Source organism: Canis lupus, chromosome 33 (genome assembly GCF_011100685.1).
Source record: "Canis lupus familiaris isolate Mischka breed German Shepherd chromosome 33, alternate assembly UU_Cfam_GSD_1.0, whole genome shotgun sequence".
NCBI classification, from domain to species: domain Eukaryota; kingdom Metazoa; phylum Chordata; class Mammalia; order Carnivora; family Canidae; genus Canis; species Canis lupus.
In genome coordinates this window covers 8790935-8863023 of record NC_049254.1, presented here as the reverse complement: position 1 = coordinate 8863023, position 72089 = coordinate 8790935, and the positions used below count along the sequence as shown (strand labels likewise).

Sequence of the window (72089 nt, the reverse complement as noted above, 5' to 3'; positions counted from 1 at the left end):
CTGAGCTTTCTTATTTTCTTATTTAATGGTCCCGCCTTGATTTGTCTCTTATTCTCATCGTTTCATGTATTATCTGTGCTACATCTATTCCAAACTTGTCTTTAAGCCACGCCCTTTTTAAGCTCCAGATTCATTCATCCAAATGTCAACTTGTCATTTCCATTTTAGCATTTCCATGTCTGAAACTGACCCCTTTTTCACCCTAACGACTTCTACATGCTTATTCATTTCATTGTATAACACCTCCACTCACCCAGAAAATTGAGTTTTGTTTTCAAACTCTTCCTCTCTCTTTTCCCAACATTCATCCAATCCAAGTACTGTAAAGTGTGCTCTCCAAATGTATCTTTAATTCATCACTCTTATCTTCAAAAATAAAATCATAAAACAGAAATTTGAACACAAAATATTGAATAATGTTTAAAATACATTGTTAATGTTTGTGTTTTTAGTATTGTAGTCATTTTTAGAAGTACTTACTGAAATAATAGATAAAATATGTCATTTAAAACATATGTTTAAAACAGTCTGAGATAAGAAGACATCAAAATGGCCAACAGGCACATGAAAAGATGCTCAGCATCACTCATCCGCAGGGACATGCAAATCCAAACCACAACAAGATATCACTTCACACCTATCAGAATGGCAATCATCAAAAAAAGACAATAGGTGCTGGTGAGGTTTTGATGAAACAGGAACCCCTATACACTGTTGGTGGGAATGTAAATTGGTCCAACCCTATGGAAAACAGTATGAAGTTTCCTCAAAATATTAAAAATAGATCTACCATACAATCCAGCAATTCTATTTCTGAGCATATACTCAAAGGAAAAGACAACAGTATTGTGAATAGATATTTGCACTCCCATGTTTATTGCAGCATTATTTACAATAGCCAAGCTACGAAAATAACTTAATGCCCATCAGTGGATGAATGGGTAAAGAAGATGTGGTATGTGTACATACACACACACACACACACACACACACACACACAAAGGAATATTATTCAGTCATGTGAAAGGAGGATTCCTAACTTTTGTGACAATATGGATGGATCTTGAGCAAATTATGTTAAGAAGATAAGTCAGAGAGAGAGACAAGAAGTATATGATATCACTCGTTTTTGGAATCTAAAAAACTCAAATGCATAAATAAAGGAGAGTAAAATGGTGGTTACCAACACAAAAAGTATGGCAAGTAAGATTGATGTTGTTTAAGAGTACAAACTTGCCATGAGCAAATAAACTATAGAGCTCTAATGTACAGTATAATATATGTAGACACTATGTACTATAATTAATGTGATAAATATCAGTGCAACAGTAATCATATTACAACATATAAATATATCAAAGTAACACATTATATACCTTAAACTTACACAATGTTATATGTTAAATTCATTCAATAAAAAAAAGAAACACGGGATCCCTGGGTGGCGCAGCGGTTTGGCGCCTGCCTTTGGCCCAGGGCGCGGTCCTGGAGACCCGGGATCGAAGTCCCACGTCGGGCTCCCGGTGCATGGAGCCTGCTTCTCCCTCTGCCTGTGTCTCTGCCTCTCTCTCTCTCTCACTGTGTGCCTATCATAAATAAATAAAAGTTTAAAAAAAAAAAAAAAAAGAAACACAAATGAGCAAAAATTTTTACAAAATCATGAAAGAACTGGTAAAACTAAATAAAAAATAAAACAATCTGAGGTGAGCATGAGTAGAAAGATATAGATGAAATAAGATACACCACGCAATAACAATTACTGAAACTGGGTAATAGATATCGGTTTCATTATACTCATTTTCCCTCTATTTTTGTATATGTTTGCAAAATTCCATTATAAAGATATGGAAAAGGTTTTATTTTTTATTTATTTATTTTTTAAGGATTTTATTTATTTATTCATGAGAGACACAGAGAGAGAGAGAGGCAGAGACACAAACGGAGGGAGAAGCAGGCTCCATGCAGGGAGCCCGACGTGGGACTCGATCCCGGGGACTCCAGGATCACGCCCTGGGCGGAAGGCAGACGCTCAACCATTGGGTCACCCAGATGTCCGACGAAAAAGGTTTTATTTATTTTTTTATTTTTTTTATTTATGAAAGTTACAGAGAGAGAGAGAGAGGCAGAGACACCGGCAGAGGGAGAAGCAGGCTCCATGCACCGGGAGCCCGACATGGGACTCGATCCCGGGTCTCCAGGATCGCGCCCTGGGCCAAAGGCAGGCGCTAAACCGCTGCGCCACCCAGGGATCCCACGAAAAAGGTTTTAAATGTGTTGTTTCAAATAATGTAAGGAAATAAGACAATGTCAGCCTTTATACTTTTATTTCAAATAACTTGTCAGCTTTTTTGAGATAAAGGCAATGGCAATTACCTTAATAAGAATTTGCTCTAAATAATTGAAAGTTATCAAGACTCTATGAAATATACATTATATCTAGTATCTTTAAATATTAACCTTGCCCTAAGTAGATACTGTACTTTTTAATGATGGTTTGAAAGACATCAGACTTACTAAGACACACACTAGTCATGCAGAACCTAAAGATAAATGTCAGCATTTTTTTAATTAATAGTTCAGAATACCATGCAATTGTAAACCCAGGCCTTTATAGTAATCCACTAAATATGTAATATATGTTAAGTTTCCTATTAAGGGGCACCTGGGTGGCTCAGGTGATGGTCTCATTCTTGATTTTGGCTCAGGTCGTGATCTCAGGATCATAGGATCAAGCCCCATGTTAGGCTCCATGCTGGGTGTGGAGCATGCTTAGGATTTTCTCTCTCCCTTTCCCTCTGCCTCTCCCAACCTGCTCACTAATCTGTGCACATGTGAACTCTTTCTCTGAAAAAGAAAAAAAAAAAAAAAGGAAAAAATAATTTCCTCCTTAAGGACAAAAGTAAAACCACAGACATGGGGAAACTTTGTCCTTCATAGAGGAAAACAACTGAAAAAAACACATGGGGAATAATATGGTTATAAATTAAAATATATTCTTTTGTCAGAAAATGCTTCTGGAAGATGCAAGGACATTGCAGATTTGAAGAATTAAGTATCACCCAGTGTGGGAAGTTGGCTATACCATTGAGTGAAAGTATATCTGTTTTGCACAGGCCTATGCTTATTTCTTAGTTTTTTTTCCAATAATGACATATATGAAACATTAATCCTCTTATGAACAACTAAAGGAAAAGTGTATTCAAAGCCTTATTCTACTTAGCAGATTACTTCTCTATCATATGTATGTAGATACTTTAAGCTAACTCTTGATGGAGTAGAAGCTTTGAATGCAATAAAAAAATAATAACAATTCCAGATTATAGGGAGAACAAATTACATGAAATTTATGTTATCTATCATTCAAAAATAAGCAATTACAGCAAAGAAGTTGGAATAGAAGTATACAAGTGCTACAAAATGTCATTGAAGTGACTGATTTTACAAAAACAAGATCTCTACAACCCTTTGTAGTGAAATGGGGAGTAACCATGAAAATCTTTTGTAATTATGAAATTCTCCTGGTTATCCCATAGCGAAGTCCAGAAAAGATATCGAACTTACTGCTGAGATACCCCCCCCTTTTTTTTTTAACAAAAAGACAAGCAATCCAAATTTGCTGATTTTTTCTTTAATGGCATGTGGCTTTCAGTAGAAATCACCCTGATAATTTAAATAAATAAGTAAACAAAATCTGTCTCTTCAAATTGGAAGTGCTACTTCATGACCTCAAAAAACCTTTCCACTTGCCCTCTCCTGGAAACCATGACTGCTTCTTATAGAATGTTCTGTGACTAAAGCTGGCAATGGTAAGTTTCCACACAGCAATACAGTAAATAAATGCAATATTTGCATTTTATAAACTTATCTACCATTGCTGATTTCCAACTGCTGTTAGAAACAACACAGCTGTCAAGATTTCCCTGGTTTGAGAATTATAATTCTTCTATTTAATGAAATCTGTGACATTCATCTACTTAAAATTATTAATCAACATACCTAAAGCATCAGAATAGGCATAAAGAGATCTTTTTCTGAAAATACGTGTTGTTGACAAAAATAGAAAGTGTTACTTCAATGCTAAGTAAGGAAGTGACTTATTTTCAAAAGAAACTGGATATTAAGAAATATATTGATCATTACGGTCTGTGTTGCTATACTATAAATAACATGTATCACCTATAACAGCTTTTATGTCTGCACATTCTAAAACATGGCAACAAAAAAAAAATAAAAAAAATAAAAAACAAAATAAAACATGGCAACAGAATTATTTAACCCAGATAAAAATCCTCCAAATGAAGTGTTTCAATAGGTATTGAATCCACTATGATGACTTTTAAAAGACTAACTGATTGTCATTGGAGGAGATGGCTATTATAAACTGAATTTCAACAAACTTTGGTATAACTGATACAAGAAATTTAAAAATGAACATCACTGAAACCAATAACAGCTAATGACATAGTTCTTCACTGGGATCTATATATCAGCGTGAGGTTATCTATTTATCTACAACAATGTGACATTTAAATCAAGAATGGAAATAAATAAATCAATCAATCAATCAATCAATCAATCAAGAATGGAAATGAATTCTACTTGGAACTAAGACTTTGATTCTCAATCTCATGTTGTTTCAAAAAATAGTGAAAACATTTAAGCACAAAAAATTATTATTGACAAGATTATTTCTATCATTTAAATTTTATTTTTAGACCATTAAAATTATTTAAAATTATTAATATAAAATATTTTAAAATTTTAATATAAAATATTAAAAATTATTTAATTAGTTAATTGTTAAAATTAAAATTTATTATTAAATTATTCTTATGAGCAGTGTACTCATATTGGAAAAAGTATACACTTTGGGAGGGGTTGGCTAATTTGTTCTCTCTGATAGAGGGCCTCTGGGATTCAGATTGGAGGTAGAAGCTTAAAGTAGCTTCATGGTCCACTTTGAACACTTCTTCAGAGCCTCCTCACCTCTGTTTATAAAAGGGAAGTCAAGCTACAGAGTATTAAAAGGACAGCCTTTGAGTCTCGAGAAAAATGCAGGACATCACGGAAGCTCAGCACAGAGAGTATGTTTACAGTATTTGTTGCCAGGTAGGTAGAATGTGGGCCTTGGTGAGTGACGGTTGAAATGGGATGAGGAAATTGTACCTAACGGTAGAATAAATAATCATAACAGGTAAATCCTCTCCACTTTACTAACAATATAAGCCATGCACAGCCTCAAACTTTCCTTATATAGGTGGACAAGATCCAGGAAAAGCATTTACTATACAAAGATATTATTATTGTTGAGAATATGTTATGATTAGATCGACTCAGCAAATCTGCTAGAGAACAAGTCTTTTATGCAGGCCTTTGGTAATGGAATTTTCCCTGAACCGTTGACAAAGTAGTTAAGCAAATAAATAATATAAAGAGCCTTCCCTTAAAAAAGAATTTAGAGGTCATATCCCATTAAATCAATTAATATGTCTATTCAGAATTATTTTTATCTAAAAAGAAAAAGAAATATTCCTATCTAATTATTAAAATACAAGATTCCTTAGCAAAGAGACTAACTTTCGATGAGGACTCACAGTAAGAAATGCATTTTACATCCTATCCCAATACACACATGAATATGCAAAACAAAAAGCTTTCACAAAACAACTTTTCCCTGATGTAGAACATATCTATTTTATTTCACTTTTTAAAAATTCTAGTCACCTTCCTGAATTGATTTCCCTTTCCGCTAATGAGCCTTACACCTGCAATTTGAAACACGTTGCCCTCATACACACAGCCCAGCTTAGCACTCCTGATTACCACATTATTCTGCATATCTGAAGTAACATAATTGCATTTCTTCCTTCTCAATATTATATCATTTCATACTTTAAAAAATTTAGAGTGTCTCTCCAGATAAGAGTAAGTTTGCAAAATTTCACTGTTCCTAACAGCCTTTATGGAGACCTCAAAGTCCAGGGTTTGTGCTTGGAGGACAAAGGATATGTGCACAGGTGAGTGAGGCGAAGAAGATCCATATATGTGCATAGCCTCCTAGTTCTGGGTGAGAAATACATTATGACCATGATGATGAAAGGTAGATAAGAGACACATGTAGCACTTGCTAAGTACCCGGCACTATGGTAAGCCCTTTACATATATCACCATTTATTCCTCTAACAATAAGATAAGGACTATTGTCAACCCCATTTTATAGATGAAGAAAATGAAGGATAATTTGCCTTTAAGTCTGTAACGGTAAGTACTTAGCAAGAAGGCTAACTGGAATTTGAACTGGGGCTCTCACCTCTAAGAATCAAGCTCTTTCTTATTCATTATGCTGTCTGCCTCCAGATCTTACCTGAAATCCTTCACTTTTAAATATTAACATTTTTTAAAAGATTTTATTTATTTATTCATGAAAGACACAGGGAGAGAGAGAGAGAGAGAGAGAGGCAGAGACACAGGCAGAGGGAGAAGCAGGCTCCATGCAGGGAGCCCGATGTGGGACTTGATCCCGGATCTCCAGGATCAGGCCCTGGCGCTAAGCTGCTGAGCCACCCGGGCTGCCCAAATATTAACATTTTTTAACATATATGCAGTTCAACAAAACTTGTCCATGGCCTAAATGTGGTCCCTGAGCTGGTAATCTGTAGATTTTTGCCTTATGAAAACAGAAAAAGGGAGAGCCCAGCACAGAGGAGCACAGCCCCAGAAGCCTGAGCATGGGACTCATTTCTGCCTCTATCTTGCTGTGAACTTTTGGGTAATTCTATTGCCTTTCTGGGCATCAGGATCTTTACCTTAAAAATGAGATTCTTGAGGCAGATGTTCTCTAAAGACCTGTCTCTTCCAACATCCTATGAATCTGAGGCGCTGAGAAGAAAAGGAAGCTCAAATCAAGAGAGAACATTGACAACTGAGGAAGAGATGTCTAACCAAGGAAGTGCCAGGGAGGTAGGAACAAGAGAGAAGAAATGGAATGAGGGGAAGAGGAGCAAAGAAAAAAAAGATCAACAAGGAGAAAAGGTTTATGGTTGTTGAAATTGTATTAATGAGCCTTTCTAGAATCCTATGAGAAAAAAATAAATGTTGCAAATCAGATTATAGTAGGAAAATGTCTATATGACTCTTTTTCCTTTAAAATAAAGTAAGGAAGAAAGACAAAAAAACAAGTAATAAAGACATGGCATGAGTGTGGAGCAGAAAATATCAAACATAACCTTTGACAATTAACTGAAAAATTGTCAGGGGGTGAGGATTCGGGATGGAGATTGTAAGTATAGAACAAGTATCTACAAAAAGATCCCGGGCAACCTCAAAAAAAGTAGTGTACCTTTCTGGCTCAGAATTAGGATCTGAAGATACTTCACATGGCCAAAATAATTCCTGTCACTGAGTCATCCTTTCTGAATTGCTAGATTTTTCTTCAGAAATGCTTTTAGCAAGATAGAAATAAATTTGTGTAAAAATCAGCCTTGAAATTCCCAGCACTAAATTCATCCTGAAAATTATTGGCTTTTTGAAATCCATCTATCTGGAAAGTTTTGAAGAGAGCTGTCTAGAAACTGGGAGTCTTGCAAATGATCTGCAGACATCCTTCAGCTGCCCAGGGAGGCCTATCCTACCACCTCTGGGAATGGAGCAACCTTGAAACGTACCTTTAAAACCCTGACAGGTCATGAATCTCCTGGGAGAACGAGTGCCCTTGATTTGTACATGAATTAAACCAGTTATCTTTTTCCTTGTGGCTCTTGCTTAGACTAGTCACAGGGGTGCTAAATTAAAATGCAGTTCACATGCCCCACCATTAGGAGATGGGAATTTTTACTCTTACCAGGCATACTGCAGGTAGAAGTTTCTGGCTAAGTTTGCTGCCAAAATGCATTAATCTGAGGTCTGCAGACATGTGGAACTGTTCCAGGACTTGACAAAGGCCAGAGATGCCAAGTTCTGTCACTTACAACTTTGCCACTGTCAGCACTCCCATATTTGAGAAGTGAAAATTTCCCATCCTTGCAGGACATTCTTTTAAATTCAAGATGTCTTAGGATCTTCCATTTTTCTCAGTTATTAGACTTTCTTCCAATACCGTGTGCCAGCCTTCATGCTTTCCTTCTAGTCATCATCATCGAGAAACTGCTATGTTCCAAGACCATTTCTTTTTACTGAAGACACAAAAGCCCACCCTCATGAAAGTTATGTACTATTTGGACAGACAATAAACAGAAAAATAAATTATGTAAAATGTTAAGAGATAAAAATTTCCATGGGGGAAAGAAAGAATAGGGTAAGGAAGTGGCCAGAATGTTGAGGGCATTGCATTTTTAAATAGGATATCAATGGTCTCATGATAAAGGTAGATTTGAGCAATAACTTTAAGAAATTAAGGGATTTATTTGGAAGAGAATTCCAGGCAGAGGGAATAGCCAGTGCAAGGGCCCTAGAGTAGAAATGTACTTGGTTTGGGTGGAAATCAGTTAGGAGGCCAAGGTGGCTGAGGCACCTTGAGTTTAAGGTCAGTTATCCAATAAGGGGGACCAGACCAACGTTACAGGGAGTCCTTAAGACATTGTAAAGACTGATTTTACTCTATATGAAATGAGAATTATTAGAGGGTCTCAAGAAGAATGACAGGACTGCCTTGCTTTTTTTTAAAATTAGATTTATTGCAATTTATTAGATTGTTAGATCAGATACAAAACTGGTTAAAACCATAGTCTTGGAGTTCCACTGCACAGAAATCATTTATATTTCTACTGAACAAAATCTGCAACAAAGAGTTGAAGTTGGGCAGTCCCAGTGGCACAGCGGTTTAGCACGGCCTTCGGCCCAGGGCATGATCCTGGAGTCCCGGGATCGAGTCCCAATCGGGCTCCCTGCATGGAGCCTGCTTCTCCCTCTGCCTGTGTCTCTGCCCCTCTCTGTCTCTCTCTGTGTTTCACATGGATAAATAAATAAATTAAACAACAACAACAACAACAACAACAGAGAGTTGAAGTTATTGTCTTTGGAATGCATGTTTTTCGTGTTCTTGTTTTAGAAAACCAAACAAGCTGGGGCACTTGGGTGGCTCAGTCATCTGAGCTTCCAGCTCTCGGTTTTGGCTCGGGTCATGATCCCATGGGTTGTAGAATTGAGCCCCAAATCAGGCTCTGCCCTCAGCAGGGAGTCTGCTTGAAAGATTCCCTCTGCCCCTGCCCCTACTCATGCTTGCTCCTTCTTTCTCTCTCTCTCTTCCCCCCCCTCTAAAATAAATAAATAAATCCTTAAAAAAAAAAAAGTCAATTTAAGCCTTTGGCTCTTTAGGACCTGGTGGTGCCTCTGCTAACTCAGTCTTGGCAGCAGCCTTCATGGGCAGCTCGCGTGTACAAGGGAGGCAGTAAATAACAGTGGTGCAGACTCAGCTGCAAGCCAGTTCTCAATTCAAGTTCTGGCACTGTCACTCGTAACCTTGTAACTTTGGCAGAGTGCTAACTTCTCCAAGTCCAGTTCCTCATCTATAAAGTGGGAGAGATATTATTACCTATGTCATAGAATCATTGTGAAGATTAATTTATCTAATAAATATATATTCAGTAGTAGATGGAAGAATTGAATCTTGAACTTGACTAGTTCAGTACTTTCCCAACTATCTTTGTCTGTACTATTCTTGCCAAGTTTTGTTGTGTTGCCTTTGATAAGAGATCCAATTAGACATGGTCGCAGTGAGCTGATTAGTATTTTCTCAGATGCTAGCCACTGCCTTCCTTCCAGGAGACTTCATAAGTATGTTCCTGGTATTGTCATTTAGGTAATTGACTGAAATGTTAAATAAGGGCAGCCAGGGTGGCTCAGCGGTTTAGCACCGCCTTCGGCCCAGGGCATGATCCTGGAGACCCGGGATCGAGTCCCACATGGGGCTCCCTGCATGGAGCCTGCTTCTCCCTCTGCCTGTGTCTCTGCCCCTCTCTCTATGTCTCTCATGCATAAATAAACAAAATCTTTAAAAATATATTAAATAGTACAGAAACAGGGCCACTTCTGCCCATAATTCCTTCAGTCTAAATGGTCACACTTTGGATGATGAGTTGTAAAATGTAGGTGGTTCTCTATTAAGGAACTAAATTAAAAGTAGAAACCTATTTCTTATATGCTACTGCTGACTTTCTCTTTTAAAGAATCTCTTTGCATATTATATTAAGAAAAGATTGTAGGCAATTGAGAGCTGAAACAGACCAATTTACAAGTTGTCACAAAAATTCAGGTCCTCACCTGAATGGTGCAAAATGAACTGATGAAGGTGTGTTTGTTGGGATATACGTGTACAGGGATTTACTAATAGATCGGATTTTGAGTGTGGCAGAAAGAGAATGATCTAGAAAGGCTCCAGTACTTCTGACCTGAAATACTGAGCAGACGGTATTACCATTAACAGAGAAGTCAAATAACAGAGAAGTCAATGCCAATTTTGGTTGTGGTCCATTTGCACAGGTGCAAGAAAAGATGAGGGTTTTGGTTTGGGACATATCATTAGACATCTAACTAGACATATCAAGTAGGAAGATAGATACATAAGTCTAGAATTCAAGGAGATCCAGGCTAGAGCTACAACTTGGCAATACTTAGAGTTTAGTCGAACACTTGGGACCAAATGAGATCATCAATGATTAAGTGTAAAGAACTCTGGAGCATTCCATTGTACTAAATAAGCTGGAATATGCTGAAGTAAACAATAAGGAAAAAGGTAAACTAAAAAGTGCCATGTAATGGATATTAACAAATAAAAGAAAGACTAGAGGGGAATAATTAACTGTATCAAATACTACTGATTTAAAATTGATCATTAAATTTAGTCATTGAGGCCATTGGTAATCACAGCAAGAGTGGCTTTGGTAAAGTTCAGGAAAGCTAGATAGAATTATACTCAAAAGTTGGGAGGAGAGAAACTGGAGGCATGGAAGTATATAAAATGCATTTGATAGATTTAGGTGAAAAGGGGGAGAGAAATATGCAGTAAGTAGAGAAGTGAGGTCCAGAAAGGTTTTTTCAAGTGGGAGACATAACATGTTTACTGACGGAAATGGTAGAAAGGGGGATGTGGTAATGTGGAAAAGAGAGGAGATGTAGAAGGGATAAAGTTTACTGGAAAAAATTTACCAGATAAAGTTCCCTGAGTAGTAGCAAAGTTGGGATGGAATCTGCTGCCCAAATAGAGAGCTTGAGCTTAGATAATGAAATGGCAATGCAATCTGCAGCAACAAATGGAAAGACCCACAACAAGTGTATAGAGGCTGGTAGCCTACTAAATAAAATAGTATGACTGCATAGAAATTCTATTCTGATAGCTTCAATTTCTGTGTTGATATAAGAAACAAAGCCTTCAGCTAAGAGGGAGGATGGGGAGAAACTAGTCACATGTTCAAGACTAATTCTGATCCTCCAAGAAGTAGACATTAGATGGAAGTAAATGTGCAAGGGAGTTAGAGGAACACCTGTGAATAATAATGGGGGAAGACTTCAAACTGCAATGCAGATTTTCTACCTATGAAAGAAGAGAGAAAAAAGGATTTGGTAAGAAGACCCTCAAACTGCAGTACAATTCTGAGAAATTCTCCACCCAGACAATGATGTATCCCCAAGTAAAGATTCCCAAAAGAACAGCCCCACATCAGAGAGGAGTGTCCAACCCCAATACTACCACTGTACTCAACCACTGGCTAGGAGCCATCCGGGGGATAGCATGGCCTTGGGATGAATGTCACAGTGAACCCAAATGAGTGACAACTAAAAGCTGTCTATCACCTGTGCCTCTTGACAGATCTGAGTGGGCACACCTCCATGGCTGACACAAGGTTTGAGGAGAGCAGAGGTGTGAAATAATCATCTGGAACAGAGGGCAATGAATGGCCAAGGAAATACATTTGGTTTCTCAGTCAGCATGAAGGGCTTCTTGTGGCTGTATTTTGCTCAGGTAAGCACAAGAGTAATTAACATAGAATTTAATTTACATAAAGAGGAAAATAAAGGCATGGGGAGCAGTAAACAGTGAAAAGGCAGATGAATTGCACTGAAACCCATGCTGGGATCAAGGGATCGACGAAGTTTGAGGACCAGAGAGAGTGAGCTGGAAATATAAGGCACTAGGGGGAGTGATCAGAAGGTGGGATATATAAAATTAAGATTATGAAGTGGTTGTAGTTATTGGAAATAATAAGGCCTAGGATATTACCTAGGAAATGGATAGTTAAGGTAAAATAAAGGGAAATCTCATCATGAAGAAGAGTTCCAAAAGTGGAGAAAGCAAAATATTGAGGGGATTATTTACATGTGTGTTGAAATCACCAAGGATTAATACAAGACTAGTATTGAAGAGAATACTAAAAAGCTGGTAGCTAAAATAATCCAGACATGAATGACACTAGGAGCAGAAGATGAAGGATGGTAGGACAACACAGTCTAATGGCATGAGAATCAAGGCTTAAAGAGTTTAGGGAGAATGAAAGACAAATGGTCTGACAATGACAATAAGAAGCAAAGGGGATATCTAACTCATTTCTAGGCCCAATGGGAGGAAAATAACCATCCCAAATGGAAAGAGCTCTAGGGGAGGCAAGAATCTCAGAGGAGATCTTGGTTTTGGTAAGAGCAGGAAGGTGAACAAAACTGTATCACTCAGCGTCCAGTCAAGAGAAGAAAGCCCACACCAGATAGCGCCTTTTATTTGAAGAATGGGTTGCAAAAGTATTGGAAGACATAAAAAGCCCAGGGTACAAGGAAGAAACTCAGAGATCAACAAGAGTAGGCCTCTTTCACAGATTTGGCTGGAAAGCCAGGAGGAGGTGATGGTACCAGAACCGAGGAACTAGGCCACCTGGCAGGAACTGGAACAAATGGACACTGGCACGAGAGAGGAAGGTCATCTAGAAGGATCCAGAACCAAAGAGAAGCTGCAGCTTCTGCTGGAGGGGAGAAGAAGACAAGACTGGACTGGCTTCTCCTTTCCTTTAATGTCCCACCCTTTAATGTCCCACCAATGTGTCCTATTGGCTGAAGCTCGATGGCAGCCAGTTGACAAGGGAGCTTTTGAGAAGTCCTGCCACCTGTAAAAGGTATCATCTATGACTCCCCTCACCACAGTATGGTGTGAGAAACTCTGAGGCTTCCCAAGTCCTCTCCTGGGACAATAATACCATGGAGCCATTTTCTCTAGCGTCTCACCACCTTCCCAGAGCTCTAAAGAAACATGAGGTATAGCCCTTCCTGCTCTCAGATCCCACCATACTTCCTGGCTGTTGCTAAAGCCCCAGTTCTGACCACAGCTGGACACAGAACCCATCTCAGGAACCCCCAATCCTTCCTGCCTTTCCCCATTCATTTGTTTTTAAAATTTATGTATTTTAGAGAGAAAGTGAGAAAAAGGGGGATGAGGAACAGAAGGAGAGGGAGAGAGAAACTTAAGCAGAGTCTGCATCGAGCGAAAAGCTGACACCAGGCTTAATTTCACAATCCTGAAATCATGACCTAAAAGCCAAAACCAAGAGTTGGAGGCCTAACCGACTATATCACCCCAGCACCCCTCCCCATGCACTTCTGTTCCAACAGCACAGGGAATCCTTAGAAGTGAGGGGGGGGCGCAAAAAGTGAGAAGGTCCACTCTTTACTCCTCAAGCCACCTCCACTGAGGTATCTTTCTTCCCACTAAATCCCAGAGGGACTCACAATCTCGAAGCTTTCTCCTTCCCCTGAGACAATGAAGGTGGGCTACTATGGAGTCAAGAAACAGACAAAGGGGGGGGGGGTACATGAAGGAAAAAAATGATGCTGGTTCATGTTTCAAAAATAATATACCCAGAGAAGGAGGCAAGCTGAGCTTAGAATTATAGAGGACAGGAGAAAGTTTGGGGATAAAGGAACATTTTGAGATAGAGATAACAATTTGACTCGGTGGCTATATTTTCTTATCTATTTCCCTTTTCATGGGTGGTAGCTCACAGTCAGGAAAAGGATAAGGTGCTTTCCAGGGGTAAAGTAAGAGAGTTGGAGAGAGCTTACAAAAAAGCAATCACCTGTGCTAGCCCTGTGTCACATTCTCACACGAATTTCTCACAACAAATGGGTAAGGTTGATGTCATAATTTTCTTTCACTGATGATGAAACTAAAGCAAAGAAAGGTTCCGAATCTGCCCAAAGTCACACGCACCCGTAGGGGTGCTGTCAAGGCCGGAGGTGAATGGACACATGTACTCCCAAAAACGCAGGGCCTGCTTCTCCTCTCATGACTGAGCTGAAAAATAAAACTAGTTTTCAAGTGTGTAAAATTCTCTAATCGATAATAAAATGTTTTTGTGTCATTGACAATAGTTGATATCAGGCTTGAGAAAGTGAAACCAGGACATGACTCAGCATGGGAAAGTGGGAAGTGGTTCCGTGGGAACATGTATCCTATGGTAACCCTAGAAGACTCCAGTTTGCTAGGGCTTCAATTTGCTAATTAGCAAAAAGTTCTTAGCAACATCTTAGCAACGACTCCTAAGTACAGTACCCTTGCTCCAGCCCCTCAAGGGGGCCAGCATGAGCCCCCCCCCCCCCCCGCTTCGGCCAGGATTTGTGTCCAAGGGTCAAGCTAAACGGGTGGAGGTGGAATTACAAAACAGCAGGAAGAGCCAGGGCTGTTTAATTACTCAGGCTTTGGAGAGCACCGAAAATCAGGGACAGGAAGCAGAGTTCAGCCTTGGGATTTAGAGCAACTGGAAATCAGGCCGAAGGTCTGAAAGTCAGAAATTGTCAAAGGTAGCCCAGAACCGAAAATAGGTCGGGGAAGCTTGGACTTCCGTTCTCTATGGTCGGCGATTGGGTATTACCAAAGAAACTATTATGCTTTAAAGACCATCACCAGTTGTGAATGTTCCTTTAACTTCTCTGCGTTTTTTAGTAAAATGGATCATGTCAGACACATGATTTTATAATCTGACTTTTCCCTTAATATATAATAAATATGCCCTTTCATTTCTCAGTCAACAGCAGTCTGGCTTTTGCCACCACTGCTCCATTGCCTGCCCTGGCCAAGGAACCCAGTGACATAATAATTGTTTTGTCTATGGCCACCTCCAGTTCTGGCTCCCTTGACTATGCTCCTTAACCACTTATTCCTTCCTTAATCCAACGTCCCTCCTCTGACTTCCTCAACATTCCTCTTATCCTGGTTTTTCATCCACCACTGGCTGCTCCTTTTGATCCCCTTCACAACCACTTTCTTCAGATAACTCTTGAACATAGAAGGCAGACACCCTAGGAACACTTCACTCTAAACACCCTTTCATTTTAAATACTCTTCTCGGACGTTCTCTTTTATTGACCATCTCTGCATTTTGACACACAAAGTTAAATCTTTCAGCCTTAACCTCCTCCTGAATGCCAGATCCTTAGCTATCATTCAATCTAGATTTGCCACACGCTCATTAAACTCAATGTGCCCGAAATAGAATTGACCTCTTCTTCCTTCTCAAATATGAAGATGTCTCCCTTAAAGCTTGGAGATGGATAACATCATAGCGCCATCTTGCCTCTTCCCCTTGCTGACATTAATAAACACACAACTAACTTTGACCTCAAATATTATGTGAAGAACTTTATACACATGGTCTCCTTTAATCCTCACAACTCCCTTTACAACAAGGAAACTGAAGCTCCTGAAGGTAAAGACACTTGCTCAAGGATGCTGCCCAGCAAGTGGCAAAGCTAACAGACACCTTTAGGAGTTTGTCCCCAGAGTCCAGAGCCTAGGCACTTAATGTCATACCCTCTTTAAAAGACTCAGTAAGTCTGGGCTTTTGGAAAGGAATTTTTACTGAGAAACCGGGTGAAAAGAAAAGAAAACTCAAAATGTAAAAATGAATGAAGAGATGAAGCACATATTGTTTTTTTAAATATAAGTGTCCCCCTGCATCAACCTGGCCAGCTCAGCCTGGCATCCAGCCCTGCCCCCTTCTCACCACACTCCACTCTTTCAGGCGCTAGATCACATCAAGTAGATTCCTTGCCCAGGGAAGAGGTAGCTTCTAAATTTGGTGGATTCTTCAACTTGTTCCAAATGCCACTTATTAGAATAAATAACCTCTTCTCTTTGAGAGTGGGCTCCTCTTACATTCTGATTTGGTCCTCGGGCCCCAACCCCATTCCCTGCAATAAGGAAAGCACTTCTCTACCTTGACATTGAGCTTCAGCTTCTCTGAAACTACCTTCTCCTCCTCTCCCTGCGATTCAAACCTGAAGAATTCTAATGCTTCTACAACTCATTCTTGTATGTGCTATTTGATACTGAGTGATGTCCTTGACTAAGGGATACCAGAAGCTGGTGAGACCCCTTAGCTACCTTCTTGCTCATGGTCTGTCTAGTGGCTTTGTGGCCTGACACCATCATCCTTCAGCCAATCTGGCTTTGTCGGCTCTACGCACCCATCAACCCGTTCCTGCCCCTAGCACCAAGGCTTAGAAAGAGACTTCTTATGATTCCACCATTTTTAAGCCACAGTCCCTCCACTGGTCTTTCTTAGAATTTTTGGTTCTCGACTCATTTGCAGGGCAGTGACCTGTACACTTTGTTTTGTTTAAACAAGCATTTATTAAATACCCATTATTATGCCAACCATTGTGCTTTGAGATTTTGTAAAAGTTCAAGGACAATTAGAGACAATCCCTGCCCTTAGGAAAATATCAGTCTGTCGGAAGAACCAATAAGCATCCAGGTTATAAGGAAGTGAACCAAATGCTCAGTGAAGTCTGAGAATGGAGCCTCTAAGCTGACATGTCAGTCTTGTAGCACAGAGGTCCTACAAGTGGTACACCTTGAGGTTCCTGAGGGCTGAGACTGGATCTCATTCATTATTCTATTTCAACCCCTAGCAAGTACCTACCACAGCGCAAGTGCCCAAGAAATAGTTTTAAATGAATAATTGCATCCACTAACAAGTTCCAGATAATCTGAGTTACATTATTTGGGTGTCACAGAGCCAGAACAGATAAATCAGAATACTTTTATATTGTATCTCAGCAGTGCAGTTCATTGGAAAAATTCCAATGTCAGGCTGGCCCTGAAATCGGTGAAATGTCTCACCCTTCCTGACAACTCCACCTGCCCACACAGCTTAACTTCGATGAAGTCGTCGTAGCCTCCAGGTTCAACCAAACACAAGGGTCTTCGTGCAACCTCTGCTTGAATAGCTCCAGTTACAGAAGACTCACTCTTCTGCAAGGCTCTGTAGAGCTCAGGCACATTTAGAAATCCATCTTTGGGGGATCCCTGGGTGGCTCAGTGGTTTGGCGCCTGCCTTTGGCCCAGGGCGTGATCCTGGAGTCCCGGGATCGAGTCCCGTGTCAGGCTCCTGGCATGGAGCCTGCTTCTCCCTCTGCCTGTGTCTCTCTGACTCTCTATGTCTATCATGAATAAATAAATAAAATCTTTAAAAATAAATAAATAAATCCATCTTTGTGGTAAGATAAATTTGTCTTCTTCAAACCTCTGTCCAGCTGCCCTAGTGTTGGCCTCAAAGATCACAAAAAAAACAAATGTAAGAACCTCTTCACAGAATAGCCCCCTCAGATATTTGAAGATGGAGCTCATTGAACCTTTTCTTAGGCTTACTAAAAATATTCTCAATATCACAATTAGCCCTCACATTCCGAGCCCTCCCACTGCTCTGGCTAGTATCCATTTAACACATTCTTATTTATTTACATCTTATTTTGATCGTGGCATACAGAACAAAAAAAAAACAAGACTCCAATACCACCCAATCAGCATGAAGAAGACAAAAACTATCACCTTCTCTAGTCTAGACATCGTATCTTAGTGTAGCCTGTGATCATATTCAGTTTTTATTGTAGTCATAGCACACTGCTAATTTAGATTGCATTTATTGTCAACTAAATTTTTCACATATCATCAAACTATATTTCCCCATCTGGAGACCTCGTATAGTTGATTGCTGAACCCAAGGGCAGAGTTTTCCATTTTACCTATTAAATTTTCTCTTGGTATATTCAGCTAATAATTCTACTAGATCTCTTTAGAGCCAAACTAATCTTGAACAACTTCAGAATTTCCCCAAGTTTAAACTTCTCTATTTACTAATTAAAAAATATGTAATTCATTGGGCGCTCACTGGGTGCCAGATGCCATTCTAAGCACTGGGGACTCAACAGTGAACAAGACAGACAACACTTCTGCTTACATGGAATGCATGTTCAGGAATGTAAGAGGTTTGAGTAAAGTAAGAAGGGCTGGGAAAAGGTGACAGAAATGGGACAGAAAATGCCTTCTTGTATCTCTAAGAGTGAGTAGGCATGCCTTCCATGTAAGAGACGGATTCCTCTCTCCAAGTGGACAGAAATACTCTAGGCATGTTCCCTTAACCAGTTGTACTTCTCTGCTGTCAACAGCAAACCTGGCTTAAACGGCCTGTTGCATTTCCTTGGTTTTCCTCCAAGCAATCACTAGGGTGCCCTGGGATAAACTTTCACAACCCCCTTGAGAGTATAACTGGCCTGACCTACTTCACCAGTCTGACATACAAATATAGTTACATCTATTTTTTTCTAATTTGCCGCTTCAATCCCAACTAGTTTTCTTATGAGAACTGCAGACCCAAGGGGATTCTGAGAGATGCTACTTTTATAAAGTCCAACAGACTCTTTGGGACTCTTTCTTTAAAATACCAGACCCCTACGTTTCTCTGAAGAAAATCGCTTGGGATTTTTCAAGTACGTGTAAAATCGCCTCCAAAGGTAACTTGCTATCTCCACTTCTATATTTAGAAGAGGAATAATGTTAATTTTGAAAGACTACTATTTCCATTGGCAGTGAGGAGAGAGGGCCATTTCTACACAGAAGAACAACTTGAAAAAAAATTATGAAAGGCCTTATGCATTCCTAGGAATAGGTTTTTAAATCCCTGGCTTAGGCACACACTCAAGATGAAAAAGAAGGTAGAGATAAGAGATCTAGAATTCTGATCTACTTTTCCACTGGGAAAAGGGAAGAAACGCTTTTCCTCTTCCCTATATCCTTTACTTCCTTTCCATTTTTAATTCACCTTCAAGAAGCCAAAACATCGGGGAGATATTGGTCTGAACTGGAATAACCTGAAGAAGCTATGTTAGAAGAGACTGAGCTAGCCACAAATATAAATCATTTTTAATTTGCTGCCTTCTAAACTTATTCTGACAACTCTCCTCAATCACTGGCAACCCTCCCCGCAGCCAGAAAGCCATATAGGCAGCCTGCTGGGGAATTTCAGTGACACATCAACCATTCACCTGCCCTTGGCAAAGTACACGCCCACACCCTCCTACCTCCATCTTGCTCAGCTTGGGCCTGGAGGCAGCCACAAGGCCATGCCTCCCAACAGAGTCAGTCGTTCACCAATGGTCCCAAGGCCAAGATTCCCCTTCCTGCTCACTTCAGGCATCAATACATTCTCATGCTTCATCTAATCTTGATTATAGCTCTGAGTGAAAACAATGAGACCCAGTTTATTTACATCTTAGAAAAGGAGTTTGTTAAGCAAAATATATCTCTTGGAAGGAAATGGGATATGATTTATTAAGCTTCCAATTAGTCCATATTGATTTTGTACCGTCTAATAATCAAGAGTGAAAAGTGTAGGGCACTCACATTATTCAGTTGAACATAGGTGAACCCTTATGTTAGCTTAGCAAGTGACATATCAGTGGCATGACATGGGGCTCAATCAAAACAAAGATCCAATGACTTTGGTTTCATGGGTCCATACACATGTCCAAACTCATCACATTTATACACCAAATATGTACAGTTTTTTATGTATCAATTATACTTCAACAAAATGGTTTTTACGGGGAAAAAAGTCATCAATTTAAAAGAAGTGAGATCTGGCCAGCAAATTCTTCAGACCCTGATGGGAAGTACAAGACTGCCAATGCATATATTATTATTATTATTATTATTATTATTATTATTATTATTATTAACAGCAGCTAACCCATATGCTTTTGCAATATTTTTTTGCATATTTTACATAGATGATCTCATTTAACATATGTAATACTCCTGAAGGAAATTACTATTATTACAATTTCACAGAGTAGGGAATTTCTATTTTAACTAGTCCTTCATATTTCTCAGCCATTAGAAACGACAAATACCCACCATTTGCTTCGACATGGATAGAACTGGAGGGTATCATGCTGAGTGAAATAAGTCAATTGGAGAAGGACAAACATTATATGGTCTCATTCATTTGGGGAATATAAAAGATAGTGAAAGGGAATAAAGGGGAAAGGAGAAAAAATGAGTGGGAAATATCAGAAAGGGAGACAGAACATGAAAGACTCCTAACTCTGGGAAACGAACCAGGGGTGATGGAAAGGGAGATGGCCGGGGGGTGGAGGTGATTGGGTGACGGGCACTGAGGTGGGCACTTGTCGGGATGATCACTGGGTGTTATTCTATATGTTGGCAACTTGAACACCAATAAAAAATAAATGTATTAAAAAAATTAACTAGTCCTTCAAGGGTCAATGAATTTACTCCAGTATTTTACTCTTAGAAAGATGGGACTGGGGCCAGAAAGACTCATAATTAGAGTATGTGGGCCCTTTCCTCCACACACCACACCCACAGGCAGCTACCTTCCTTTTCCTGTAGCAGACAGGCCCCATCACGTTCCACACATGGGACCAAATGATTTCACATTGCTTTCAGCAACTACCTGAAGAGGCATATGGGTAAAACAGCCTCATTTCTGAACAACTCTCACAATATTACATTTACAGAATTCTCCAGTTAAACAAAGATACTTCAGTTAAAACTTATAGGCAAGAGATACTGCCTCAAACACATCAGTATTGACCTTCCTAGAATAATCATTTATAAGCATGAGTCTTTATTAAAACAAAGACCGTGGCATCTGATAATAAAAGCCACTGTATCCTTTGGGGTAAATACCTAGTAGTGCAATTTCTGGGTCATAGGGTAGTTCCATTTTTAACTTTTTGAGGAACCTCCACACTGTTTTCAACAGTGGCTGCACCAGTTTACATTCCCACCTACAGTGCAAGAGGGTTGCCCTTTCTCTGCAACTTCACCAACACCTGTTGTTTCTTGTGTTGTTAATTTTAGCCATCTTGACAGGTGTGACATGGTTTCTCATCATGGTTTTGATTTGCATTTTTCTGATGATGAGTGACGTTGAGCATCTTTTCATGTGTCTGTTAGCCATTTGGATGTCTTTTTTTGGAAAAGTGTCTATTCACATCTTCTACTCATTTCTTAACTGGGTTATTTCTTTTTTGGGGGTAGTAAGTTTGATAAGTTCTTTGTAGGTTTTGGATACTGTTTATTGGATATATTATTTGCAAATACCCTGTCCCATTCTGTAGGCTGCCTTTTACTTTTTTTGTCAACTGTTCCCTTTGCTGTGCAGAAGTTTTTATTTTGATGAAGTCCCAATAGTTCATTTTTGCTTTTGTTTCCCTTACCTGTGGTAATGTGTCTAGTAAGAAGTTGCTATGGCCAAGGTCAAAGAGGTTTCTGCTTTCATTCTCCTCTAGGATTTTGATGGTTTGCCACCTCATAATTAAGGTCTTTCATTCACTTTGAATTTATTTTTGTGTATGGTGTAAGAAAGCAGTCCAGTTTCATTCTTTTGCATGTTGCTTTCCAGTTTTCCCAATACCATTCATTGAATTACTGACTACCCTACCATCCAGCAATTGTACTACTATAGTACTTACCCAAAAGATACAAAAATAGTGATTCAAAGGTATGCATGCACACCAATGTTTATAGCAGCATTATCAATAATAGCCAAACTATGGAGAGAATCCAAATGTCCATCGACATTTAGGCTATTTCCACATTCAGGCTAATGTGAATAGTGCTACAACTGGGGGTGTTAGTATTTTTGAAATGATGATTTCCATTATTTTGGATAAATACCCAAAATCAGTATTGCTGGATCAAATGGTAATACTGTTTTCCATAGTAGCTGTACCATTTTGCATTCCCACCAACAGTGTCAAGGGTTCCCATTTCTCTACACCCTTGGAGCCAACACCTGTCTTTGTCTTTTTGACAATAGCCAACCTGACAGATGTGAGGTGATAGCTCATCATGGTTTTGATTTGCATTAAGTTCCAATGGCTTTTTTATAAAAATAGGAAAAAATAAAAAATTCATGCATAATCACCAAAGACCACCAACAACCAAATCAATCTTTAAAAAGAAGAACAAAGCTGGAGATGCTATATTTCCTGATTTCAAAATATATTGTAACACTACAGCAACAATATGAAAAACAGTATGTTAGTGGCATAAAGACAGATATATAGACCTAGGGCACAGAATAGAGTCCAGAAATAAATCCAAGCATATAGCAACATCACAAGGGTACCAAGAATACACAATGGGGAAAGAAAAGTCTCTTCAACAGGTGGTGTTAAGAGAACTGGACATGATATCCACATGTGAAAGAATGAAATTGAAATCTGACATCATATACCAAAAAATCAATTCAAAATGAATTAAAGACTTAAACTTAAGATTTGAAACTATAACACCCCTAGAAGGAAATAGGGGAAATCTCCAGGATATTGGTCTTAGCCATGATTTCATGAATATAAAATCAAAAGCATAGACAACAAAAGAAAAATAAGCAAGTGAGACTATATCCAACTAAAAAGCTTCTGTGCAGCAAAGGAAGCCATCAACAGAGTGAAAAGGCAACTTACGGGATCAGAGAAAATATTTTCTAACCATATAATCTGATAAGGGGTTAATATCCAAAATATAAAAGAACCCAAGAGCAAAAACAAACAAAAACTCAGAAGTGGAAAAACCTGAATAGACATTTATCAAAAGGAGACAAGCTCTTCTTGCTCCACCTTTCATGTTACATTTAGAGGAGTTGTCTGTAGGGTGAAACATTAAGTGATATTTTAATGTCTGGAGAATCTCTTAGACTTTGAAGATTATCAGCTTTTTTGGGATAGGACTTTGTCTATCTTTCTCATGCCCAGGCTTACCACAGCACCCTGACACACAGGGAGAAAATAATTATTTGATGAATTTACTGGATTCAAAAATAACACCCATCTGGCCTATGACCTCACTCAGCCAGAGGAAAAGCTTGCTGGGGTATAAGGATTCAGTACAGTACATCATAGGGAGGATGTTAGTAATTAACAAATCAGAATTACATACTTCTCACTCTAAAGACAAGAGAAATTATTTTCAAAAAACCTTAGAAAACAGAAAACAAATAATTAAACTAGCTATGCATCTGCCAAGAGAAGGTTAAGAGTTGAGGTCCTTGCTGCTGCCCATGGTTCCTGTACATGGTCAACAGATAGAATGTCATTACCAATGTTTTTCAGAATTGGTCCAAATAGAAATCAACAAAATCTCTGAAATCTAGAAAACTTGTGTGTTCTGCCTTCAGGAGTAAATCTAGTCTTTTTATGTTATTTCATTCTTAATTTTAAAGAATGCAATTTTTATCACTCTACGCTTAATGACACTGACAGCTAAAGCATGTAACAGTGCTGAGGAAGAAGAGGGACAGATTTCCCTCCAAAAGCCTCCTATTTTGAGGAAGATATCTTTTGTTGAGACACAAGCATACATGTTCGGCGTACTTTTCTTCAACCTAAAATTTAGAATATATGGGAATTCTCCCTCAATTATTCAAACAAAAATAAAACCAATTAATTCTCCCTTCATGTTTGGCTTTCCTCCCCACTGCCACTGCTACTTTGCAAAACCAGTCCTCATTACCTCAAGGATGATTCTGGCAAGAAGACTCCTGGTTACCTCATTCTTCCCTCCAGGCTTCTCCCTTAAACGATGTCTGCATAGATGAAAATTCCTTAAGGGTAAGCGATGTGTTTATTCATTTGTATTCCAAGCACCTTGTGCAACCTCTAACACACAGTGAGGCTCCTTTAATGTCTGATGATTAAACGAGTGAATAACTGAGTTTCCTAAATATTTCTTACTGCGGCATTCCTCTGCTCAGATCTCGTTAATGGCTGGCTACAGTTCACCTCATCAAAGTGTATTTGATTGTCGTCATTCACAGATTTCATATCTGTGAATTTGCCTACTCACTAAAATGTATTTGTAACTCCAAAGTCAATACTCAGGCACTTTACAGATCATTCATGGACATACACAGAACAACAAAATTTTGAGGAATCCATCACATTATGTTCCCAGCTGAGTTTGAACAAAGTGACACTCTACCTTCTTATTTCAGCTCTCAGACTGTGAACAAGTGTCCTTTTTGTGCTCTCTAGGATGCCATGTTTTTCACAATTTTATGCTATTTGTTGATGATTTTGTTGTTTAAAATGGGTCACAAGTATAGCACTAAAGGGCCATCTAGTGTTCCCAAGCACACGAACCCTTCACATGTACCATATGAAGAGGAGCTATGTGTTTGATGATCCCTGTTCAGGATGAGCTGTTGGCCATGTGTTCAATGTTAATGAATCAACAAGATATATTAAATATATCTATCTTTAAGCAGAAATATACAAAACACAAGCTTATGTATTTATTGATCAGCTGAAGAAAATGTGACCAGACACCTACAGAACCTTAACATATTTCCCCTATGAACAACACTATTGCTAATTCAGTGCCTGTGTCAGAGAACACATTTACCATCAATAACTAACTATACATTATCTCTAATTGCTTCTCAGAGACCTCAATTATCTGTGTGCACTCTGCCTGTTACCTCAGCCCCTCTTCCCTTCAGTGGACAGTATGCACCCCCAGTCCCCTTGCCACCACCAGAATATGCTTCTGTGATCTATGGTTCCTCTGTGCCTTCTCTCATGTTGTTACACCACCTGGACCACCAAAGTCACCTTCAAAATGCATCTTCTCCATGAAGTCCCTACAGAGCTCAGTGCCATGAAGAGACTTGTCTTGAATCTTTAATGCAACTGCCTGTGTCTGTAATCACAACACTTAACATTTAAACACATGCAATCTAATCCCTATTTTATTAGTGTTATTTGGTAACACTAGTTTGATTATAATCACCTTGAAAGCAAGGCTTACTTCATACTTCCATCACTTCCATTTATTGATACTTCTTTATACATATATTTCTACCTAATAATGTAATAATGCCTAAGTGGTTTTAATCTGCCTTTTTTTCATATTATTAAAGAATGATAGAGCTCTAAAGAGCCTTAAAACTCCTCTAGGCCACCCCCCCCCACCCAATCTATAGATAAACCAAGAATTAGCAAGTGATTTGTCCAAAACCATGTTATTTGTATGTCAGAAACAGAAGTAGGTGTCCTGATTGCTAACAGTGTGCATTTCCCACTGCTCCAGCCAGCTGTCATGGCATTCCTGCTATTGCCATTTTTTAATATAAACAAAACTTCCTAATACTTACATTTATGAAAATGAAAAACAGACATTAAATGAATGATGAACTCTATCTCGTTCCAGAAAATGATCATGATCATCTATACATAGACACATGAAGCAACTGGGGGAAAAAAAATAATAGCAGTTATCCAGCTTCATGAAAATGCATTGCTAACAAGATTTGATTTTTATATCAAATGATTATGTTTCAAAGGATTTCTGTTTTAGTCATTTGTATGCTGCTTATTTGTTGTATTTAAGTCTTATAGTCATGAAGCTCCTGGATGGTTCAGTTGGTTGAGTGCTGGACTCTTGATTTGGGCTCAGCTCATGATCTCAGGGTTCTGGGATTGGATCCCACATTGGGCTCTGTGCTTGTCCCTCTTCCTCCCCCTCTTCCTCTCTCTCTCTCTCTTTCTCTCTCTCTCTCAAATAATCTTTTTTTTTTTTTCAAATAAATGATCTTTTAAAAAATATTTAGTCTTATAGTCACATTTTAAAAAATAATTTATGTTCCAATATATATTTGTGATAGAAAATTGTGATAAAGTAATTAAATTTCCAAAAATAAGAAAATATGTTAGGATAAAATTAGGAAGGAAGAGTAGAATAGAAATGTAAGTTCACGGAGCAAACAAATTGACATCAGACAGAGGGAGGAACCAAGATGGTGAGTAGGAAGCTCCTAAATTTCCTTTCTCCCATGGACACACCAAGAGTACAACTGCAGAGGAAACAGTTCCTTCCGATAGAAATTCAGAAACTGGATAAGTGGTGGCCACAAATGGATTGAATGAGAAAATACCCACAAGGAAACAGGTGGCAAAAGCTGAGACATACTCTTGCCCTAACCCTACCCCCAGCACCATGCTGTACAACCGGAGGGAACCCCTAACTTCCAGCTTTTCCCTGAAAAATGAAGGGTTTGATTCACACAACAGGACTTGAGTCCACAAGACCCACAGAATCCACAGGACTATAACAAAGAACCAGTTCTTCATGGGTGCAAGCGCTCACATTGCCCATCCTCCAGGGCTCAGCGTGAAAGGGACAAACAAAAATGCACATCTCCCAGTCTTTCCCTGGAAAGGATCTGACTGCATACTTTATAACCTGCTGCCTCAAGGTCAGACTTCTAATTAGCCACGCATCTGAGGGCTCAGATCCTCCACGGAGTGCCTGAGGCCCACTTGTCCTCCCTTCTCCCTCTAGCTCTTTCCAACAATAAAACCAGGTCACCTCTGGAAGGGGTTTGTACACAAGTCTGGTGCCCCAGCTTTTTCAGCTGCCACCAGAGGAACAGGCCTCCAGATTGCCTGTTTCTGATAGTCAAAGAGTCTTGCATTCATGAGGCCCCAAAGACTATGGCAAACAAAGAAGCAATTCTTAACGGGCATGTGAGGACTCACTATAGGCCTTAGTGCAAAAGAAACAGGCAAAAGTGCCCATTTCCCCGTATTTTACGGGAAAGGGTTTGATGGCGTATTTCACAAGCCATGGCTTGAAGGTCCAGCTTTTAGTTAGCACACATCCAGGTACTGACGGCAATCCTCCCTGGAGCCTGAATGAGCTGGTGAACACTTTCTCCACATTCTCCCTCCTGTTCATTCCAAAAAAAAACAAAGTCACTAGTATGTCCCTAGAAAAAAGCTTGTGCACACATCTAGCACTCCAGCTTTCCCAGCTGCCACTGCAGGGGCCAGCCCCCAAATCACCTACCTCTGATAGCCAACAAGCCACGTGTTGGTGAATCCCACGGGATAATAGAAAACAAAACAGCTTTTGAACAGGCATGTCTGAGCAGCTATACACTCAGGCTCAGTGCAGAGGGAGCCCATCTCCCAGCTTTCCAGCTGCTGTCCAATTTGGCTCCTAATCAGCCTGCATCCAGGTGCTGACTACAACCCTAATGGGTCTTAGTGCCTTCTTCATCTGCTGGGAGCCACAAGAACAAAGAGGGCAGCTTGGACCATCAGGAAGTTTTGGGAGACAACAGGAGCTCAGTCTGGCTAATTGACAAGGTTCATCTTACACAAGACGGGTCTGTCAAGGCTGGAAAGGGGTAGCTGTTTTATCTAGTGTCCAGAAACCAACACAGAGACTCAAGGCCAATGAAGAAACATAAAATGTGGGGAGGGAATGTAAAAATGCAGAGCTTTTGCATGCATTAAAAGTTTTAGCAGCTTAAAATAGACCGTGATAACTAATACAATTTCAAATCTCATTATGTACAACACACTAGAAATTAGGTTTGCAACTCCTGAAACATATGAAAAATTGTAGGTGTCAACTTCAAAGTGTATAAGGAGGTTGTGGTACCTAAGTAAGCAGTACACAAGCAAAAAATATTTGACCCTCATTGCTCTAAGCTGCCTGCAATAGTAGCTTGGCTAAAGACTCCCAAATTATTTGTTGGGTGTGGCTAGTTTGATGCTACTTGATGCTTCTGCCCCAGCAGCACAACCTCCCACTTGCCTCCGCGGATTTGCCGTCTATAGAGCAGCTCACGTGAATTCCCCTAGACTTCAGTAGTAATAGCAGAGAAAAACAAAACAACCATAAAACTCAGCATGGTAATTCAGTAACCCAGAACCTAGAGAGACATGAGAAGGTCAGTGGGGAGAGTTGAGAGGAAGTGTGAAATCTGAGCATCTCATGTCCAGCAAGTAGGCCAGAGTGGTTACAATAATAAATCCCACCTTTAAAGACCATTTTACAAAAGCTGCCTCGTACCCAGCTGAGCAGGACTTGTGAGATCAGGCGTTAGGATGGAAGACTGAGCTCTGCCCTGAGGGAAGACCACAGGGTAATGAAGGGATTTAAAGTCTCCCAAGGCAGGTAGCACCCAACTTTGGTGCAAACTTAGGTCGTCCCTTCCCAGGCCTAGAAATGGACACTTGGCTATGTGAGGATTCCAGCCCGAATGCTATCTTTAAAATACAAAATTATGCATATCCCCAACTTAAAACCTTTCCATGATTTCCTATAACTTTGAAACATTCAGACTCTAACTTAGCACCCAAGTGCTTTAGGGTCTGGCCCCTGCCTTTCTCTCTAAACTCATCTCTTAACCACCTTGGGAAGCACTCACTCTGCATTCACTCCAGCCTTCCCCCATGACCAGCAGATCTCAGCTGTGTCTGACTCTTGGCCCAACTCAATGACTATACAAACACTAGTGTGACTGCCTAGAAGGCTCTTCCTACTTCCTCACCTGTCCAACCTCTGTTCCTTCAAGACATACTCAAACACCATCTCCCAGGTCTCAAATTTTGATTTTTTCCCCCATCTTTGTGCCCTCAGAGCAACCTTAATCCAACATTTATCATATTGTACTATATTCATTCATTCATTCATTCACTTGCTAGCTTTCCTAATTTTCTAGCAGGCAAAGCTGGCACTCTAGAAGTAAATCATGAGTGAAAGAGGAAATAATTTATAAACTTTAAAAATTAGTTATAAACAGGAACAAGGAGATAGAAGATTCAGAATAAGAAATAACAAGAAGCAAGAAAACAGGATGATCTGGGTGGAAATTGAAGAGACAGAGGGTAGCAATGGGCTCTTCCAGTCTGTTTCTCATCACAACACACAGGCTTCCATCCCTGCTCAGGGGCTTTGGCCTGCTGTAATGGATTAGCAGGGCTCAAAAACCAGCCCTACCACTTATTAGCTATGTGACCCGGTGTAAATTATTACTCATCTCTAAGCCCCAGTTCCTCACCTATGAGATGGAAATAATTGTATCAACCTCCACATAGAGTTGTTATAAAGATTAAATCAGATAATGTTATAAGGATAAATCATGAGAGCCATGATAGACTTGACACCGTGCTGTGTACATAATGAACATATGATACATGTTAGCTGAGAATATCTTTCTAGCTGATGTTCAAGAATTCTTTTAAAAGGGCTTTTCCGCAGGCCATATAAAGCAAATGGCCTGGGCTAGGACACTGGACAATGTGATACGAAGTCATTGTTTGATCTAGGACACTTTAGTTCAGTGCTAAAAGCAGCAAACCAAACCCAAATCAGCAATGTTGCCATCATTTGAATCTATTCCTTTTTTTTTTTTTAACGGTTTTGTTTATTTATTCATGAGAGACACAGAAAGAGAGAGAGGCAGAGACATAGCAGAGGCAGAAGCAGGCTCCCCGCAAGGAGCCCCATGCAGGACTCGATCCCGGGATCCCAGGATCAAGCCCTGAGCTGAAGGCAGATGCTCAACTACGGAGCCACCCAGGCATCCCCATTTGAACCTATTCTTTAGCTCATAGATAATAGCAATTGTAAGTTGGGTTGGGGTCAAGAAGACTTTAATATGTAAACTATGTTAATGACATAGTTTTGATGTTTTGCCTTAGAAAGAAAGCAAAAAAAAAAAAAAAAAAAAAAGAAAAAAACCATATGAGGTTGTCATTTGAAAGATCTAAAGGAAGATCCAGCCCCATAGCAAAAGAAACTTCACTTGATAAAGCCTCAACTTCTCAAGCCTCCTGAAGTTGCCAAGTTCTGCTCTAATGAACAGTAGGATTGTTTGCCTATTGACCCAACCACTAGTTTAGATTAGGAGGTAAAATATTATCTAGAAGGATTAATTATTATATCACATTGTACCAGATGCCTCTATCATGCATCAGTTCTCTTGGTTGGTCACATATTAACAATCACTGTCTTGACATTCTAAACACACTGCCTGATTATTGGTTCCTGGCAGCAGTGGTTGAGAGCAGTTACTGGAATCTCTGCTTGCTGGGTGATTACATAACCTCTGCACCTAGCCGCACAGCTAGTCATAATATTCCATGATGTTTGGCCTGAAGTGTATCATATTCACCACATTGATCTCCTCATTATTTACTTGATGTGTTTCGGTTTCCCTTCCTTTGTGTCTTTGCTTACTCTCTTTCCTCCACCCAAAATCACTTTTCTTCCTGTCCAATTATTCAAATTCTAGACGTATTTCAAGGTTCAAGTCAAATGCTCTTTTTGTTTGTCAACAACCCGAGCAAAAACTGGTTTGCTTCTGGGTTTTCACAGCACTTCATTTTCTCTACAGTGCTTTTGCTTGAATCTTGTATTTTCTTGACTAGTACAATGCTTCACACACAACTGGCACTAAAGATTTATTGAAGGCAGGAACTAATGACCTACTACAACTAAGGCTACTTATAGATCACTTGATAATATAAACAGACATGTCATCTTAATGAGAAGAAAACACTTTTCTCCTTATGAGGAAATCTTCATAGCCAATAGCTAAGTCCATTTCCTGCTCATGTGCCTCCCAAGGGGCTTGGGAAGGATACTCTAGGCAGAATGTATTACTGAATTTCATCTTTGGCTTATTACTCTCATTTCTTGGCTATTGAAACACTGCCCTAAGTAGTAGTAACAAAATTCAGAATCAGGGAAACTGGAAAATGAGGGATTTAAGTTGTTGCTCTGGACTGAAAAAAAGAACAAAGATGTTCTCCGTCGTCCCCTTCTTGAGTGATTACTCATTCACAGAAGTGAGTCAAGGGCAGGCGAGAGATGATCTAGCACTAGGTCAGGGTAAAAATTGGGAGGATAATAAAGAATATTTATATGGACTCAGTATTAAATGATATTAAGGAATTGTTTTCGATTTAGTCAGATTGAGTAATGGCATAGCTTGTTATGGAGTAAAAAAAAAGCCTTATCAGAAATGCATGCCGCAAAATGACATGATTTCTGGGATCTGCTTTGAAATAACTCAAGAGCAAAAAGGAGGAATGGAAAGAAAATACTAAGATTGGCAAAAATACTAAGATTGCTCCACATTTCTGTGTGCTAAAACATTTCTACACTAAAACTTCTAAAAGAAAATTCTTTTAAGACAATAGTTATCTTATGTAGCTGATTTCCAAACAAGATATTGACCTGAAATGACAAATAAGAAGGGAAAAGGGAATTTCTATTATCTAGGTCACCAGTCTGTGCCATTTAATTCAGATTACTCCAAGTCACTGCTGTTATGTTCTCTGCTAAGTTGGAAAGCTGTACATGTACAGTATAACCTGGAGACAGTATCTGGGGCTTTAACTTCAAACAAACTATAATGATTTACTTTTTTTTTTACTTTTTTTTAAATTTATTTATTTATGATAGTCACAGAGAGAGAAAGAGAGGCAGAGACACAAGCAGAGGGAGAAGCAGGCTCCATGCACTGGGAGCCCGATGTGGGATTCGATCCCGGGTCTCCAGGATCACGCCCTGGGTCAAAGGCAGGCGCCAAACCGCTGCACCACCCAGGGATCCCTATATTATGTTCTTAATAAAGATTTCAGCTTCATCCCAGACCAGTTCTTTGGTGTTTGTTGTTCTTATGGCTTTTTTTTTTTTAATTATGCTTTTTTACAAAAGAAGGGGAAAAGGAGATTAGAAGTAGTCTTTGGGTTAATAAATCTCCTGGCAAGATATCCTGGTAATAATCTAGGTAAGCACTTAATTATATAGCATATCTGGCCCTAATTTAAGTTTAGCTTTGAACCATAGTGTCTTTTACAGAAGTTAATTAATAACCCTGTCCTCTGCTCTTTTTTTTTTTTCACCAGGCAAAGATCAACATCAGAACTTTTTTCCCAATAGTTTTAATCTAAATAGCCCCAAATTTCTCTTCACTGAGTGATTTATGGCACCAGAAGGATTTGTCATATGAAATGTTGCTTGTTGTCTTTTGCAAATACTGCCAAAGATTGGAATCCTTAGATACCTGAGAAACACTTTTTGTATCTATCTTTTTCTGAGATGAGCATATGTCTCTAGAAAAAAAAAGCTGTATATTTTTGGTCCTAACTTCACCATGTATGAAATGGTAAATGGTAGAAGTAACTTTATTGATTTTCTTGATAGAACTGACTAGACAACTTCAGGAAAAGGAATATTCCAGTTACATTAAAAACATACAAAGACCAAAACAAAACAAAACAAAAAAAAAAGGCCTTAGCAAGCCGCTTTGTTATCTGCTACCTGCATAGAAAGAATTTTATATTCTGGTGGCCTTAAAGTGCCTCAGCAGATCAAGGCTTTGAGAAATGGAATTGACTAAGATAAACTTTTTTTTAAGATTTTATTTATTCATGAGAGACACAGAAAGAGGCAGAGACACAGGCAGAGGGAGAAGCAGGCTCCCTGTGGGGAGCCCGATGCGGGACTTGATCCCAGGACTCCAGGATCACACCCTGAGCCGAAGGCAGATAGATGCTCAACCTCTGAGCCACCCAGGTATCCCAATTAAACTTTAAAAAGCCAGCAAAAACTTTGAAACTGGCATCAGCCAGTTTCCAGAGGCCATCCTCTGGATGGCCTCTCCAGCCATCCAGGCAGAAAATTCCAGAGGAATTTTCAAATTCCTCTGTACACCTCTGTACATTAGGCCATTATAGGCATCCAAATCCTTCAGAAAATATCATCTAATTCAGTATTTCCCAAACATTTATAGAACTAAGATATTATTAATTGTTACCTAAAAAAAAACACTTCATGGTCAAATGATGTTGGAGAATATCTGGGCCACACAAGTTCAAATATCTCTTTACTTTGGGACTTTCTAGAGACTTCTCTAGGTATATATATACTATAATAATAGGTATTATAAATCTTCAAGAAAGGAAATGTCATAAAGCCAGTGTGACGTTTGGAAATCATCTTGCAGAACTAGTGCTCCGAAAATATGTTGATGACTGTGATCCGAAAATATACCCAGGCATACACATACACAGAGATACGAACATACTAGGAGATACGAATGAACCATTTTTTTATTGGTCTAAACAAGTATTATGTCTAGTTCCAGAATATAATAAAGGTAATCTCACTACCATTTGAATGGGAGTCTAACTGGTTTATTTTTTTTAAGATTTTATTTATTTATTCATGAGAGACACAGAGAGAGAGAGGCAGAGACAGAGGCAGAGGGAGAGACAGGCTCCTCGAGGGGACCCTGATGTGGGACTTGATTCCCGGGACTCTGGGATCACGCCCTGAGCCAAAGGCAGATGTTCAACCACTGAGCCACCCAGGCGTTCCTAACTGGTTTAATTAAATAGTGAGTTAATCTCCTGAAAATAGAATCTGCAAGTCAGAAATGCTAACAAGTAATTTCAAATATCACAATCCCTTTAAAGATCCTTAATTGGTCGTGAGAACTGCCTAGGAAAAAGGCATACTCAGCTAACACCTGTGGCCTTTGATGGGAAAATTTTGTCTCCTCTTGATGCTGAGCTGCATAGTCACTGGTAACCAGTCCAGCTCTTCACAAGCATGAGCCTTTGTCTTCTATTGAAGACAAAACTAAGTATGTATAAGGACATTTACTGATGAATTTTCATGTTTTTCATTTCTTTTCCTTACAGTTTTACCTCTTCTCCACATAGCCTAATCCAGCTTCTACCTGGATCTCCCCTTTGTACTCTGGGTGCCAGCCTCAGCTCTACTTATATGATCACCGAAACAGAGTCTAAAAGAGAACTAGGTTAATGATGGTTGCCAAGCCAACTGTAGCAGCAACTAGGACAAGAATTGAGAGTCAAATCTAAGCCTGTGAAACCCAGACAAGCAAAAAGTTAGGTGCAATCCTATAGGATGGGGGAACAGAGCTAAGGTTGAAAAATGAAGGGTGAATTTCAATAGAGCAGAAACAAGGTCCAACCCTGACAACAATGTGGTACATTTGGAGGGATAGAGACTGGGAAGGAGGGCAAAAACAAGCAGAAGCCTCAAAGACCACCATCAGACAGGATTTATTATAACAAATGGAAGACTTTAATCATGGCAGACCAATGCAAACAGCTGGTTATCTGTAAGCGTTGTCAAAGCATTGTTATGCTATTGTCCATGTGCTATTCTTCTAAGCAGAATGTATCTACAAATAACCCCTTCTGAGGTTTCTAGAATCATCCATGTTGAGAGAGAAAATACCTGGAGGCCATAATAAGAATGATATGAATTGAATCTTTGTCTTTCCAGAACAAACATCCTGATATGGGTGAACTGGAAATGATTAATGTTTCTCTTTCCTTGCCAAAAGACAGGCATTTGCTTAATTGAATAGAGACAGAAAAGTCTATTCTCCATATATGGAATGAAATCCAAGCTACCTTTTTATAGCCAGGAAAAATTAAATTCCCATCAGATTATGGAAGTAGGCCAATGTTGGAATAACAACACTATCCTAGTGGTTTTCCATGGAACTTGTTACATGCCAAATACAAAACTGGTTCAAGTGAATTCTCTGTACCAGAACTCCATGGATACCACAGATATATGAGGATGGAACAAAGAATAAATGTGGTAAAAAGAAAAAAAAAAGTAACAAAGAAGAAAAAAATGAAAAAATTTAATAGGAGATGTAGATCCAAGGAAGATTTTCCATTTATTTTTTGGTAGACTATTGAAATACTGGCTGAGTCTGACCATGCTATTATGAAGGCACAGGCTCTGTTCTCTTTCTGCTTTGGCTTTGTGATCACACTTTATTCTTAAACCCATGAAAATTTAACCCAACCTTCTTTGCACACAACCTTTGTTTACTTAGTATAGATTATGTTAAAAATCTGTATTAAAAGAATGTCATCAAATTAAAGTGTAGTTTGAATATTATTTATCCTTTTTACTTTTCCACTGCCTTCCTTAGTTATCCTTTTTATGTTTAATGTTTTAACATTCATTTTTGCACTTTGCAGATTCTATGTGGCCAACTCTATTTTGATGCGGTTAAAAAAACAAAATTCAACTGAGGACATTTTAAAGATCTTATTGGCTTATATTCAAAATAAAATTGGGCAGCATCCCATCTAGCAGATAGAAAAGAACTCTGAGAAGCTGCGCAAAATGAAGATTTTCATAGAACAGAGCAAGACAAGAAAGTTATACTTGCAAAAGGGGGATTGGTTGTGGTAAACTCACTTTCCTTTATGGGGTGGCAGGGGTCTATCAAGCAGATTACCTTACACATGCTCACTAGATGGTTTCTGACTAACTGGTTTAAGATTCCATTTCCGGGAGAAGCCAAGACTATAATAAAGTTTAGGGTTTGGTGACATGGAGCTTAGCATAAGTGACTCCATTTGGGGCCTGTTGTCTTGTTTTTAACAGTACATAGTGAGAGAGTTTTTAATTATATGTATCCTGTGCAGTCTAGATTTTTTGAATTTTTTTCTGTCTTCCACATTCAATGAAAACCCAAAAAATGTATAGGTCATTTTATCACTACATTTGTTAATGAAATACAACAAAATATTTTTTTATAAATCCCTTTTCCCCACTTTGCATGAGTTTCTAAGCCATAGTAATGTCAATGTTGTTTTAACTTTAAATCTTTATCTTAAGTATTTTATTTATTTATTCATGAGAGACACAGAGAGAGAGGGGCAGAGACATAGGCAGAGGGAGAAGCAGGCTCCATGCAGGGAGCCCGACATGGGTCTTGATCCCAGGACCCCGGGATCACACCCTGAGCCAAAGGCAGATGCTCAATCACTGAACCACCCAGGCATCCCTAACTTTAACTCTTAATTGAAAAAAGCCATAACATATTTTTCATGAATGTATATTCCTGTTTTTTTGTAAGCAATTAAAATAGTACAGAAAAAATATAAAAAGGAGGATGAATATCACCTGAGGTCTAGCACCCAGAGATTTCCAGTGTTAACATTTTGCTGAACATACATCCCAAAGCACCTCTGTGCCTATAGACATGTATGGAAATAAACATACAGTTTTATATGAAGGGGATCTTTCTGCTCTTTTTGTTTGAAACAAAATTTTTTTACTCAACCACATCTTAGGCAATGCTCCATGTCAATAAATATAGAATTCCTGCAGGGCTAAGCATAATCTGGCCCTGCCTACCTCTCCAAGCTCATTTGAAGGGTTTTCCCCCTTTACTCATCCCAGTTCACTGGTCTCCTTGTTATCCCTCAAGCGCACAATGCCTCTTCCTACCTGAGGGCCTTTCTATTTTCTGTTCCCATATTCTTGCCATGGTCTTCTCCTGGTTCTTTCTTTGACAGGCCACCTCACGTTTGTTACTCGTGTCTGAGTTTTAATGGCCCCACTCAGAGAGCTCTTCCACAATAACTGTAAGTTGGGGCCACCCATTCACTCTGCATCTCATCACACAGAGTTATTTTCATTATAACTGTATCTCTGTCAGAAATTAACTGATTAGTCTATCAAATGACCAGGGCATTTTTTAATGACTGCCTTAAACAGCTATTAGGAGACCAACTAGCAATACTTCAAGAAAATCAAAACATCAGAACCTAAGACTTCAAGGACAATAAGCATTACTGTGGAATAATGTATAGATCATCAACTTGTGTTTCCTAACAGAAAAAAGCAATGGAACTTCCTCCAGAGCATAGCAAGAAGCCTCATAGTTGTTGCTTCTAAGTTAAAGACTAAAACCAGCCTGACGTAGCTTTTCTTATTATAATATTTATAAACTGTAAGAGAGTTGCTAAAAATCTAAATTTTAGGGCATCATAAACTTCCAATCAGTTAACTTTATGTTATCTGAAAGATTTAAAGCTCATCTTAAATGATGAGGTCCCTGAGATATAAAAATAGAAATAAACTGATTTATTTCAAAAGTCTATTGACCAGTAAATATTCTGGCAATGAAATCTGTAGCCAAACTTTCTACGCATAGTTATAAATCGAAATAATATTATCATTTGAGAAGAAATGTTCATCTCTTCTATGAAGAGTAATTTTTTTGTTGAAGAGTAATTTTTTTAGAAACAGTTGGGTATGGTGATTTGGTTCAGTTAAAATCATGAATACCTTGGAAATTAGATGAAAAAGAAACTAATGATTCTAAACCATTCAATAAAAAGCAATTCATTTACTTTAAAACAAAAATTAAGATCACTATTTTGAGAAGTTTTTTTTTTTATTGTTTCTCACTCATAAACCTCTGGAGCTCTAAGACTTTCACCTTGAAGTATTCATTACTACAGCTTGAAAAATGTGAACATTAGGTACTAATGCTTGAAAATGACTACTGTAAGAAATAATTAGATAAAATATTGCTGTTGGATTCACCATAAAGTGCTTATAGTTCATTTAACTGAAAAATGTACATTCCAGTTTAAAAGATACTTGAAAATTAAATGTTTCTTCCCTCCTGCTGAACTGTAATTTTTGTAGGCCAATTTTGATCTTTAGTTGGCCCTGTTAACTATTAAATATGGACTTGTTACCTCTGCCCAGAACTTGAACCCATTAAGGGAGTAAAGCATTGTCAATGTCATGACTTTATAGGAAGTTTACTTGTGCAAATACCTGCTGCAATTCAGGTATCACATTGAGCATTCTGAGATTACCCTGAAGCTAAATAGTGAGATTAATAATTTTAGAGATGGTTGTTTGTGATTTGAGGGAAAACTAATTTTTCTGCCTTTTTATTAAACACATTAAAAGGACTAAAGACTTCAGGAGTCTTCCCTTTGCTCCCCCAAATAACAATAATCAAAGTCTCTCATTCCACTGTACTACATGATATGCAATCTTCTACAGGCTCCTCTTTCCAAATATTTTTAAGCATCCCAATGATTGCATAATCGCACTCCGCAAATCTGTGTAGGCTGTTTTACACAGGATAAATTGATACACTCACACAAACTGAAAACTAATCTTCTGTCTGACAAACTTAAAATCAAATTTCAGTTTATCATCTCATAATTTAATTGCCTATGTTATTATATGCTAGATGTACTGAATGATATATTATAGAGACTCTGGATTCTATTATGTCCCTCCGAAGCATGCTGATTTGTTTTTCTATCAGGCAATTAAATTACTAAGTGCACAAATCACTGCAGCATCCAAGAAGTCCCACCGTGGAGCCAACAATGTGCTTTTCCCTCTCTATCCAATGACTGCTTAACCCCAAGGGAGAAGAGAAGCAGTTTTAGGAAGTGTGCAACAAAGTGGGGAGAGTAAAGCCCTTCCCAAAGGAATAGAGGAGAAGTATGGATACTAGAAAATAGAAAGGGACAGGGACTTCAAAGATAGGATAGAGCTAGAAAAATTATTCCATAAAGTTGTGTGTGAGATATTAGGCTACTTTAAAGCTGTGAATGCATGGCTCTAATTCCAAACAGCATTCCAAAGATTCTGTGAAATAAACTATAAGGTAGATCATAAACTAGATCCCAGACTGGCCACTGGTGATACTCAGGATGGATCTGAAAAGCATTATGCAGACTTCGAAAATTAACCTGACACAGAGTCACAGTCCACAGATGGTGAGTAGGACCTGAATCTAACAGGCTGATGGCCTGCTGAAGGGGGAAAAAAAAATCCCATATGATTTAAATAAGATCTAGAGTCACAGGGATCCCTGGGTACTCAGCGGTTTAGCACCTGCCTTCGGCCCAGGGCGTAATCCTGGGGTCCTGGGAACTGGTCCTGCATTGGGCTCCCTGTATGGAGCCTGCTTCTCCCTCTGCCTGTGTCTCTGCCTCTCTCTCTCTCTAATAAATAAATAAAATAAATAAAATAGTTTTAAAAAATAAATAAAGCAGCTATTGCAACCACACTTCAAGAAGTAAAGGTAAGCACTCAGGAGACACAGAAAGATGGAAAATATTAGCATAGAAACAGAATATGTAAAAAAGACCCAAATGGAAATTTCAGCTCTAAAAAATATAATAACAATATTAAAAAAAAAACTCACTTGATGAGCTCAAAAATAAAATGGAGATGATAGAGAAAATCTTAATAAACTTGAAGAGAGATCAATAGAAATTACCATAACCTGAACAAAAAGAGAAAAAATATTTTAAAAAATTAACAGAGCTTCATAGGCCTAGAGAACAAAATCAAGAGATCTAACATTCATGCCATCTAAATTCCAAGAGAAAAGGGAAAAGAATGAGATGTAAAGAAAAATTGAATAAATAATGACTGAAAACTTCCTAACTTTGGAAAAAGACATAAACTTAGATTCAAGCTCAGTGAATCCAAAAACAGGATAAACTAAATAAAATTTATGCTGAAACGTAAGATCATCAAACTTCTAAAAACTAAAAACAAAGTCTCTTGAAAGCAGTTAGAGGAAAAAAGTGCATTACATGGAGGAGGACAACAATTTAAGGATCCACAGATTTCTCATGAGAAACTATGAATGCCTAAAGGACATAAAGTGTTGAAATAAAGGAACTGTCAACTCAGAATTCTACACCCAGTGAAAATATTCTTCAAAAATGAAGCTGAAAATAAGACATTATTGGACGACAAAAAACTAAAGGAATTTGTCAACAGTAGACTTACTAGGGAATAAGTGCTAACAGATCTGAAGAAAGAAGAAAAATGATCTCAAAGGGAAACTTGAACTATGGAAGTGAAAGAAAGTCAACAGAAATGGTAACTATCTGGATAAATATGAGACTACTTTTTTGCTATGTTCTTTAGATATTCATGATGGCTTAAAGCAAAAATGATAACATTGTCCCATGGGATCGCAATATATGTGAGTATAACACATATGAAAATTACAACAGTAAGGAATCTATTGGGTAGCAAGATTACTCCATTCCATGTGAGGGTGAAAAAAATATTCTAATAAACTGTGAAAAGTTAAGAATAAATATATTCTAATCTCTAGAGTAACCATTAAAATACACACACACACACACACACACACACACACATACTTTTATAGTTGAAAACTCAATAGATTAAAAGGAACGCCAAAAAATATTCCGATATTACAACAGAAGACAGGAAAGTAAAAATAGAGGAACAAAAATCAGAGGAAAATAACAGAAAAAATAATAAAACCGTAGATCTGTTTTTAATTTTTTTTAAGATTTTATTTATTTATTTGAGAGAGCACAAGCAGAGGGAGGGGAAGAGGGAGAAGGACAAGGAAGGCTCAAAACTGAGCAGAGAGCCCGACACAGGGCTCAATCCCAGGACCCTGAGATCATGACCTTGGCCAAAGTCAATTGTTAACTGAGTCACCCAGGCACCCCGACCCCAACTGTTTTAAACATATATATAAACCCAAATATACCGTTACCTTAAAAGTAAATGCTTTAAATATATCAAGTTAAAAATAGAAATTTCAAAATGTACAAAAAAAAACAAAACAAAACCACCCACACTATACACTATAATAAATCCACTTGAATATAATAACAGGTTAATTAGACATAAAAAAATAGAAAAGATGCAGCATACAGATACTAATTTTTTTTAAAGTAAGACTGGTTATTAATATCAGAATAAAGGAAGCTCAGAGCAAGGAAAAATTACCAAGGATAAAGAAAGACATTACCTAATGATTAAAGTATCTTCACCAAGAAGACATAAAATCCTAAATGTAAGTTATCTAATGATAGAGCCTTAAAATACAGGAGACAGAAATTGATAGATTAAGAGAGAAGTCTCCAATTGCAGTTGAAGACTTCAACACTTTCATTCAGTTGTCAATAGAACAAACAGATTGTTTTAAATCAGCAAATATATAGAAGAACAGAACAATACTATTAACTAATGGAGCTAATTAACATTTTTAAAATTTCACCAAATGATGAATACGTATTCTACTCAAATACAGATGAAACATAATTCCAAGATAGGCCATATGCTGGGTCAAAACAAACTTTGAAAAAGTTTTTGCTAACTAAACCATATAAAATATGTTCTTTGATCACAATGAGATTTAACTAGAATTCAATAGCAGGAAGATAACTAGAAAATTTCTGAATATCTGGTAACTAAACACCATAACCCTAAATTATCTAGGAACCAAAAAGGGAGTTACAAGGGAAATTGGAAAATATTTATGAACTGAATGAGAATGAAAATTCAATGTATTAAAATTTGTGAGATGCAGTCTAAGAAGTGTGAGGAGGAATATTTATAACATTCAAAACATATTAGAAAAGAAAGAATTTCTCAAATCAACAATTTTAAAAGTTCACCATAAACTAGGAAAAAAATAGCCAAACATACCCAAAGCAAGCAAAAGTGAGGAATAATAAAGAGCAGAAACTGATGAAATTGAAAATAGAAAAATAATACAGAAAATAAACCAATCCAAAATCGGTTCTTTGAAAACCATGATAAAATTAATAAACCTCTAACCAGACTGAAAAAGAAAAAGAGAAAAGACACATAGTAACAATACCACAGGCCAAATAAGGGCTATCACTGCATACTCTGCAGATACCAAAAGGATAATAATATTACAAACTCCATGCATGTAAGTTGGTCAAAATAGATGAAATAGACCAATTTCTTAAAAAACACAAACTACCACAACTCATCTAGCCTGGAATACATAATTTGAATGATTCTATATCTCTTAAAGAAATTTAACTCATAGTTTATAAATCTCCAGGTGATTTCAACTGGTGAATTCTACCAAAGATTTGAAGAAGAAATAACATCAATTCTACAAGTATCTTCCAGAGAATGGACAGGAAGTAGCACTTCCCAACTGATTCTGCAAGACCAGCCTTATCCTGATACCAAAACCAGAAAAAGTCAGTATAAGAAAATTACAGATCAATATACCTAATATAAACATAATATAACATAAACACAAGAGTCCTTAACAAAATATTAGCAAATTAAATCTGGCAATATATACAAAAGAATATACCACTACCAAGTAGGGTTCATTCCAAAAATGTAATGTTGGAGGTGCTTGGGTGGCTCAGTGGGTTAAGCATCCAACTCTTAGTTTTGGCTTGGGTCATGATCTCATGATTCCTCAGATCAAGCCCCACTTTGGGCCCCACCCTCAGCAGGGAGTCTCCTTAAGGATTCTCTCCTTCTGCCCTTTCTCTCTCTCTCTGTCTCAAATAAATAAATAAATCTTTTTTAATGTAAGATGGATTTACTTCTTGAAAATCAATGTAACCCATCATACTAACCAGCTAAAATTCATTTGCGTGCCAGCACACACACACAGAAACACATAAGCCACATGATCAGGTGTAGAACTGAAGTGCTCACTACTCAGAGTGATCTGGAAATGTTAATGCTTGTATAAATGTCATATAATTAATTTCCAATGGAATATGTATTAAGTAAAAGTTTGTAAATATGTTAATGAGGCCAATTTTTCCAGCATTTATAATTATTTTTTTCACTTGTTAGGAGCTTTTGTTATGTATTTTCTGTTAATAGCACTTAAAACTGCAACTTCTAAACACAAAATAAATAAAAAGAAAATATTTATAGGAGGAAAAAAAAAAAAAGAAACCCTCGCAGCAGGGGATGCGTGCATTTATCAGATCAAAACCAACCGGGTCAGCCTCCCTACGGCCCCAGCCGGGGGGCGGGCATCGGCGGCTTTGGTGACTCTAGATAATGTAGAAAAAGCATTTGACAAAAATCAAGTGTCTTTCATGATAAAAACTCCCAGCAAACTAGGAATAGAGGGGAACTTTCTTCACCTGACAGGAGGTACTAAGAAATCCCACAACATACTCAGTGATAAAAGACTGAATGTTTTTCCTCTAAGAATAGCGTACAAAGACTTCCACTCTTACCACTTCTGTTCAGTATGGTCTAGCCAGTGCAATGGGAAGAAAAGAAAGGAAAAGAAAAGAAAAGGGAAAAAGAGAGAAAGGGGAAGGGAGGGAGGGAGGAAAGAAGGATGAGAAACATTATAATCAAAAACAGAGAGAAAATTGTTTCTTTTTACAAATGAAAGGATTGTTTGCTAGAAAATTTGAAGAAATTGTTTTCAAGGTGGGATGGGGCTACTAAAAATTGTAAGTAAATTTAACAAGATTTCAGGAGACAAAGTCAACATTCAAATAATAAGAGTATTTCTAAATGGTAATAATAAACAATCGGACACTAAATTTAAAAAAAAAAACAAAAAACTATACAACAGCTCCAACAAATAAAAGTGAAAAAACAGTATAAATTTTTAAAAATTGGGATCCCTGGGTGGCGCAGCGGTTTAGCGCCTCCCTTTGGCCCAGGGCGCGATCCTGGAGACCCGGGATCGAATCCCACGTCGGGCTCCCGGTGCATGGAGCCTGCTTCTCCCTCTGCCTGTGTCTCTGCCTCTCTCTCTCTTTGTGTGACTATCATAAATAAATTAAAAAATTTTTAAAAAAAATTTAAAAATTTGTGTAGAATCTGAATGCAGAGCACTGATGAAAATATAAAAGGAGTGTTAGGTAAATGGAGATATATGACAAATAGTACCCAACAATTAAAAAGAACAAAGCACTATGCCTTCAACAACATGGATGAATTTTTAAAACATGTTGAATGAAAGAAATCAGATGTAAAAAAGTACATTTTTTATTATTTCATTTACATGACACAAAATTAATCTATTTCTCAGAACAATGGTTGCCTACAGAAAGTAGCAGTTATCTGGAAGGAGGCATAGGGGACTTTCAGGAGTGATGAAAATGTTCTACGTATTCATTTGTCTGGTAATTATACAAATGGTTTCATTCATCAAAACTCATTCAGTTTTACACTTAAAATCTGTGAATTTTACCATAAGTAAATTATATCTTAAAAGATTATTTAGTAAACTATTCCTGCTTCTAGAAACTTTGCAGTCTAGACTCTAAGCTCCTTATTACAAACACATCTAAATCCTTTACATAGTTCATTACTGAACATCCCAAGAAGAATAACCTACCCTACCTGTCCTCCCTAAGAAATTACATACTCGGAAAACAATTTTCTAGGCTATTTTTTTTTTCATTGAAACCTTGTTTAATTACTTGTGCAATTAAACACAGGGTATTTTTTTTTTAAGTTTGGGCTCTGGGATTAATTTAGGGTCCTTTTAACCTCACAAATATTCTGAAATAGCATCTCAATAAAATTTCAAACAAGTCTGGTAGGGAACTGTCCATGTAACAAGTCAGAAGAGGTGGGAAAATCGAATATTTGATTGATATTTGGACATAGCCTCTGATTTTTAGCATTTGAAAACAGATGGAATGGCACAGTTTATGAAGACAGCTGATACACGTCATCAGACAGTACTTTCCACCTCCACTGACCTCAAGGAAATTTTCAGAGTCCCAAGTCATAACTTACACATAAATGAAATATTTAATTCTTATGCACATGCTTTGTGATGGCAGGAATCTGTGAAAAATGAGTAAAATAATAAATTTCAAATTTGGTGTGACATAGTACAAAACAGAAACATCAGCTCCAAGATGGCAAGATGATTCATGATTTGAGCCAATTAATTCAGAGGAAACAGCATTTCAGAGTCATGGGTGACCACAGGTGTGTAAGAACTCCAGAAAATATGCAGAAATCTTGGCACAGACGGGTTTCATATGGCATGAAATAGGGAGTTGACAAAAATCTAGCTCTGGGGTAACCATGCGCCATAGGAATGATGTGCTAGATATCACCACCTTAATTAGGAGAATATTTCAAAATTCCAAAGGTAATCCTTTCTCCTGAACAATACCAGAAGATTGCCCTGGCTTAGGCTATCTTAAAGAGATTATATTGGGGGCACCTGGGGTTGCAGTTGGTTAAGCGACCGACTCTTGGTTTTGGCTCAGGTCATTATCTCAGGGTCCTGGGATCAATTCCCACATCAGGCTCCACGTTCAGCATAGAGTCTGCTTGAAATTTTTTCTCTCTCTCTCACTCTCTCTCTCTGCCCCTTCCACCAGTGCCTTCTCTCTCTAATATAAATAGTCTTTTAAAAAGGAGAGAAAAAAAATTTAATAAAAAAATTTTTTAAAAATTTTTAAAAAGAACAGAGAGATTATTTTCATTCTTTTGTAGGTTTCATGGCCTCTAACAGCCACCAAGTGATTTAGGCAAAATTTCTGGTGCCAGTTAATTAATACTTTCTGAACAGTTTAGCTTTGATAAAAAAAATAAACCACCAAAAAATATTTTCATTATGCATGTTAGTAATACCAGTAAAGGAAATTCTATTTCTATGCCAATATGCTCAATTACCTTTAAACGAGAGGTTGCTGGGTTGGTTGGTTGGATTGACTGCTTGTTCCAAAATATGCCAATACTTGTGAGGGCAGTGGGGATAACGTCCTTGGACTCCATTCTAGTTGAGGTTCAGTGACTGTGATTGTGGCCCCTGTGAATGTCTTGATCTAGGCATCAGCAGCCAATAGACATAATTAAGATTCTTAAAGAAAAGTTTATAATAGAATTTGCAATTATATTTTTGTAAAAGTAATTACAGCCTTTCTCAAATATTAAGCAAAGAATCCGCCTTCTCATAATTCTCCATGTTCTTCTTCCCATCATTCAGCTGTATTCATATAAGTAAAATAAAATTATGAAAGACATGGGGCAAAAAAAAAAAAAAAAAAAAAAAAAAGAAAGACATGGGGCACCTGAGTGGCTCAGTCAGTTAAACATCTGCCTTCAGCTCAGGTCATGACCCCGAGGTCCTGGGATCAAGCCCTGCATCAGGCTTAGCAGGGGAGTCTGCTTCTCCCTCTCCTCCTGCCTCTCCCCAATCCCTCCTCATTCTCGTTCTCTCTCTCTCTCTAAGTAAATAAAATCTTAAAAAGAAAAAAGATTATAATGGCCATGGCAAATCTAATCAATATGGCTTACTATAGTCTATTTAACCTACACAAATATTTTATTAGACAAGTTAATTTGCCAAATATAGCCTGTAATTTGCTTGTTGCCTAAAAATATAAAGTGATACCATACTAAATGTGTTTTTGGATCCCCCATATGTTGCATTTCTGTGATTTTTCCTCATCCCTGTTATCCTTCATCTAGACATGCCTTTTCCAATATAGGAGCCACTATCTACCTTAGGCTATCTAAATTTTAATTCAAATTAGCAAAATTAAATAAAATTTAAAATTCATTTCTTCAGTCACACCAGTCACATTTCAAGTGCTCTATAGTCTATAGTGACATGTGGCTAATTACTGGACTGAACAGGGCAGATACAGGACACTTTCATCGCTGCAGAAAGTTCTAATGCACAATGCTGGTCTAGACTTAAATTTTTTGCTGTTCCCTGGCTGGCAAGGAATCTCCCTCTCTGGGCCATACCTTCCCAAGCATTTCTTTAAGTTCTTCCTTACATTTCTCCTACCCTCCTAGCTTTCCTGAGCCTTCTCATGGTGCCCCCATAGAAAGCACTGTTTTCTAATTCCTTTCGTAAGGACCTTCCTTTCATATTAATTAACCTGATAAACTAATCTGCACTTGGGCTCTCTGTGGATGTACAGAGTTGGTGTGTACTTGCTCCAAAGTAACACATTTCTATTTTTAGCAGAAATCTCCTGGAGATATCATGCATTTTCATAAGGAGTTGACTTTAAAAGTGGTGGCTTTAAGCACCAGAGGAGCCTGGAAACTTTGGTGAACAGACCTCAAAAAGCAAGAACCTGTCAGAACACCTTTCCTAGCACATATCCCATTGGCCTATCCTCCCACATTGGCTTTAGTCACTATGTTGTTTTGTCTCCTTAGAGCACTGGGCTGTCCCTGTTACCACAAAAGACGGAGCATCGTGCATCTGACAAGGAATAGGAATAGTAGGTCAAAAGAAATATGCTTGTTTTGCTTGTAACTATGAAAACTGTTAGAAGTCAGGGTGGGGTTTTGATATCATAATCCATTTACTCTTTGTCTATCCTGGGCTCTCTGCCAAGACATCACACAAACAACAATTAATAGCAAAATAAGAGATAGTCTAAGGTTCTTAGTAATAGTTTGGCAAATGTTCTCTTCCTCCGTAACTTAGGGCTCTGATAAAACTAACTGGTAAATGCAGCTTAAGCCAGGAGACATTAAAAAAAAAAATGAGGAGGGGGGCAGGAAATGAAAAGACAAGACTTCTCACCCCCCAAGTAAGAAATGATCAGCTGTACAGACTCCAGTCTGCCCCGTGGGTCCACTCACCCTGTGGAAGAGAGACAATGGCTGCCCCAGGGGTACAGCTCTTCTGTGTCTGCTTACCACAAACTATGGAAAGTGGAGAGAAATCCCCACCTCCTCAGAAGGCCCCAACCCCTTCACATGTTCAAGAAAAAAGGTAAAAGAATAGCCAGACCTGCTCAGGAGAAAGTCCTGTGCCACACACCATGTCCCACATTCTAGATTCAGCTCATTGCTTTCTCATGATGTCACTTAACTCCATCTCCTATATATAGACATTTTTTTATTTATTTATTTATTATTTTTTTTATGATAGTCACAGAGAGAGAGAGAGAGGCAGAGACACGGCAGAGGGAGAAGCAGGCTCCATGCACCGGGAGCCCGACGTGGGATTCGATCCCGGGTCTCCAGGATCGCGCCCTGGGCCAAAGGCAGGCGCCAAACCGCTGCGCCACCCAGGGATCCCTATAGACATTTTTATACAACTAAACTGCATCTTATGCAAGAAAAATAATAAAATCATTGGTATCTCTTCAGTGTTTTATTTTGGAGAGGCTTCAGGGTTTTTTATTATTCATCAAAGAATTTGATTCACTTAGCTTTAATAGGGAAGTAGGGCTAAAACAGTTGCTAACAAAAAAGGAGTATCCTAGTCTCCCCCTGACCCCTCCCTCCTTTTCTCTTTTTAGGTATTTCTTCTAGGGATTACCTGAATATGTCCAAATGCCATTTTTATACGACTGTCACTTCAAAAACATTTCATTATGAAAAAGGTCCAAAACATACAAAAGTTAGAGAGTAGCATGATAAGCCCACCCCATGTACCATCACTTACTAACTCCTTGAGTTATTCTCAACACAATTTCATTTCATCTGTGTACCTACCCATTTATTCACCTACCCACCTCAACTGCATTTGTAAGCCAATACAAGATTTATTATTTTAACCATATGTCAATATACATCATGCAATATATATATCACTAAAAACCATCTTTTAAAAAATATAAACATAATGCCATTGTTACACATCCAAATTTGACAATTAGTTCTAAATATGATCAAATATCCAGTTATTGATGATATTTTACCAACTTTCTCATAATTCTTCTTAATAGTTGGTTTGTTTAAATCAGGATACAAACAACAGGTGCCTTTTCTTTTTTCTGTGTCATTTAAAGTCTCCTTTCTTTTTCTTAAATCTATGGCAGTAGTTCCCAATTCCAGGCAATTTTGTCGGGAGACATTTTTTTTTTGCAACCACAACTTGGAGGTAAGGATGCAGAGTTCCAATGGCATCTAGCGTGTAGAGACCAGTGATGCTGCTAAAAACCCTGACATGCACAGGACAGTCCCAAGACAAAGAATTATCTGGCCCAAATCTTGAAATGCATGAACTGAGCATGCATTTTATCTCTAATACTTTTAATGTAGTGTCTTGGCTTTTCAATATATAAAATCGTGTCCCTTGAAAGTAATGACAGCTTTTTTTGTCCCTGCCTAGAATCCATATTTCTTGTTTTATTTTCATGCTTATTTTATTAACTAGAATCTCCAAAATTGTGTTGATAATGAAAATAGTTTTGTCCTACTCTAGACATTAGTACCTTTAAGTTTTAAACAGCTAATATGGCTTTTAAAACTGATTTCTAACATGTTTTCTCTTTTCTCCCAAACTAGGGCATGAAATTCAGCTAATCAAAACTCTGAGTTCATGACACATTTCTCATTACTGGTCCATGAAATTCTTTTCTGTTTATTTTGCAAAGGCTGTATCTTCTACTCCTCCTTTATCAAGCATCTAACAACAACAAAAAAAAGCATCTAACAGTAGATATTAAACTAAATCAAATTCCTTTTGTATAGTATTAGTATGTTTTTCCTCCTGTAATCTATTACTGGATTACTTTTTGTTGTTCCACATTCCCAGATTAAATCCTACTTGATTTTTGTGTATTATTTGTGGAATATTCAGTTATAATTTAGTTGCATACATTTTGTTTCACTTTTTCATATTTATGCATAAATCAGTTGTTTTTTCTTTTTTTTTGTAGACTTTATCAGGTTTTATCTCAGAATAACACTCCTATTTTATTAAAGAAAGATAGAGGTCCAGGGAATTTTTTTTTTTAAATAATTAGTTGGTGAATGACTTAGCCTCTACTATTGAATTTTCTTCTCTGGAAAACTTTTAAAAGAAGCAAAGTATTATTTAAATTGAGTGGTTTAGAGGCACGCTAGCCTTCAAGTACACATTAACCTTTTAATTACATATTATTGCCCCAAGAAAGTTTTGTTCCCTGATGAGCTCTATGATAGGCCATTTCAGGTAAAGTTACTCTTGAGTGAGATAGAGATTGTAATAAAGTAACTCCACAGCCAAAACACCCCACATAGGGTGGCTCACTAGAACTTCTGTATCATTTTATCATCATTCAATAACTTAGGTCCATTAAATTAACAATACTCACTAATCCTGGGAGGAAATACCTATTTTTCTTTCAATCCAGAACATAATTCTAGTCACTCAATTCCTGAAGTAGTTGTTTATATTTTTAACATTTTATTTATGTATTTATTTAAGACACAGAGAGAGAGAGGCAGAGACAGGCAGAGAGAGAAGCAGGCTTCCCGCAGGGAGCCTGATGTGGGACCTGATCCCAGGACCCCAGGATCATGACCTGAGCCAAAGGCAAATGCTCAACCACTGAGCCACCCAAGTGGCCCTGAAGTAGTTGTTTAAAAGGGATTTACTTTGAGGCAAAGTTTCCTTCTGCCAAAGAAAATATCTTAATTCTTTAATCACCTTCACATTTAATGACAAGGACATAATACACAGAAGGAAACTTCCTCATCTCATCTTCAGGGTATTCCCCAAAAAACACCATCTATATTCATTTTGTGTTTCTATTTCTTTGTCAGATTCTAATATTAGTAATTCTATCATACACTAGCCCTTCTTTCTGTTCCCCATCAACAGAGTTTATATTGATATTGTGGTTCATTTGAAGTATCAAGGGATTTTGAGTCTGAAGGCTAGGTTCTAGTCTCTGCTCTTCTAATAAAAAACTAAGTCAAGTCACACTGTAATAATAATGTCTGCCTACCTATTTGACAAGTTGTCACAAGAAACAAGTGATCTGAAGTATGTGAACATTCTTTGAAATGTATAAAGGGAAGATGCTGTTATTATTTCAGCAAGCAATAACTCAAAATAACAGCAGCTGCCATTACTGGGTGCTTACTAATGGGAGCCATTCCATTCTAAGAACTTTACATGCACCACCTCATTGAAGCCTCTTAATACTGAGGCAAGTACTCTCATTAGGTAAAGAACTAAAGAGTAAAAAAAAAAAACATTAATAATATTCTCAAGGACACAGAAGTTAGGGAATTTAAACCTAGGTATTCTGATTCCAAAATGTAACCCTTCGCTCTTCAAGACCAAAGACCCCAAAGAATAATGCTACTTAGTATCAATGAAATATTAAATTAATGACAAACAACTTAATTCTTAAATTCTCAGAGTCAGGCTATATAAAGTAGAAGGCTATCATCCTCCCATTTCCTTGTTTTGTTACTCTCTCCTACAGGATCTGGATAAATGATGTTTGTCTCTGCAAAGTTTCATTCTACTTTGTGACCAGAACACTGGCCTGTATGAACAGCATCAACAGACACCATGGCTCTCTGACCTTGGTTGGGTTCAATCAAGAGAAACGCTTATTTTTAATTTGTCCTGAGAAAAATTCAAGAAAACATACCTAAACTTATAGGATATCTAGAAGTTATGTAACTTACCTTTTAAAAAAAAAAAAAAAAGATTTTATTGATTCATGAAAGAGAGAGAGAGAGGCAGAGACACAGGCAGAGAGAGAAGCAGGCTCCCTGTGGGAGCTCAATGTGAAACTCGATCCCAGAACCCTGGGATCACGCTCTGAGCCAAAAGCAGACGCTCAACCCCTGAGCCACCCAGGAGTCCCTGTAACTTACCTTTCATACCCTTTCCATTTTTTGTTAATTTTTATTATTGTTCCTCTTTAAGCCTTATAACTTCAGAAATTTAACTATACATAATTAAGGAATTATGCTCCTTTTTAAAGTACATATCAAAATCAGTCTGGTTATTTTTCATCACATCTTTGATTATTAAATAATTACCTATAAGTTCTGAACTCATATTTGTAAATATATGGCTTAACTATAAATCCAATATTAAAGGATCGTGTCTTTTGTTGTCACAAGATGCAGAATAGGTCAAATAAACAAGGAATAGTTAATCTTGTCCAGTTGAGCCAGATAGTCTCTTTGACCTCACATTTTTGGAAGGTCACAAACAGGCCAGAGTATATTCAGAGGAAAGGGACGCAAATGGTGAAAAACATTAAGCATATTATATGAAGAGTGCTAAAAAATATATGTATATCATATAAGAAATGGTTTAAGAAGAAAAAAAAAAAGAGTCCTGAGTTGCTTAACCTGAAAAAATAGAATTTTGAAGGAGTAGTAAAAGAGCAGACTTCAGCCTTGGAGGGTGGATATAATAGAAGGGAGTTATGCTTGTTCCATGAAGCCTTAGTATAATAAGAACCTTCTGGATAATAAGTGGAATTATCATTTTCAGCTCAATATAAGCATGCTTTGTATCCCAGATTGAGCTCAGACCTAAACACACCACTGCAAGGTCAGACCTGCCTGCTGAACTAAAGGGGCACATCCAAGTTTATTTGCAAAAGGGACCAAGGAACCTCCAGGATATCATGTTGTAAGTGAGGAAGACAGTGAGCACAAAGCTACTGATCCAGGAACACAGCCTTCTTTAGGTGGGAAGACAGTGGACTCTAAGAAACGCATGGTGATATCTCCTGATCCAGCCCATGAGGAACTCAGGGCTACAGTAAGAGAGCGAAGTGGGTAGATAGATGGGCGAGTGCCATAGAAGCAACCAAAAGTACTATTTTCACTAACAATTCTGCAAGAGCCTAGGGCAAAGCAGCCCTGCTTTGGAGCCATACTAACCAAAAGTTATTTAAAGGGGAAAATATTTGTTTCTAGTGACTCACAACAGAGGAAGGGCACTGGAGCAACAGGACAAGGAACAAACAGAGGCCTCTTCATAGTAACTGAACATGACTCACTGGCCTTATTTGTGAGCCATATGAGACACCCCCTGAATACTCCTCAACACACTGGAAGTTAGGGGACATTCTGAATTAATGAAGTTCTCTCTTATCAAATGAGGCCTGAAAAGCAAAGCTCAGGTTACTTAAAGAAGAGCTCTTCTACTAACTTTTCTCTTTTATCAAAACATGGAATAAGCTGCCTAGAGAACATTCTATCAGGTATCAGACGGCCCATCCTCATCCCTAACCTAGCACCAACAAATACTGGGCTATTAATAAATATTTGCTGAATGCAAATTCAACAAGTCTTACTGAAAAATTTTCTCTTTCAAAAGTTTGAGGAAGCACAAAAGAGAACGCTTTATCTGTCATTCTGTTGTTTTTCACTCAATTCATATCTACAATGAAGAACTGCTTCATGAAGCAGGCATGACATGAACATGTTAAAAAGTTGTGAGCAGGGATCCCTGGGTGGTGCAGTGGTTGGCGCCTGCCTTTGGCCCAGGGCATGATCCTGGAGACCCGGGATCGAATCCCATATTGGGCTCCCGGTGCATGGAGCCTACTTCTCCCTCTGCCTGTGTCTCTGCCTCTCTCTCTCTCTCTCTCTCTCTCTCTCTCTCTCTCTCTGTGTGACTATCATAAATAAATAAAAATAATTAATTAATTAAAAAAGAAAAAGTTGTGAGCAATCCTTGGAAAACTGGGTGATTCCAGGGCTGGGCAGGGGAAATACAACAGCATAAAGCATCTTGTGGTTCTAGAAAATAAGAACATGCTCAGAAATAAAGGATGCAGGCATATGAAAAAGGCACAGGAGCCTGAAAGAGCACTCAATGGCCATAACTGGAAAAAGTTTATTGGCAAATTGAGTAACAGTAACATAGGCTAATAACCCCAATAATAAAATTAATATCCGTGAACCCACCTGAATATAAATATATGACTAAATAAATACATAAACAGGGGAGAAGACTCTTCCTTACAAAAGCATTTCAATGATCTATCAGCTCACACCTACTTGAATGGCTATTTTCAAAGAGACAAGAGACAAGCATGGGACAATGTGGAAAAAAGGAAACCCTTGAGTACTGTTGGGAATGAAAACTGGTTCAGCCACTATGGAAAGCAGTGTGGAGGCTCCTCAAAAAATTAAAAATAGAAATACCATTCAATCCAGTAGTCTCACTTTTGGGGCTATCTCCAAAAGAAATGAAAACAATTTCCGGAAGAGATATCTGCACCTCCATGTTCCCTGCAGCACTGAACACAAGAGGTAAGAGGTGGAAACAGCCTAAGTGTCTACTAATGAATGAATGGAGAAAGAAAATATGAGATATAGACAGAGATGATAGGAATACAGATGTGGATATGTTCCAGTCATTTTTAAAAAGGAAATTCTGCTTCTTGTGACAATATGGATGGACCTTGAGGGCACTGTGCTAAATGAAATAGGTCAGACATGGAAAGACAGAGAGGGAATGTCTTCATTTACATGTGGAATCTAAAAAAGCCAAACCCCTAGAAATAGAGTAGATAGGTGGTTCCTAAGGACTAGGAGGGGAGGCGGGGGAAGGGGAAATGTCAGTCAAAGGGTACACACTTCCGGCCTATAAAGCAAATAAATTCTAGAGATCTAAAGTACAGCACGGTGAATATAATTAACCATGCTGTCTTATATACTTGAAAATTAAGAGGGTGAATTTTGAACGTTATCACCACACACTTAAAAAAAAAAAAAAAGGTAATCAGGTGAGAGGACAGAAGAGTTAACTAACTTTATTGTGATAATTATTTTACAATATGTATGGATATAAAATCATGTTTTGCACCTTAAACTTACATATGCTATTGTCAATAACATTTCAATATAACTGGGAAAAAAATGGCACACCTTTGTCTCCTTAAGTTTGATTTAAATCAGCCTATTTTGGGGGATTCCTGGGTGGCTCAACAGTTTAGCACCTGCCTTCAGCCCAGGGCATGATCCTGGAAATCCGGGATCAAGTCCAACATCGGGCTCCCTGGATGGAGGCTGCTTCTCCCTCTGCCTGTGTCTTTGCCTCTCTCTCTGTGTGTCTCTCATGAATAAATAAATAAAATCTTTAAAATAAATAAATCAGCCTATTTTTTAAAAAGAGAAGGATTTCACATGATAGAAAATAACCATTAGAACACCGTAATAATAATTGCTGCAAGCAAGACACCCTAAAAGGATGCTAAAATTAGTGAGAATTTCAGCAAAAACAAGATATTTGCATATTCTCAAAGTATCTCCCACAAAATACTGAGTAATAAGGGAAAAATGTTAACTCTGTAGTGCACATCCCAGAAGATATTATCCTAAGTGATCAAAGTTAACATTGTTGGTAACACTAATCAATATCATACACGTCTTGATATGAAGTAATGAAAAGGACATATCATTTCTGTGGTATTCTTTGCAATAAATCACTACTTCAATCTAATCGTTAATAAACATCAGACAAACCCAAGTTGAAGGGAGTTCTACAAAAATAAGTGACCAATAATTTCCAAAAGTGCCAGGGTCATCAAAGATAAGGAAAGACTAAGGAGCTGTCACAGATTGGAAGATACTACAGAAATGTTATAATGAAATGCAATGTGTAATCCTTGATTGGATCCTGAAATAGATAAAAGTACGTAAGTGGAAAAATTGGTGAAATCCAAATAAATTCTGTAATTCAATTAAGAGTAATTTAATTCTAAGGTTAATGTCTTAGTTTTGATCATTGTTTTATGGTTATGTAAGATGTGAAAGAGAATCTGGGTGAAGAGTATATGAAAAGTCAATGGACTATTTCTGCAACTCTCCTATAAGTCCAAAATGATCTCAAAATAGAGAAGTTTAAAAAAAAAATAGGATGAGCACATCCTGGAATCCCTAGGACAGGAAGACTGGAATGCTGGATAAAATTAGCACACACTCACCACTGGGACAAGTTTCCAAAAGTTCAGAGAAGAGACAGACATGATCTCAGATGTGGAGATCCCAAAGGGAAAGTGATTCAAGAGAAAAAGTGGACCCCCATAAGGACAACAACATATGAGAAACTTCTGAATCATCTTCCTGCCTCTTCCTTCCCTACACTACCAATCAGCCACCTAATCCTATCAGCGCTGCATCCTAAATGTTGCTCTGTTAGAGCTCTTCCTCTTTAACTGGTACTCTCCTCTTCCTCTTGACTAACGATTTCCCCTTCACAAATTGTCCTAAGTCTAACATATCCTAAGTTGATTCACCAGAATTGTTTTTGTAAAAGAGAAATCTAGGGATGCCTGGGTGGCACAGTCATTTAAGCCTCCTAAGCATCCAGCTCTTGATTTCAGCTCAGATCATGATCCTTGGGTCTTGGGATAGAGCCAACCTTGGGCTCCTTGCTCAGTGAGGGGTCTCTTTTCCCTCTCCCTCTCTCCCCTGCTCGTGCTCTCTCTCTCTCTTTCTAAAATAAATAAATAAATCTTTTAAAAAAATTTTTTTAAATAAAGGAGGAATCTATTTCCCTTCTCTTGTCCAAGAGTGTTCAATTTTATTCAAATTCCTTAGCATAACATACAAGGTCCTTCACCATTTAGCTACTGTTTAGCTTCAGTGTCATCTCTGTTCGCTCCCCCAAGAAGCACTCTACACTCCAGCTGCAAAACTATCTGGGAGCCTGGAACATATCCACTGGAATTTCTGTTCATATTATTCATTCATGAATAAATACCATGTTACCCAGCTTCCCTGTCCTGCAAACTCTTACTCATTCTTGCTCAAATATCATTTGTTTGACAGACTTTTCTGATTCTTTATAACCTCCTTTCCCATTTCACATGCTATGCAACCAGGATTAACCCTGTCCCTCTGCCATGCTCCCCTAGAACATTATAAATACTGTAAATATGTGTACACCTCACTGCATATGGCTTGTAATACACAAGTTTGATTCTCTTAGTAGAGGGTGTAAGTCCTGTGATGGGAAGGCCCAAGTCTAATTCACCTAGGAATCTCCAGCCCCACCTCAGGGGCTTAAGGATCAGTCAATACCATTATGGGTTGAACTGAATTAAAATATAATCAAATCTGATTCCCAAGGGATGCAAAAGGAACAGCAGTTAAAAAATCTGTAGGTTACTCATGTTCCTGTAAAACTCAAATTTTAAAATGGACTTCAAAAAACTGGGGAGGAAACAAAAAGCTCATGGTTATAGATGGACATAAAAGAGTAGTATAGAGCTACAAGTATTCTAGTAAAAATGCTATAGCCAGAATAGTCTGGGCTTGAAAACAAAAACACTATTGACAACAGAAAGGGCCCCATTAGCTACATCAACTTCAAGGAGAGTAAGGGAAAGCTAACTGATTGTGAAAGATGGAAATATTGCCAAAGATGAAAAGTAGAAAATTACTCAACTTTTCTTGCTTATATCTTTTTCTATCAAGGAAAATGATGTTCACATTACAAAGAGGAGAAAAATCTTGTTAAAGGAAATGATTTTTTTTAATGGTCCAGTGAATTAAACATCTGCCTTCAGCTCAGGTCAAAATCCTGGGGTCCTGGGATTAAGCCCTGATTCGGACTCCCTGTTCAGCCTGCTTCTCCCTCTCCCTCTGCTGCTCCCCCTGTTTATACCCTCTTTCTTTCTCTCTCCCTCTCTCTCTCTCTCAAATAAATAAATAAAATCTTTTTTAAAAGATTGATTTGAAAGAAATGATTATTCCATCTCAATTCAATTATATCCCAGTCTATAAATAACTGGTTGATATGAACTAGTGACATAAAATCACTGTCAGAAATCTTTAGAAAATATGAGTTGGAGCAGTGAAAAAAAATTGCAACTTGGAGTAAGAGAGAAAAACCAATGCATTCCAAGAACCAAGAGTCTCTCAACTTAATATTAAACTCCAATTAAATGATATAATAGTCACTGGACAGATGGTTCATCAGATATGGTAAAGTTGTATTGTCCAATATGGTAACCACTAGTCACATCTCACTATTTAAATTCTTTAAAATTAAAAAAATTAAAATCAGTTCCTGACTCACACTAACCATATTTTAAGTGTTCCACAGCTATCTATGGCACGGTGCTACCCTAATGGACAGCATAGATCACAGAATATTTCCATTCTTGTAGAACAATGAACAGTGCTGTAAAAGAAATTAAGCAGTAGGAACCAGCATAATTTACAGAGAACGTAGGATTGTTATACTGTTGGAAGCAGAGAGTCCCTAGCTATAGACTATCTTGAGTTCAGCAAATCATCCAACCAAATTTCTTATGAAACCCTAGGTGATAAAATATTTTTTTAAATATGGACAAGGTATAATACAATTGAGCAAACAATTGCCCCCAAAAAGCATTGACTAACAAACCTATAATTTGGGGAAGAATGATTTTCCAGTTTTCTCTAAAACCTTGTCATTGGTCCTCTCTTGTTCAATGTCTTTATCAATAATTTGCTGGCCAGGAACATTAATCCAGTTTTCAAATAATTAAATGATACTGAAATTATTTCATAACTTTCTAGAAGACAATTTGCTAAAACATATCAAAACCTTTGACAATTTTACTTGCTCTTTGACTCACAGTTTCATTTCCTCAGGAAATAGTCATGGATATTTATGAAGATTTAGCAACATGTGCACTAATTATAGCAAAATATCTGGAAATACCTAAATGTCAAATAACAGAAAACTAGTTAATTTGACTAAATGTCAAATTAATAATAGAAAACTAATTAAATAGACCACAGTATATTTGCTTTGATTCAACTATATTCCCAGTGCCCCCTACAATGCTATGCACTTTGTGGGTATCTTTAAAAATATATCATATAGGCTCTCTGCTCTTCCCCGTTGGACAGACAACCGCATCTTCTGATGCAGTGCCAGCCGCGTCCCCAAGACGCGATGGTGAAGGTCGGAGTGAAGGGATTTGGCCATATTGGGCGCCTGGTCACCAGGGCTGCTTTTAACTCTGGCAAAGTGGATATTGTCACCATCAATGACCCCTTCATTGATCTCAACTACATAGTGTACATGTTCCAGTATGATTCTACCCACAGCAAATTCCACGGCACAGTCAAGGCTGAGAACGGGAAACTTGTCATCAACAGGAAATCCATCTCCATCTTCCAGGAGCAAGATCCCGCCAACATCAAATGGGGTGATTGATGCTGGTGTAGAGTATGTTGTGGAGTCCACTGGGGTCTTCACCACCATGGAGAAGGCTGGGGCTCACTTGAAGGATGGGGCCAAGAGGGTCATTATCTCTGCTCCTTCTGCTGATGCCCCCATGTTTGTGATGGGTGTGAACCACGAGAGGTATGACAACTCCCTCAAGATTGTCATCAATGCCTCCTGCACCACCAACTGCTTGGCTCCTCTAGCCAAAGTCATCCATGACCACTTTGGCATCGTGGAGGGCCTCATAACCACCATCCATGCCATCACTGCCACCCAGAAGACCCTGGACAGCCCCTCTGGGAAGCTGTGGCCAGACAGCCAAGGAATATCATCCCTGCTTCCACTGGCGCTGCCAAGGCTGTGGGCAAGGTCATCCCTGAGCTGAACGGGAAGCTCACTGGCATGGCCTTCCATGTCCCCACTCCCAATGTGTCAGTTGTGGATCTGACCTGCCGCCTGGAGAAAGCTGCCAAATATGACGACATCAAGAAGGTAGTGAAGCAGGCATTGGAGGGCCCCCTCAAGGGCATCCTGGGCTATACTGAGGACCAGGTTGTCTCCTGTGACTTCAACAGTGACACCCACTCTTCCACCTTCGACGTTGGGGCTGGCATTGCCCTCAATGACCACTTCGTCAAGCTCATTTCCTGGTATGACAATGAATTCGGCTACAGCAACCAGGTGGTGGGCCTCATGGTCCACATGGCCTCCAAGGAGTAAGAGCCTCCTGGACCACCAGCCCCAGCAAGAACAAGAGGAAGAGAGAAGCCCTCAGCTGCTGGGGAGTCCCTGCCCCAACTTAATCCCCCAACACACTGAGAATCTCCTGACCTCCAATTTACATCCTAGAACCTGAGGAAGGGGAGGGACTTGGGGAGCCTACCTTGTCATGTACCATCAATAAAGTATACTGTACCCAGCCAAAAATAAAAATAAAATAAAATAAATAAATAAATAATAATAAATAAAATAAATAAAATAAAATAAAATAAAATAAAATAAAATAAAATAAAATAAAATAATAAAATATATAAAAGTTGAATGATAAGAAAAAAAATTATAAAACAAACTACATGGTATGATCGTATATATCACACATATACAGTTTGGTAATAAATGCATATATACTATATGTGTGCTTGTAGGATATATATTTTGCATAAAAAGACTAGATAGATATACTAAAATGTTAATGATATTTATCTCTGATAATAAGGTAAGGAACACCTTTGCTCCCTTATTTTAGCTCATCTGTACTTTTAAAAGTTCTGTTATGAATAGATGATTCTTTATCATAAGAACAATGTTTTGAACAAGGAACAATGGATTATATGTTTTATTAAGAAAACAATATTCAAAAGGAGGAAAACACATTCAACAATCTAGAAAAGTGAATCACAAATAACAAGAGGAAGCTTAATGGGTATATAGAGAACATCTAGCTTTTAAATTCTCAAAGTCCTCTGGAAAAGTACAGTTTGGAGAAGACTATCCTAAGAATAAGTTTGGTAAAATAAACACAAAGTTTTTAAATGAATTAAGTGACACAATATCCAAAAGAGTGAATGCAAATAAATTATATCAACAAGGTGTCTTGTCCAGAAGAGGGAGAGTGATGGTCCCTCTGCACTCTGAGGTTGATACTCAGAGTACCTGCTCACTGTTCTCCTTGTTTTATACAGTGACATTGTCCAGAAGTGGGTAACCAGGGGTTAAAAATCCTACAACATGAGAAAAATTGGCAGAACTGATGCTTTTTGGCCTAAAATAGAAAAACCTTAGGAATTCTCAGATAGCTTTATTTATGTACAAAAGAGGAAAGCGACAGCATCTCACTGATATAAAGAAGTTATAGGAGGTCAGATTTCCACTTAGCATAAGGAAAAAGAGCAAGTAAAACCTACATCAGACTCACAAAAACCTGCGCAAATGTTTAGAGCTTCTTTATTCATCATTGCCAAAATTTGGAACCAACCAGGATGTACTTCAATAGGTGAATGGATAAATGAACCGTGGTATATCCAGACAACAGAATGTTATTCAGCATTAAAAAGAAATGAGCTATTGAGCCATGAAAAAACATACAGGAACGTGAAATGCATATTACTAAGTGAAAGTAGCCAATCTGAAAAGGCTACATAATATGTGATTCCAAATACATGATCTTCTGAAAAAGGTGAACCAATGGAGACAGTAAAAAGATCAGAGGTTGCCAGGGGTTAATGCAGAGGGAGGGAAGGGAAATGTAATTATTATGTCTGATACACTAATGACAGAAATACACATTATACATCTGCCCAAACTCAATGATGTTGGATGTACAACATCAAGAGTAAACTCTGATTTAAACTATGGACTTTGATTGATAAAAATGTGTCAACCTCGGCTGGCTCATCAACTTTAACAAGTGTCATACTCTAGTGAGCATTGTTGATGGTAGGGAAGACTGTATGTCTGTGTATGTTTGGGGAAGGCTGTTTAATTTTGTTATGACCCCAAGCTGTTCTTTAGAACAGTTTTTTTTTTTTTAATGAAAAAAGTTAATAACCAAAAATATTTCTCTGAGAGGTAGTGATCTGCCTGTCACAGTAAGTAGAGGCTGAAAGAACAGCTGTCGGGAACACTGCAGAAGGAAGTTTTTGATTACAAAGAAGATTCGACACGTCCTCCCAACTCTGAAGTTGCTATCATTCATTCATTCAGTATTCAGTTCATTCATATTCCTTGAATAGTGCTATGGACTAAATATTTGTGTCGCCCCAAAATTCATATGTTGAAGCCTAAATGCTCAATATAATGATATTCAGAAGTGGGTTCTTTGTGAGGTCATTAGTTCATGAGGATGGAGCTTTTGTGGATGGGATTAATGCCTTTAAAAGGGGATGAAGAAAGCAGGGCTCTCTATCCACTACCTGAGAAAGCCAGGGAGAGGGCCCTCACCAGAACTCAACCATGCTGGCACCCTGATCTCAGAGTTCTCAGCCTTCAAAACTATAAGAGGTAAGTGGTGTTAAGTCACCAAATCTGTGGCATTCTTGTTAGAGCAGCCTGAACTGACAAAAACACTTTCTACGGTTATTTTTAGACCTGGAGTATTTATACTTCTGGGAATATGTGGTGCTGGGCCAATAGGTGCTCGAAGTCACGATGTAAACTTAGCGCATCTTTCAAGGGCATTGATTTTATTTGAGGTTTTTAATTTAAAAAAGTACATCATTCTTTAGAACAAAAAATACAAATGAATTCCAAAGATAAGCTAGCAAAGAAACATCACGTGTGCCATGGGGTACTTCTAAGTTTACCCACAGACCTCACCAATGCGCAACAAATACAAATTCACACTGCTCTAAGAATACTTCAGTGGAAAAGTGAGGGAAAAACTGACTCACTATGTGCTAAGAACTATATGCTCTGCAGGAAGGATACAGGTATAAATAAAACCCAGCTGTACCTTTGAAGAGCTGACAATTTTCAGAGACCACAGGCTCCTCTTCCTCACAGCAGAAAAATACAGATCTCTGACAGATGGTGAACATGACTAACTCTCTGTACCAGGACCAGCACGGGTTTCATTCCGAGGTGTAGAAATCTGCCATCCAACAATACCATTCAAATCTTGACAATATGATTTCATAAATACCCTAAACCGGTTGCAGTAACCTGGGTCTGCTTTCTGGTGCGGAATTGCATGGCTGACCTTAACTGATATCTCTCAAGGGAAGATGATTTAAGTTAAAGTTTATTGTATCCATAAAAGATCCATGTTTTATGAGTGCCATGGAAACAAACAGATTCTAATTTCCCTTCTATGTTCCCCTTTTTGAAGCACATTCATGATCACACAGTGTGTAGGGAAAGATAAAAACAACCTATTTCCCTTATCGAAGAACTTGATATACTTTGCGTATCAATATGAACAGCAAAACCAATGAAAGAGAGAGGCAGGATGGAGCGAGTGCATGAATAAAAGAAATGTTAAATACGTAAAAAAAATCATTAAATATATCTTGAAAACCATGGAATGTCATAAAAACTAAAGCATATCAATTCTTACATTCACATTACCAATAAACTGAGACTAGTCATATTGCTATATACTCTGCATGCCAGCCCAGTTCATTCAAACATGAAGACAGACTCACTCACCAACTGGAAAAATCAGCATCCCTGAGGTGTCCGTTGTCACGCTGCCCATCATAGGTATGTACACGCTGCCTCAAAACACTTCATCCAGTCAGCAAAGTAATTGCTCTTCCCTCTGCACCCCTAACCATTAAGTTACTCAAAGAAATGGTTTCCAAATGATAACAAAATTGAGAGCAAGAAATTAACATCCTCGGATAAAGGCATACCCTCTTGAACCGTTGATGGGAATGCAAACTAGAGCAGCCACTCTGGAGAAGAGCAGGGAGGTTCCTCAAAAAACTAAAAATAAAACTATCCTACGATCTAGCAATTGCTCTACCAGGTATTTACCCAAAGGATACAAAAGTCCTAATTCAAAGGGGTACATGCACCCTGATATTTACAGCAGCATTATAATATATATAATATATTAGCCAATATATATAATATAATAGCCAAACTATGGAGAGAGCCCAAATGTCCATCAACTGATGAATGGTAAAAGAAGATGTGTAAGATTATTACTCAACCATCAAAAAGAATGAAATTTTGCCATTTGCAATGATATAAATGAAGCTGGAATGCATTATGTATATCTCATATGTGGAAACAAAATAGATGAACATATGGGAAGGGGGGGAGGAAAAAAAGGAGAGGACAGAGGGATACAAGCCATAAGATTCTTAAAGATTTCACTTATTTATTCATGAGTGACACAGAGAGAGAGACAGAGACATAGGCAGAGGGAGAAGCAGGATCCATGCAGGGAGCCCGATGTGGAGCTCGATCCCTGGACCATGCCCTGAGCCAAAGGCAGGCATTCAACCACTGAGCCACCCAGATATCCCACCATAAGAGACTCTTAACAATAAAGAACAAACTGAGGGTTGATGGATGGAGGTGGGTGGAGCATGGGCTAGATGTGTGATGGTTATTAAAGAGGGCACTTGTGATGAGCACTGGGTCTTATATGTAAGTGATGAATCACTGAATTCTACTCCTGAACCCATATTGCATTGTATGTTAACTAAATTTTTTTTAAAAGAAACTAGCATCCATATAGAGGTTTGTGTTGTCAATGGCTCCAATCGTCTGTTTCCAAACTCATGTATTCATTATTTTATTTATCCAACAAACATGTATTGTTCTACTATGGGCCAAGCGATGTGCTATGTGAGTCTTCCCCCAGGTACCGCCACCACCATCCATTCATTCTACCTGAAAACGGCTTCCCATATAGCCCTTTAGACAGCCGTCTTGAGCACCACACTTACAGGAAGAAACCAAGGAAACTTACTGTTTGACTTGCAAATCCAAGAGTTCCAGTAGTGGGACCTAGTCTGAAACCCCAGGGCTGAGAGTCTGGCTTGGTGGGTGAGGGTAGCTCAGGGATAACTCATCAGAAGCCCTTCTTCTAGAAGGCTCTGTTCATTCATACCAGAGGATATAAGTATATCTATTGCTTATGTCCATTTACAAAATTCTCCTAAAAGCCATCTTGATAGTGAAAGAGAACTTGGCATATCAAAAACCTAGTCACCACATTTATAAGTTTCTATTGAAAGATAAATACATAAAATCTAGAGAATGTATCTGGGATCTTCTTCCCGGGACTATTCGAAGCTTATATATTCATTTCATTCATTATGGGGAGATGCATCTGTTTTCTCTCAAGGCCAGAGAAGCAGTTTATCCACAGGAAATCCTGTGGAAATCAGGATTCCTGTCTAATGAATAGAGCCAGATGATAAGAAAACTCCTATCACAGGAATTTTACTTCTAGTCATAGTACAGAAATATGATTGTGTCTATATTTTACTGTTGGTGGGTTTCACTGTTTTTTGGTTTTGTTTTGGTTTTTAGTAAGGGAAATGTTCAATTTAGGAAAAGTGAGGCTAGAAGTGAGATTTGTCTAGTTCTTACAGAATGAGGAAACAAAGAATCCGAATCCTCGGAAAATTCGGGATTAATTACAAGGACTTCTCAAAGAGAAAGATCTCCTAGCAAGACATGAATGCTCCCCTCTTTACAAAGGAATAGGAAAGAGTTCAAGTCATAGAGATGCAAACAGGTATAAGAGGCCACCCCTATCACCCATCAGCCCACGCTCTGCATGTGTCTTTGTCTCTTTGCCTTTTCAGGGTCTCACCAACTGGCTTAAAAAGGCAGGATTTGCCTGTTACAATGGTTAAGATCAGGCCAGTCAGCAAACAGATACATAACAGATCACCTGAATCTCTAGTAAACTAGCGGATGAAGTGTCAGGAGTAACTGGTTCTCAAAAGGCAGGCAAAGAGTTTTTCACCCAATTCCTCATAAATTCAACAAATATTTATTAGGATCTTCTATGGGCACTGTCCTTTCTGGCTATGCAGTGGTAAACAAAGTTCTTTTCCCTTGTGAAGTTTGAATTCAAGAGGAAGCTGAGGTAGGAGAAGGAAAAAGAAAGAAGCAACAAAAAGCTTCTGACATGGTGGCCCTTTAAAAAGTGTCCTCCAATCCAGCAGATTTCATCCCATCAGCCATTGGTTTCCAGTTCCCAGGAGGTCCATCTAATTGGTGGAAGGCTTACATTGGGTTTTTGAGACAAAAGGCTATTTCCCAGCAGCATTGCCTAACCAAAATTCAGGTTATCATTTGGGAGCACTTTAATGGGACACCACTGTTGATTCCTGGGCTTGCTAGGTGGTTTGTCTGCACATCTCCATTAACCAGGCTCCAATGAGTAAAGGCAGTAGAAATTGCATAAGCTTTAGAGCCACACCTGTTGAGGCATTTGGAAATTGGGTAACCTTGAACAGGTTACTTAATCTGAACTTTGTCATATGTAAAATGTGGAAAATACCCTTCTCATTATAAGACAATAAAATGAGATAATGTACAGAACTTCTGTGATAGTGTCTGGCACATGGCAGATACTTTTGAAATACAGCCATTATTAAATTCTATTTTATTATTATTCTTATTATGGCATGTCAGTTCCTCCTCAACAACCTGCCATATTACTTGTGAAGCAATGCCAAGAGATGCATTTGGGGCTGGGTAATCACTAGAGAAGTGAGAAGAAGTTATGGAAACTACTCTACGGGGGCCATTGGAACCCCCAGGGATGGGTATATCCAGATATAACCACAGGAAGATCTGAGTAGTTTTTAATGGCCTGCCAATGATTGCAAAAATACTCCAAGTTCCTTCCCAAAGAGTCTGAGAAACAAGTCCTAAAAGCCCTCCTCTACCTCTATGGGCACTGAATTTATAAAATACTGTATGCTTCCTCAAAGTGGTGTGAGATTCTTGGGGTGGGGCAGACTGTGACAAAGGGGAGAAAAGCCCTTTCTCTACAGTGCTGCTCTCTGGCCTCAAAGCTATGCTCAAGTCTTAGTGAGTTTTCAATTGTACAGTTTCCCCCCTCTGAGACCCAAACAGGGGTCTGACTGGAAACATATCAGAGTAACTAACAGCCACCATTTTGGATTTGGTGATATGACTGGGCTAATCTAAAAAGTACCAATACCATCCCAGTTGCCCCTGAAGAATTCCCTGACTTGGCCAATACCCAGGAATGCTGCGGACAGATAGCAGTCCACACCACAGCAGGCATCCAGTGTAGGGTGAGGTGTGATCAATTGTAATGGAAAGTAAGCAAAAAGAGAAGGGTAAACAAGTGTGTTGAGGCTTTGGTACTTGGCACACTGAGGACCGAAGATGCCACTGACACTCAAAGAGGAAAGTTACCTTTCCAAATACAAAGCAAAAGGCAGGAAGAAAATACTTTCAATTCTGCTAAGGATAAAACAATCAAAGGAAAAAAGAAGCAAGGAGGCAGCAAAATGGCAAGTAGATGAGACTCACTTAGACCAAAGGATTGCGAAGGACGTTCACAGTGAAATGGTTGTGAGGAAGCTCGGCTTCCAGGGAGGCAGGAAGAATCAATCAGCAGATTCTCACCCCTGGTGAGGCTACTCAGCAACATGGAGGTAACAAGAGAGTGGACATCCTAGATTTTATTTTAAAAATGCAAATTGCCTGAATCTCAGCAAAACCATCACTCATGCCTTTGTAGAATGGACAGGTGAGAATGTGGTAGAGAAATCTAAAAGCCTTGTTCGAACAAGTACAAGATTTGGGAATGAAGGAAACCCTATTTTCCTCAAGACGAAGCTTTCAGTCTCAGTGAGAGCCACATCTGCTTAGGTCTTTACTACCAGGTTAGGGCAGGGGGCAAACAGATTGATCTCCACACCCTGTCAGAGGAAACCCAGAGAGAGATAATGGTTAGCGCCTAGACCCCGGCTTGAGTAGGTCAAGTCAGAAAAACAGCCTGATTTTTCCCCCACCCTTCTGGGCTGGATGGAGAATACAGCAGCTGGTTGAGTCTAAGACAAAAGAAAGGCTGTGATTTGTGGGAACCAGTAGCAGCTCATGGGATGTTCCAAGATGGACCTCCTGTAGGGATTCAGACATGTCCAACTATGTTTAAGAAACTGAGAGATAAGGGCACCTGGGTGGCTCAGTTGATTAAGCGTCTGCCTTTGGCTCAGGTCAGATCTCAGGGTCCTGGGATCAAGGCCCACATCAGGCTCCCTGCTCAGTGAGGAGTCTGCTTCTCCCTCTCCTTTTGCCTGCTGCTCACTCCCCCTCACCCCTGCCACTCATGCACTTTCTCTCTTTCAAATAAATAAATAAAATCTTAAGGAAAAAAAGGAAACTGAGAAATGGGCTGATAGAAGCCCATTTCTAATATGGCTGAGAATCTGCTAAGGAAAGAACTCATGTTGCAAAAGGGTCATGCATAATGAGCTTGACTAATCAGAGATAGTTTTATGAATGAATGGATGGGGGAGTAGAAATCCAAAATGGTGGCTGTTAGTTATTCTGATATGTTTCCAGTCAGACCCCTGTTTGGGTCTCAGAGGGGGGAAACTGTACAATTGAAAACTCACTAAGACTTGAGCATAGGTTTGAGGCCAGAGAGCAGCACTGTAGAGAAAGGGCTTTTCTTCCCTTTGTCACAGTCTGCCCCACCCCATAGCAGCAGCTTCCCAAAGTTTCCAATCCATTCCCGCTGGAGGACATAAAAGTATCCAGTAGTATGCCCTTTAAAGGTTAAGTCATGGGGCACCTGGATGGCTCAGTCTGTTAAGCATCTGCCTTTGGCTCAGGTCATGATCCCAGGGTCCTGGGATGAGCCCCCCGAGGAGCCCTGCTTCTCCCTCTGTCCCTCCCTCTCCCCGTGCTTGCATTCTCACGTTCTCTCTCAAATAAATAAAATATTTTAAAAAAATAAACAGTAAGTGGTTTGTGAGCAGATGTGATACAATCCTTGTTAGAAATAAATACTCTGGAATAAGTTATAAGGAACTGAGTTTCAGTAAGAACAAAGGTTCAGTAACACCAGTGTAAATGGTGTTATTTCTGTTATGAGACAATATCATGTTCTCTTTAATCATGTGGGCTCAAACTCAGGTTCCCTGCTAACTGGCTGTGTGATCTTGTGTGAATGATCCACTAACAAGCCTGGGTCTCAATTTTCACATCTGTGAAATAAGGATAATAGCAGGACATAAAGAGGTGTGGAGATTAAACAAGAAAAGAGTTTGGAGGAGTTCCCAACACATAAAAGGTATTCAACAAAGGTTAGGTTTGTTTCTTGTCATTTTCTGAGTAATATGTGTACCCACTGACTGGTGATATCTAAGAAAATACGTGAAAGAATCTCTTCACTAATAAGAGAAAAGATCTCTATCACTAACACTGAATATACTTCCATGATCAAACTTGAGGGAGCTTCTGGGACTTCCACTGGGGTTCACTGATGTGGATACATATACTTCCTGTTTGAAAAATCACTTTAGAAAGCTTACAGGGAGATATGTGATCTCTAAAATATTATTTAAACTATTTCTAAATAAATAAGAATTGGGACATAAAATGGAACCGAGATAGAGCTCGAAAACATGTATATTGCTCACTGAGCAAGACATAGACACTTGCTAGCAGATACATAGGGAGGTTAAAGAGTCTCAGAGGGAGACTCCTATTCTGACGTGCTTCAATCTGGCAGGAATGGTGGGACAGGGAAAATTGACATTAATATTAGCGTCTTTATGGCCTAAGCGCACAACTGTGATGGAGCCAAGCATAGAGCTGCTGCCCCACTCCACGGTGCGCCTACAGAGGACTATCAGAAGATAAGACAAGAGTAAAAAGGTAAAGAAATCAGCTTCGATTCTGTTTCCCTGCCTCAATCACATTCTCTGAAACTCCTGGGACCAACTTAAATATGGAAGCATGAGGGAGTAAAGTACGGTGTTTATCAAAGGAGTCAAACACCTTCCTACATCATAAATATCCTGTATCATTTAGGAGTGGCTCCTCAATTGTTATTAGAAATCATTCTGCAAAATGAATGTATTAAAGAATCATAATCAGAATACTGTGTGTAGGTTGCCACACAAGCAATATGTCCATAGTGATCAAAGCCAGTTGGAAACTGTTGGATTGGTAAAGCTGGGTGGCAATGTGGCATACACACAGAAAAAAATTTCCCTTTAGGGGCGCCTGGGTGGCCCAGTCAATTAAGACTTGGATTCTTGGTTTCAGTGCATGTCAGGATCTCAGGGTCCCAGGATCCAACCCCTATCCTGCTCCATGCTCAGCACGGAATCGGCCTGTCCTCACTCCCCCTCTACTCCTCTTCCCAACCCATGCACTCTCTCTCATGAATCAATAAATGAATGAATGAATCAATCAATCAATCAAGATATCCCTTTAAACCTGAAATGGACGATAAAGAAAAATGTATTTAAAAATCTTAAGCTTAATTTGCCTCCTTCGGGAGTATAATTCAGGCTCAAGGATGGGAGAGATGGGACGTGATGCGTAGTGAGGAAATACAAATTTTCACTGTGTTTTAATGTAGAATGAGTTTCAGGCACATTGTCCAATGGATCTGAATGCAAAATTCAAATCAAATGTTGTCACAGAGTGTTTGGGAAGAATTGTAACTTAAGCACTTTAATAACCCCGTTAGACCTTGTCTCGGTCTGTCTGTTCAGCCAGACTTCCACTCTTTTTCTCCTCCGCAAAGTGAGTGAGGGCACACAGACAGAACCCATCACCCCTACTATTACCACCAACCAGATCCTACTCTGAGTCTCTTTGTCTCCTGCAGGAGCTCCATTCTCTTAGACTCAGAGTCCTGAAGCCTGAATCAACTTTGACTTATCCTTCTGACTTTTCTTCGACCTCTTGGGCATCCAGTTTGTAGCCACATCCTGTACTTTCTGTCCCAGCCATGTTTCTTACAGGAATCACTATTTTCCCTCATAACCTTCACCTGGATTACTATAACGTCCATCTGAGTATCGCAGTCTTCCATTCCACCCTCCCCATGACTCATGCCATACATCACAACCACAGTGATCTAGAACCCTAGCCTTTTAAAGAGGCAGGTCATTTCCTTTCCATCTTTCCTATAGCAGAAAGTGGAGCAGCTATTCATCGAGTTACAAATGCAAAAACCTTGACTCGCTTAGTAGGACCCTGAAAGACGTACAAACAGTACATGTCCTTTAACACACTACTCTTAGTCTTCATCAGTCCGGTGTTTCTCACATCCATGCAACTCTTTGGATAACCTCATGAAACCCCAACAAGGAGCCAAAACAAGATGAGTCATGATGTAGTGACTCAGACAAGAACAAGATGTCTCTGAATGAAAGAAAACAGTGTGCTTCAACTACAGGAAATCAGAAGCAGGAATCACCATGAGAGCCAAAAGGCAATATTGAAGGAGCACATCTGCCAACTACCCCAAACTTTCCTCAGGTTGCTACTAAATTAAACTAGTGGCTGTCCTGTGAGTGAAGACACCAGCGCCTTCACTGGGGAAAATTCCAGTCTTTTAAGACTTCACTTGGGGAAGACTCCAGTGTCTAAAGTATACTGTCTTCCCCAATCCCTTAAATAAGTTTCCTTTTGAGATACACTATATTTTTTAGCTCTTGGGATGTCACTATGGCACATACTGTTAGCTTCCAACCCAATATCTGGAGTTTCTTCTTGCTTATTAACAGAACCCACATGTTAGAGGGATATACTAAGTGTCCAAATAAAACTACTATTACCCAATTTTCCCTTCAGATAATGGTAGCCATGTGGCATAGCACTGGTCAGTAAAATGTAAGCTGAAGACATGGACTGAAGCTTCTAGAAAGGTCCTTAAAAGATTCAGCTAACATACATCTTTGTGCTTATTTCCATTTTTCCTTTCTCCTGCCTGGAATGTGGATGCAAGATCTGGAAAAGTAGCTACAGCTATCACCTTGCAACCATGAAAGAAAGGCAAGAGAATTACTAGGCCTTGGCCCAAACAGCCCCAACCTGTTGAACCAACCCAGCAACCATCTACCTCTGGGTTTCTTGTTACAGGGAAAATAAATCACTGTTTAGTTAATTACTAACATTCATGTGCACTAGTAAATGCACCTAATCAAACAAGCAAACCAAAAAACAACAACAACAAAAAGTCCTGATATATTAGCCTAAATGGGAAATACCCTAATACACTGTCCATGATCTATAGTGTATTTTTCCTTTCGTGTATATGATATGTGTATCTGTGTGGTGTGTTCCCACATCCATTAGTATACATTAACTCTCAGATGATGTCATAGGCTGAATGTTGTCCTCTCAATATTTGTATATGGAAGCCCCTAACTCCCAGTGTGATGTTATTTGGAGATGGGGTCTTTGGGATGTAATTAGGGTTAAGTAAGGTCATGAGGGTGGGCTCTTGTGATGGAACTAATGCCCTTTTAACAAAAGGTACCAGAAAGCTTCCTCTCTCCCTCTACACACACACACACACACACACACACACACATACACACACACACAGAAGGAGAGAAGAGATCATATGAGTATATGACGACCTGCAAGCTAAGAGAAACCTCAGAATGACACTTATCTGCTCCCTAATCTTAGGCTTATAACCTCCAGAACTATAAGAAATAAACTTATGCTGTTTGAGCCACCCAGTCTGTGGTTGTTTGAAAGCCTGAATTGAGACGTGATTGTTGCATTCTAAGGAGGATCAGCTACCATATCTGTGGCCTCTCTCCAAACAGCAACTATTTCAGCCTAAGTGTAATTAATTTATCCTTCTGAGTTCTTTGATGCCAATGTTTGTGTATCAGTAAGATCAATAGCATATTATAACAAATACAAAACACACTACTCCTTAAAATCTTTACATTAATTATACTGAACACCTCTAGTACAGCCCATCCCCCTATGGGATACAGACCCCAGAGCAATGTAGTTCCCATTTTCTCTGATTAATTTTCTTGAGGA

The 72089-nt window shown here is 38.6% G+C and overlaps 1 long non-coding RNA gene across 1 annotated transcript; it reads right to left on the bottom strand.

The window, feature by feature from the left end:
- Positions 1-25401: 25401 nt before the first annotated feature.
- On the bottom strand, positions 25402-47423 carry LOC119867284. Its single transcript, XR_005383046.1, has 3 exons — positions 47315-47423; positions 45380-45531; positions 25402-25535 (listed from the first exon to the last, which is right to left on the bottom strand). It is a non-coding gene; the product is annotated as an uncharacterized LOC119867284 (long non-coding RNA).
- Positions 47424-72089: the final 24666 nt, after the last annotated feature.